Source organism: Henckelia pumila, chromosome 4 (assembly GCF_033568475.1).
Source record: "Henckelia pumila isolate YLH828 chromosome 4, ASM3356847v2, whole genome shotgun sequence".
NCBI lineage: Eukaryota > Viridiplantae > Streptophyta > Magnoliopsida > Lamiales > Gesneriaceae > Henckelia > Henckelia pumila.
The window spans coordinates 120,834,178-120,895,125 of record NC_133123.1 but is presented as its reverse complement, the minus strand read 5'-3'; the positions used below and the strand labels follow the sequence as shown (position 1 = coordinate 120,895,125).

General features: G+C 35.7%; 3 protein-coding genes across 14 annotated transcripts; all 3 read left to right on the top strand.

Annotated features, from left to right (window-relative positions):
• The first annotated feature begins 1,206 nt into the window (after nucleotides 1–1,206).
• LOC140866293 (azadirone synthase LFS) lies at nucleotides 1,207–14,216 on the top strand. Of its 9 annotated transcripts, none has more exons than XM_073271255.1 (13): nucleotides 1,230–1,352; nucleotides 1,965–2,018; nucleotides 3,876–3,959; nucleotides 4,524–4,716; nucleotides 10,907–10,987; nucleotides 11,074–11,125; nucleotides 11,359–11,477; nucleotides 11,662–11,762; nucleotides 11,862–11,920; nucleotides 12,400–12,456; nucleotides 12,571–12,616; nucleotides 12,939–13,018; nucleotides 13,903–14,215. In XM_073271255.1, exons 3-13 carry the CDS (start codon nucleotides 3,882–3,884, stop codon nucleotides 13,964–13,966), a joined length of 930 nt encoding a protein of 309 aa, XP_073127356.1. In that variant the 5' UTR covers nucleotides 1,230–1,352; nucleotides 1,965–2,018; nucleotides 3,876–3,881; the 3' UTR covers nucleotides 13,967–14,215. The 9 variants fall into 9 exon arrangements, with proteins under 9 accessions (XP_073127362.1, XP_073127361.1, XP_073127355.1 ...); XM_073271258.1 differs by having other exon boundaries at nucleotides 1,234–1,352; nucleotides 4,493–4,716; XM_073271261.1 differs by lacking the exon at nucleotides 1,965–2,018 and having other exon boundaries at nucleotides 1,207–1,352; nucleotides 4,524–4,599; nucleotides 13,903–14,216.
• A 31,003-nt stretch (nucleotides 14,217–45,219) lies between these two features.
• LOC140863855 (transcription factor MYBS3-like) lies at nucleotides 45,220–48,276 on the top strand. Its single transcript, XM_073267602.1, has 3 exons — nucleotides 45,220–45,765; nucleotides 47,172–47,380; nucleotides 47,513–48,276. Exons 1-3 carry the CDS (start codon nucleotides 45,453–45,455, stop codon nucleotides 48,014–48,016), a joined length of 1,026 nt encoding a protein of 341 aa, XP_073123703.1. The 5' UTR covers nucleotides 45,220–45,452; the 3' UTR covers nucleotides 48,017–48,276.
• A 2,631-nt stretch (nucleotides 48,277–50,907) lies between these two features.
• Nucleotides 50,908–57,825, top strand: LOC140894430 (peroxisomal acyl-coenzyme A oxidase 1-like). Of its 4 annotated transcripts, XM_073302935.1 has the most exons (15): nucleotides 51,140–51,205; nucleotides 51,300–51,364; nucleotides 51,782–51,890; nucleotides 51,981–52,042; nucleotides 52,195–52,404; nucleotides 52,824–52,911; nucleotides 52,993–53,155; nucleotides 53,876–54,074; nucleotides 54,676–54,873; nucleotides 55,108–55,239; nucleotides 55,873–55,993; nucleotides 56,280–56,390; nucleotides 56,752–56,821; nucleotides 57,159–57,342; nucleotides 57,417–57,825. In XM_073302935.1, the coding sequence occupies exons 3-15, from the start codon at nucleotides 51,806–51,808 to the stop codon at nucleotides 57,624–57,626; spliced, it is 1,833 nt and encodes a 610-aa protein (XP_073159036.1). In that variant the 5' UTR covers nucleotides 51,140–51,205; nucleotides 51,300–51,364; nucleotides 51,782–51,805; the 3' UTR covers nucleotides 57,627–57,825. The 4 variants fall into 4 exon arrangements, with proteins under 4 accessions (XP_073159033.1, XP_073159036.1, XP_073159034.1 ...); XM_073302932.1 differs by lacking the exon at nucleotides 51,300–51,364 and having other exon boundaries at nucleotides 50,908–51,205; XM_073302933.1 differs by lacking the exon at nucleotides 51,140–51,205 and having other exon boundaries at nucleotides 51,291–51,434.
• The last annotated feature ends 3,123 nt before the right edge of the window (nucleotides 57,826–60,948 follow it).

Genomic DNA, 60,948 nt, shown 5'->3' with positions numbered 1-60,948 from the left:
GATGAGTTGAAATCTAAAGGCAATTTATATAAATATAATTTTTAAAAATTTTATTGTGATTTGTAAAATTATTTAAGATTGCGCTTGGATTGAAGTATTTCAAATTCATGGATTTCGATTATAATTTTAGTGTTAACAATGAAACATAGAGAAATCTCAAATTAATAACTTAATTATTTTCACGTTACTTAGATGGATTAAAAAAGATTCTAAATCACCACTTTATTGAATGAACTTAAAATCCATTCTAACTATCATGAATTATTATATAAATATAAAAAAATAGATTTGATGTTTATAGTGCTACTTCTCTAAACAACAAAAATGCATTTAAAATCCATGTATTTGAAATACTTCTGTCCAAACAGAAATGAAATTTATGAAATGATTTCAACGACTCCACGTCAAAATCTTAATTCTAATTCCCATCAAATCCATTCAAATCCTCCAATCCTCCCTGCTCAATTTTCCCGTCAAATCCCATTCAAATTAAGGGTGGCAAATTTTACATAAATCCCGACTCGTCCAGATTTCCGACCCGTTTTCGTCTCGAATTTTTCCCGTCCCGAACTTTTTCCGACCCGATCAATTTCGGGATGGGGATCGGGATAGGCAACTCTTCCCGACGGGATTTCCGACCCAACCCGAATATAAAAATAATATTTTTTAATAATATTTTTTAATTAAAAAATAATTTTTTTAATTTTATGTTTTAATATTAATGTTTTATAATTATATATCATATAATTTTTTTATATATTTATCTTTTTTAATATTAACATTGAGTTATAAATTTTTATTTTGTTTTTTTTATTATGAATAATTATATGTTTTTTTTTATTAATCAAGTAGTTATTTTAGTTTATTTGTAATGTACTAAAAAAATGTTTTAGTTTTTTAATGGTTATATATATAAAAAAATTAATTTATTTGTAATTTATTAAGAAATTTTTTGATTTTTTTCATAATTTTTTTTAAAAAATATTTACGTAGAATTTTTTTTTTAAAAATATTATTCGGGATTACCCTCTCCCGACCCGACGGGATCCCGAATGTTTCGGGTTCCGACACTTCTCGAGTGCGAATCGAAAGAAAAAAAAATCTCAATTTCTATCGGGACGGAAATCGGATAAGGGGTACGGGACAGATCCCGATCCGATTCCACCCCTAATTTCAAATACTCCATGCTTAATTTCCATGTGTGTTTTTGCTATATTTATTATTCTTTATTCATAGCCATTTTCGAAATCTTGAAAATCAGACAAGGAGATGAAAACTCATGTTTGTACAGTTGCTCTCGAAATTGAAGTTTTAAATCCTTGAATTATTTGCGGAATCGTATCATTTCCAAGGTAAATTCGTTCACTAGCTACCGTCCCTTGTAGCTGATAAATTGATTCTTAAACCCTTGCTTTGATTAAGATAGTCATCTGGAAATAATTGCTACTATTAAAGATACAAACTTGGAAACATGCATGAGTAAGTGAATAGTACAAGTGTCCCATGTTTCAGTTAGTTTATTGTTTGCCGTTTGCTAAATCTTTTCCTTGATTTTGATTGAGGAATTTAGGTTGCAGAACCTGGTTTAATAAAGATAAAAATAAGGAATTAAAGTGATTATTTGAAGTACCGGTTTTGATGTGGTGATGAATTTTTCATATTTTAATCAAATTATAATCAAAACACTTTTCCTAGTCAATTAATCCTTCTTGTACGTATTCCTTATAGTAAGAATTAACGGAGAATATGACTCTATTTCGTGCTATTAATACAAGGAACTAAATGGGTTAGGGATATATGCCGTTTAAATTCTAATCAAATTAAGGAAGGAGATTAACGTTTTCTAAGAGTATGGAGAGATGAAATTTGGTCCTATTATAACGAGTGTCTGTCTTTATTACTTAAACTTACTTTGATAGTTTTGATAATAAGTTAGTTGAATTGATATTGTTTTGGTTGTGTAGAGTGAATCTTCACCTTATACCAATTCCAGTGTGCCATTGTATGACCAAAAAGCGGTATGTTGCGACTGAGTAACATGTAGTAGGGATCTGTAGCATTTGATTTGTGATTAGCTGTTTTTTTTTTTTTTTTGGAATTATGTGCTTATATGCATTATTTGAATTATGTGGCATACACGATTACAAGATCGATGTATAAAATAAATATTTGTTCACATCATTTTTATGCATACATCCATATATGGGTATACACGTTGAGCTATAATCCTTGTATTGTATATCCTATTATCTTGGATTCTAATCATCATTGAGGAATCAAATGGTATTATGCTGACATAGGGGATTTGTGTCTCTCTGATTTTCATTATTTGTTGAGACGGGGATTGGTGGTGCCTTGCTACGTCATCCTATAGATTATTCATATATCATTATGATTTCAAGACTTGGGGTTGGTGACGCTTTGTCAACGTCATCTTATAATACCTTATACATTTGGCAGGCTCAAGCTGATACAAATTTGAACTCTGATTTCTAGATTCAGTTATACCCATAGGATGAGTGTACGATATGATACTTACACGACATGACACACATTGCATGCACATCATATATCATTTTATAGATACATGTATATATTATGTTTGTTCACCTCCAATGGGGGTGGTTGTTGTCTTTGTGTGTGGACAATGGCTGGTAGGACAGGTGGTCAGGATACCAGAGAGGGTATTCCAAGAGCCACACTGGAGATTATTTTAGTAGTGTCAACCCAGTATATAATATTTTATATGTTTTACCGGTATATGCCGGGAAAATATGAAACTTTTGTATATATTTATTTGATTAATTTGTGTGAGCATGTTTATTATTTGATAGTTGTAAGCAATATATTAAATTATACCATGGTTCTAAAATTCGCTGGGCGTTAGTCGGGCGCCAGACCAGCGCCTAGGCGGTACTCGGCGGATTCCACGGTTTCAACTTAATAAATGAAATATTATAACTCCAAGACAATAATATCAAATTTAAAATGAGTTCAGCATTTGAAGAAAGAGCAAACACCAATTTTTTCTTCAAATATGGCTCTCAAAATGTGGGCTTCTTCATTCGCTTTGATTCTTCAGCCTTATAATTTGCGAGATGCTCTGGTTATTCAATCATGCAGACAATGAAAGATGAATTTTGATCTAGGGCAAGCCAACGAATCAATTTTCTTGTCGTACATCAGTTTAGGGCTTATAAAACTTAAGCCCAACAAAAAAAATTACATTTCAGTTTTTTTTTGTAATTTGGGTTTTGAATTTAAAAGCCCAAATTAAAAAAAAAAAATCTGAAAATCCTACCCTATTTCCGCCTAGCCCCGCCTAGGACCGCCTAGGCGCCAAGGCCGCCTAGGCCGACCGATTAGCATGTTTTCGGTGCGGCCACCAGGCGCCTAGCGCCTAGGCGGCCGCCTAGCCCGAGTTTTCGAACACTGAATTATACTATTTTTAGTATCTAAATAATGATTTTGGGGTCATGTTAAATGAAAGTTTTAAACTGGTTCCCTTATAATTAATTAATCTAATCAAATTGAATGTTAATAATGATCCAGAGTACTAGGCATGAAAATCTATTTCAACTCCTTATTTTGATGTTAATGTATTAAATCATTAATTACATGTTAATTAAATATAATTAGAGTAAGGAAGCTTCACATTATCTTTGACCAAATATTATAATTGACTAATAGTATATATTTGATTCCCTTCTATATTTGACCAAATATTTAGGATTGTATATATTTGATTCCATTCTATTCTATGTTTGACCAATCTTATACTTGTTATTTTAAGCTAATTGTCGTTTAATTGGATCATGTCACTGCATCGCGCGTACCTTACAGTATTGAATCTGTGTTTTGGTATCTGGCTATAGGGGGAGATGGCGGAAGCTGTTGTGCTTCCGGTAATCGACCTCACTAGTTCTGACCACCATGCCGCCGCTCGTTCCATTCAAAAGGTCTCTAGCTAATTCCAGTGTGTTTTAATTTATGTATTTAATTGATCTGGTGACAAATTTTGTGATTGCTGTGAGTTTGGGCCGGTGCAATGCAAATTACAGAATGTTATTAGCTATGCAACTTATGTGATATAGCATGCACTTTTCCGGAGCTGATGTTGATGTTGATATCAGTAGATGTTATGCTGGTTAATTGTTCTTGTATTTCACTTTCTTAAAAAATTTCTTCTTGTTTTTTTCGCTTTTGTGTGGATGGCGAAACGATTTGAGGAAAGAAAGGTTTTAGTTTTGGTGATTCTTGTAACATGGAATGTGCATGGAAACTTGTGAAATTAGAGTCTTGCAACAATTGGTGTTGGAAAAACTCAATTGATAAGTCAAAAATGAAAGCCACGGAGATCTTATTGTGTGGGAGTATAAAATTTTATATAAATATTTTTCACCCTATGTTCTCATGCAGTTTAATGTTTTTTCGCCCTAGTTTGTACATTTAAACATGGTTTGTTTGCCATATATAAGAATCTGATTAATAGGTTGTCATGCCATGAATGCTGGCTGATACAGGCATGCACAGAATACGGTTTCTTTTACCTTATAAATCATGGTGTGGAGGAATCCTTGTTGCAGAAGGTGCTACAAGGTAACAAAATGTTTTTTTCCCTTTGTCTTGAAGAGAAGATGAAACTAGATCGCAAGAACCATCGAGGTTACACGCCACTCTATGCCGAAAAGCTCGACCCTCGCGTCAGTTCAAGAGGTTTTCATGCTTATTAATCTACTATCTTACGTTTGTTAAATAATATAGTGGGCCTAGGAAGTTATGTAGGAATGAGGGGAAATAAATAGGAGAGAATTGGTTAGCATATGAGAGTTTTTATGCATTATGTGCTTTGGCTGGTTTTTTACCAGGACAAGGAGAGGGAGTTGTCTTCTTCTTGTGAAAGGTCTGATTCTATTTCGCTCAGATTAGTTTCCTTCTAAATTGATCTATGTTGTCCTTTATCTTGTTAATTCGAATAGTTTATGTTGTTTGAAAAATTGATTTGTAAACAAATACCTCATCCATAAATTTGTCTTGATGCCCGTTGTATAAGCTATAAAACCGACTAATGTTTTTCTCCAAGAAAATCCTCTTGAATTTGGTACGAAGTAGTACCAACCAAGATTGAGCAGAATGGTATTCCAAGTAAACTGAATGAGAGATCAGTTGAAGAAAAGCATGAAATTGTAAACAGTTAAACAGAGGATAGTGTACCCCAATTGATATTTGTTGTTGTATTAGGTGGTCAGTTTACTGGTTGCTAACCACAATACTGATGACAGAAGATAGCCCTTGCTATGTTTTCAACCATAGAATTCTGGAATGGCCATTGCAACTCTCAAATACCATGAAATACAGTTCCCCCAGAGATTATTTCTCTGTACAAAATAAAAGTCTAACCCACGTATGCTCCGTAGACATTTTTTTTATAGGCTTTGCATTCTCACTAACTATTGGGTTCTTAAACAAATAGTCTTTTCATTTGATATGTTGGTGCTTCTGCTGGTTAGAGAAGGTGTGTTATGTCCCCACACGAACCCACACAACGGGTATACAAGAGGTTCACGCATGGGCGGTTCAAGCAGCCGCAGTTGGGCTAGTCTACCCTTGCATAATTGGAGTCTTCTATATTTTTGGATTACTTTATCCTTGTTTTATTTTATATTTATTTGAATTCTGCAGATTAGGATTATTGGTGGTTGTTTTTCTTTTGAATTTAAGTTAGGGATAAGATCGTATTTGGCTTAGGTTGGAGTCTTTGAGTCTGATGTATTTATTGAACCACAATGAATGAATAAAGCATCAAAATTTTATCAAACAAAAACATCTTCAAGTTCGAAGGTTCTCTTTTCAACGAGCCTTAAATTTACTCGTCACCATTGGGTGCCAAGGTCGAAGATCGAACAAGAAGGAATTATATTCTGACTTGGATGATTTTATTCCCCAACGTGCCGTAACGAGATCCCAAACAAAGCAACGTAACAAATTGGCGTCAGAGACGAGCGTAATGGGTGAATCGTCTGCGTCTCAGAAACAATTCGAGGCCTTCATGAAAATGTATATGGACGATAGAAAGGCACAGGAACAGGACCGGCAGGAGCTTCGTGCACAAATGGAGACATTATCACTGGAAATGACCGCTATACGCACTGAAACTGTTGGTAATCGCGACAATAATTCCAATTTCGACACCAACAGACACAAGGAGACGGATAACGGGGACTCCACTTCGAATTTTCCCAAATTTTCGAAACTGGTTTTTCCCAAATTTGATGGTCTCACCGACCCATTGGGGTGGCTCAGTCGCTGCGAACATTTTTTCCGCCACCACAACACAGCGAAGAATGCAAAGGTGGGTATGGCCTCTTACCACCTTGAGGGGGATGCGCAACTGTGGTTTTTGAAGGTGGAACGTGATGAACCAGTTTTGAGTTGGGCAGATTTCAAGGAGCACTGTAACCAAAGCTTTGGTCCAGCTTTGCGGTGCACCAAATTGGGTGAGTTAGCGAGGTTACGCCAAACTGGGACGGTTGATGAATATCAGCGACAATTTGAGCAATTGTCGACTCGGGCGAGTACCTTATCCCAAGATCAAGAAGTAGAACTCTTTATTACAGGTCTGAAGGAAAATATCTCAGCGGAAGTATTAGTACATCTTTCCTTGACTCTACCGAGGGCGATGCAACTTGCGCGTCTCTACGAACAAAAATCTGGACAGCGTCGGCAAGATAGATAGTGGGATTAACAGCAAGAAACCTTCAGGTACTCTTTCAACTCAACCTTTTGTTAAACGTTTGAGTCGGGTTGAAATGGATGAGCGAAGAGCTAAGGGGTTGTGTTACAATTGTGACGAATTATATACACCGGGACACCGTTGCAAGAGGCTATTCTGGATCGAGGCTTACGACGACCCGTCTGTGGATGCAAATGACCCAAGCACCGAAGGACCCGAGATCTCCATTCATGCGATCACGGGCACCCAAGGGGCTCAAACTATGCAGATCCATGGTATCATCAGTCACCTTCCCTTCATAGTCACCTTCCCTTCATTGTCTTAATTGATTCTGGCAGTACACACTGCTTCTTGGATGCTTCTTTGGCAGAGAAATTGACACTGATTATCGAGCCTCAGGCTTCTCTCTGGGTGATTGTGGCCAATGGGCGTCGCCTACAACGTTTGGGGGTGTGTCGCAAGATCTCTATCACATTGGGTGAACAACCATTCTCGTTGACTTTCTAGTGATTCCGTTACAAGGGTTTGGCGCTGTGTTGGGTGTGAATTGGCTCCGGAATCTCGGGGCGATTCAGTGGGATTTTTCCAAGATGTGCATGTCCTTTACCCATAACAACCAAATAACAGTTTTGCAAGGAATACTAAAGGGACGTGATCACCATATGGGCCAGCTTGCTGCCACACGAGTCGTGGACTCCACGCATGAGGATCTGCCCCCTCTCTTAGAGGAATTCTCGTGTATTTTTTTGGAGCCTACTGGGCTGCCACCTTCTCGGAACTTTATGCATCGCATAATTTTGGAGCAAGGGACAAATCCAGTTGTCGTGCGACCCTATAGGTACCCCCATGCTCAAAAGGATGAAATTGAGCGACAGTGTGCGAAAATGCTAGAAAAGGGCTTTATTCGCCCCAGTCATTCCCCTTTCTCATCCCCGGTGCTGTTGGTAAAAAAATCAGATGATTCTTGGAGATTTTGTGTAGATTATCGTGCACTCAACACAAAGACAATCAAAGATAAGTTTCCGATTCCTGTCATCGATGAATTATTGGATGAATTACATGGGGCTCAATTCTTCACGAAGTTGGATCTCCGCGCCGGGTACCATCAAATTCCAATGGACCCCGACATCATTCACATGACGGCATTCCGCACTCACCATGGACACTTTGAATTTCTAGTAATGCCTTTTGGGCTTACTAATGCCCCTTCCACCTTCCAAGCGCTGACGAACTCAATATTTCGCCCATTCCTCCGGAGTTTTGTGCTCGTATTCTTCGACGACATTCTGATTTATAGCCAATCTTGGCACTCACACTTGCACCATCTGCGTAACATCTTCAGTGTTCTTCAGAAACATCAGTTGTTCTTAAAGAAATAGAAATGTACTTTCGGAGGACAGGAGGTCGCTTACTTGGGTCACATTGTATCTCCTTCGGGCGTCCATGTGGATCTCGCAAAGGTAGAGGCCATTACACGCTGGCCCCAACCCACGACCCCCATGGCTTTGAGGGGATTTCTCGGGCTGACTGGTTACTACCGTAAATTTGTCAAGAACTATGGGTCCATTACCGCCCCACTCACTGGTATGTTGCATAAGAATTCATTTACTTGGACACCGGCGTCACTACATGCATTTGGGGAACTAAAGGCAACCCTCACATCCACCCCGGTTCTTGCTTTAACTGATTTCTCACAAACATTCATTGTCGAGTGTGATGCGTCCGACTTAGGCGTAGGGGCTGTTCTTCAGCAACTTGGGCGGCCTATTGCTTTTTTTAGCCAGGCCCTGTCCCAACGCCACCACAAACTTCCAGCTTATGAGCGTGAACTTATTGGATTGACTAAGGCTGTGCGTCATTGGCATGCATACTTTTGGGGACAGTCATTCGTGGTCCGCACTGACCATTACAGCTTAAATTTCTTTTGGAACAGCGCCTTGCCACCCCGGCCCAACAGCGCTGGGCCACCAAATTACTTGGTTTCGATTTTTGTGTTGAGTATAAGGAGGGACGCACCAACATTGTCGCAGATGCGCTGTCACGGAGGGAAACTAGCGCAGGACAGCTGGCCTCCCTCTCTACGGTTCACTGGGATTTTTTATCCGATATACAGAAGGAGTACTCCACTAACGAGGAATTACAACTCTTACTACAGCAAATGTCCGATGAACAACTACAGGGCCCTTGGGAGCACAAGGGCGGGGTTCTGCTGTTCAAAAACAGATTCTACATTCCATGTGACTCTCCACTTGTCGACAAAATCATCTCTTCTATCCACAATAGCTGTCACGAAGGGTATCAAAAGACTCTCTACCGTATTACTAGGGATTTCTTTTGGCATGGCATGCGCCGACATATTCTGAATTTTGTTGTTTCTTGTTTGGTTTGCCAACGCAATAAAGTGGAACAGCTGCGCCCCGCAGGGCTACTTCAGCCACTGCCCATTCCTCATCAGATTTGGTCTCATATATCAATGGATTTTGTTGAAGTTCTACCCTCCTCTCAAGGGAAGAATGTCCTTTTTGTGGTGGTCGATCGATTCTCTAAGTACGCACACTTCTTGCCTTTGGCCCACCCGTGTTCGGCTGCATCGGTCGCCCGCATTTTCTTTGATCACATTTTCAAACTCCACGGTCTACCAGAGTCGATCGTTGGCGATCGCGATGTCACCTTCACTAGTTCTTTCTGGAAGGAGCTCTTTCGCCTTCAAGTTACCAAGCTTTGCTTTAGCTCTGCCTACCATCCTCAATCCGATGGTCAAACCGAGGCTGTCAACCGAGTGGTAGAAATGTACCTTCGCTGTTTCACAAGCGATTACCCAAAAAAATGGGTGAATTGGTTGTCTTGGGCAGAATTTTGTTACAATACGAGCTTCCATTCTTCTCTTAAAGCCACGCCATTTGAAGTAGTTTATGGGCGCCCACCCCCGCGCTTACTGTCATACTGCCCAGGGCTGTCCAGGATTGCAGCAGTTGATCATGAGCTCCAAAGCCGTGATGCAACCCTGAAAAATCTCCGTGATCAGGTTATGAAGACCAATTACGATGCTCGACACAGGGAGATAGAATTTACCGAGGACAAGCTGGTCCTCCTCAAATTGCAGCCTTATCGCCACCTGAGTTTGGCTGCCCGTGCCAACAGGAAATTATCTCCACGCTTTTATGGTCCTTTCAAGGTCATTGCTCGCATTGGAAAAGTTGCATATAAACTTGAGCTTCCGTCGTCTGCTCAAATACACCTTGTGTTCCATGTCTCTTGCTTAAAAAAATTCCGAGGGGACTTTAGCGTTTGCACTTCACTGCCTCCCCTACACTCCGAGGACTCCCGCCCACTTCCGCAGTCTGTGCTCGATACAAGATTCCACAGAGGCCGTGCGGAGGTTCTAGTTCATTGGCAAGGCCTTTCCCCAGCCGAGGCTTCGTGGGAGGATGCTGCACTTTTGGTAGAACGTTATCCTTCCTTGTTTGAGGGCAAACACGCGTCTCATGGGGAGGTGATGTTATGTCCCCACACGAACCCACACAATGGGTATACAAGAGGTTCACGCATGGGCGGTTCAAGCAGTCGCAGTTGGGCTAGTCTACCCTTTGCATAAAGATTGGAGTCTTCTATATTTTGGATTACTTTATCCTTGTTTTATTTTATATTTATTTGAATTCTGCAGATTAAGATTATTGGTGGTTGTTTTTCTTTTGAATTTAAGATAGGGATAAGATCGTATTTGGCTTAGGTTGGAGTCTTTGAGTCTGATGTATTTATTGAACGACAATGAATGAATAAAGCATCAGAATTTTATCAAACAAAAACATCGTCAAGATCGAAGGTTCTCTTTTCAACGAGCCTTAAATTTACTCGTCACCATTGGGTGCCAAGGTCGAAGATCGAACAAGAAGGAATTATATTCTGACTTGGACGATTTTATTCCCCAACGTCCCGTAACGAGATCCCAAACAAAGCAACGTAACAAGGTGTTAGGGGATTTGATACCTTCTGTGTAGAGTGATGTGACAGCAGACAGTTTTATACGGGGACGGGAAAGATCACTGAAACTTTCGATATATCGAGGTTATTGTACCGGTATATATTATACGATTTTCGGTACAATACTGTACGTATACCAGCTCTACTTTAGCTTTATAAAGTTGTAAACTGACTTAGTCTACTCTTGTGCAGGTGACTCAAAAGAAAGTTTCTACATTGGGCCTCTTGAAGATGCACCATCTCGGGGGTACATGAACCAGTGGCCATCAGAGGGTATTTGCCGTTTGTTTTTGAAGCAGTGGTTAATATTTCTATTGTTTTCTTCCGCAATGCGCATAATTGAATTTCGGAATCTCCAGAGATTTTGCCAGGCTGGAGGTCTATCATAGAAGACTACTATGAAGGGGCCATGTAAGTGTTATCCCACCACCACCACATCATCATCAATCATCATTATTCTATAATGGATCTTCATGCTTGAGAAGATCATATACTTTCTGCAATTTTGGAAATGGACTAGAACTTGTTTTGTGTAGCTTGCTACCCTACTATAAGCTTCTGTAATTATTTTGAATCAAAAGAAGATTTTATATGTATTTCCTCTGTTTCATTGACATGGCTCTTTCTGGATTCTGTGAGTTTAGGAATGCTGGGAGAAGACTTATCAAATTAGTTGCTTTGGCACTGAACTTAGACGAAAACTTCTTCTATGATGTGGCATTTAATCCACCAAATGGTTATCTTCGCTTGTTACATTATCCAGGTTTGTTATTAGAATTCCATATATGCGAGTTTGGGCTAGACATTTATGTAGCATTAGTTTGCGAAATTATTGCCTTGAATAGCAGATGAGCTAAGTTGATTGCATCCCTAATGTTATGAATTTTCCGGGGCGACTAAATATGGAGTTTTTTTTTTTTTTTTGTACTTGAATATCTGGTTAACAGGTGAATTAGGATCGTCTGATGAAGAAATATACGGTGCCTCTGCTCATTCAGATTATGGCATGATAACTCTTTTGTTAACAGATGGCATATCTGGACTTCAGGAATGTTTTACTTGTTCATTTCATTTTGTGGCTGTTAACTTTTTGTGCAGTAGTGGATGTTCAATGTGTTAGTTAACTAGGTAATTTTGATGTTGGCAGATTTGCAATGAAAAATTCAAGGAGCCTCAAGTGTGGGAAAATGTGCATCATATCCCCGGGTGGGTTGGTTCGCAGTTCTAGCTTCTTTATTATTGATGAATAACATCTTTATGCATGCAATTCTTCGGAGGCATACTTATCTAAATTTTCATAATAAAGAATAAGTTAGAGCAGCAGAGATATCAGTATTTATATTTTTTTGGTTTGCCAGGGATTTCATTGTTTCAGCTTAGCTCAATGAAAAGAAAATCATTTTCCTTGTCCTCTCAAATTAAAATAGTCAAATAGGGTATGTAATGACTAGAAAGATTGTTAGAATCAAAGTTTTTGAGAAAGCAGTTCGTTGTGATTTTACTCCGACAAAGTAACCTAAATGAAACAATTGCACATAATTAATGATCTTGTCATGTAAATGCTAGATGGAAATTGTTGTTGTTTTGATTATTATGGGGAATCATGGTATTTGTTACTTGTATTATGCGACTGTGGTGTGAATACTTCATCGTATTTGGTTGTTGTTTCAACATTTGAACTACAGGACTCTCATTGTTAACATTGGTGACATGATGGAGAGGTGGACAAATTGTTTGTTTCGGTACTTATTCCCTTAAACTTCTTCCCCAGATAGCACATTCATTAATTTCCATTGGATCAAAGAACAAAGAGACCTATTTCCATTGTTCTTTCTCTTCATTGCCATATTGTGCAGGTCGACCTTGCATCGTGTAATGCCAACAGGTCAAGAGCGATATTCGGTATTTATTTTCTCAACTGTCATGTTTGATTTATATGATTTTACATAGCACGGTCGCAGTTTTATTGAAAAATAAATCAACATTGCGAAATCTTATTCCTAGACACGAGTCAGTTGAAGGTGGTTCTATTTATTCTTCAAAGATCCCATCAGATAACCATTACCTTCTATCTTGACTATAACCATCAACTGTTTTGTAGCATACTTTGAATCATCTTTTGTTAGCAATGTTTTTGGGGATGCCAAACCGAGCTTGTTTTTTATATTCTTATGTTATCTTTCTCGCGTACATATTTATCTGCTAAATTTTTTTATGGGATTAGGTGGCTTTCTTTCTTGACCCGAATCCCGATTGTGTGGTGGAATGCTTAAAGAGTTGCTGCAATGAATCAGCTCCTCCAAGGTATGGACAAGCATACTAAGTATCCTTTGCTGCCTGTAATGAAAAAGTAGCTGTCAAAACCAGGCGTTCACATTTAATTTTTATCACCATCACCACCAACCCACCCCACCCCACCCCACCCCCCCAAAAACCCACCCGGGGCCTCCCTCTTCAGCTGGATCATTTTTTCTCTCTTACCTGATTCACTGGCCATATCTTTGACCTAAAACAGAGATCTAAGGTTTTAATTCTTCCACTGCTAGACTCATCGAGTATATATATTTGTATGGATCATTTGATTTCATATGTTTAATTTGACATCCAAGTATTTTTTTTGTTATTTGTTTGTGTTAGAAATTACATGAAAAGGATATAAACATCTGCTTTAGTTCTTGTTCATTAGGCCATGTGGAAGATTGCTTTGAAAATTCCCATGAATGAGCTAAAAATAAACCAGGAGACGAGTCTTTTTCTTGCTAATTAACTTTTAAACTTCGGCTATAGCATAGCTTAGTGAGTGCAGTAACTCTTACTTCCACAGGCAACATTAGAACCTCAACCATAAGAAGTGTAAAAAATAATAAAATGAGCATATTTTCTGTCGTAACACGTGCGTGCGTTAGGCGTCAATTGAACCCAAAACTATAGTTGACCTGCTTGAGATGTTACGCCTGCGTTTCAACACTTGCATGCATCAGATGTGACTTGAAACCGACACTTGAGCGCGAAGAAAACATACCTCTAAGCAAATTATTTGGCCACATTTCTTATGTTATAGGATTGTCCAGGCAAGATTTTAGGTTCCCATGGGAGTTGAACTTAGGACATGAGTTTGAAATAATCTCATTTATCGACGAGCTGGTTGATTGTTGAAAGGCCAAGGGTAACATGTTCTCGATCTACAGATTTCCTCCTATTCGCGCTGGTGACTACCTGGAGGAGCGTATAAAGGTTACATATGGCTCATAAGCCTCGTATCACTCCACAAACTTGATCGATCTCGTCGCTTTTGGTAGCTTCTGGCCCAATGTTTCCTTCCGGAGCCTCGACGTTTCGATGGTATATTTTGAAAGGGATTGAAAAATTTGTACTAATTGTGTTTGATAATGTGTTTATGAATGCAGATTCAACGTGCGTTTTCTTATAAAATATGTTTGTGGTCATGTTTTTGAGAGTTAATAGTGTTTACGTATTCAAATTATTGCACGTATGTTTTTTGGCACGATTAATTTTGTGATTTTTTATTTTAATAATTACATAAACTGAAATAAAAGCATTTTAACGTTTATATTACATGAGTAGTAAATAAAGTCAAAGTAACACATATTGGGGATTGTTTTTATTTCGACTTTTATAATGTCTTAACATTTTAAATTTTTGAGGGAATTGAAAACATTTTCATTAAACGTTTTAAGATCGTTTTTTTTTTTTTACAAAAGACGTAATACAAATCGTAATCGTATTGAAAAAGTGGGGTGTCCTGGTGCAATGCCTTTACCACTGTGAATGCATCTGTTTCAATCATAAACTTTGACCATAGGTGTCTAACATACTTGGCCAAGGATTTGGAGCTTTTTTCTTTTTTAAGAAAAAACATTTAAAATACAACATGAAGTATGAAATGAAATGTTATTTTGAAAATTTTAAAATCTTTCATTAAATTTGATTTTATTTCGTTATTGTTCTCAAAAGGTGGAATTGATTATTATATTTGTCTAGGAAAATAGAAACAAGAACTTAGAAACAATATTTTTTTTCATTTTTTTTAATAAAAAAATGGCATTTTCATAATTTTGAACGGAAATTTGTAAATTTATTAATGGTAATTGTCCATTACAAGTCTAACCTATCATAAGAAAAAAAAATCATTCATCTTTTTTTTTAGTTGGGGGAGTTACAATTGGGTCTCGAGATATCGTCCTTGTTGTTAAATGAGTTACAAGTCATCGGTCATTCATCTTTAAAAAAATCTGCTCATAATTCGAGTAAGCAACTTACATATAGGGCTGGATACGGTATACCGTATGGTACCGATATGAATTTTTTCATACCGGTATGGTACGGTACGGTATCGTAGTTGGGTACGGTATACCAAACTACGATACCGATAACGTACTATGGAAAATTTTTATACCGGATACCGTACCGAAAATAAAAAAAATTCGGTATACCGACAAATTTTGGTATACCGAAAAAATTTTTAAAAAAAATAATTTCGGTATACCGAAAAAAAAATTTATATAACGATACCGATACCAAAAATTTCGGTACGGTATGATACCGTACTAAAATTTTCGGTATACCGATTTTTCGGTATATTCGGTAAATTTTTCGGTACAATATGACGGTATTTTCGACATTCGGTATTTTTTCCCTACCCTACTTACATATATACGAAATCGATAAATTATTTATATAAAAGCTCACGCGTTATCTTGATAAATTAAATGTGTTTTAATATAGTGTACGATTATATGGAAAACGTTATATAATATATATTATCCAATTCAAAACGTTATATATTATGCAACTAATAATAACAATCCATCATAAAATAATTACAAATATATAAAGTACAATTATTCACCTTTTTTAGTAATAAAATAATTAACTTAATTCCGAAAACAATTACTGTCTTTGTTTCACTCATTTAGATTTTTTCATCTGTCTCAATCATATAAGTTTTTATATTTAATGTTATCTTTTCTACTCTTTTATAATTCGTCCATATTATCGTAAAAAAAACAATTTATCACTATTAAATTAATATTATTAAATACATATACAATTTTATTTTAATAAAATCTCCATTAAATAAAAACAAAATAGAAAATTTATTAAAAATATATTTTTTCAAATATTTTTTTAATTTATGTGAAAATACATAACCCTAAACGAGTTAGACTAACTAAATCTAAAAATATCAGTCGTACAAACACGTGATACTTACGCAACACCACAAAGTTTCTATTGTTACTTCTTTGGGTGTGTGGGATTTTCTATCCATACATTGTATGTGTCTAAGAATAATTGAACAAATGAATTTGAAACAAAAGTTAACTCCAATAAATGGCAAAAGATGGTTTTTCTTTATTTCTTTTATCACGTGGGAATCCTTGGAAAGTATTTTTTTTTTGTAGTGGTCAATATTCAAACACCTTGGATGTGGACTCGAAAAGGAGACCAAAGGAGTCATTAGTTGCAGTTATTAAAAATATATTTTATTTATGAGATAAATAATTATATAGAATGAAATCTAATTTTTAAAATAATTATTTTTGTTATTCATTAATTTTATTGCATAGTTTGTGCCTCTATTTTTATTTATCTTTATTTTATGAGATATAGTAAAATATAATGATATAAGTAATTTTTTTTAATCTAAGTTTTATATATGTATATATATATATATATATATATATATATATATATATATATATATTACAAAAATAATGATTGTAGAGAAAGTACGAGGAAATAAATATTTTAACATGGAAGATTTGACATATCTTCATGGCACAAAAGATAGTCAACGCAATGGGGGTGAGAAATTGAGAATATGTTTCTCATCTCCGTTATCGATTGTTTATCACCAAAAAAAAAAAAAAAAAAAAAGCAGCCTCATTTCTTTCCTTTTTTAAAAAATTAAATTAAATTAGAGATTCCTCGTCCCCACTGAGTCCCCATCCGCGGTTTTATGAAATCTCTATTCTCGACCCTCTGTCCACGCTTGTTTCAAATAGTCTAAGAATGACAATAGCGTGGGCGGATTTGTCATCCTCATCTCCGCGCATATCCTCAAACCGGAAAAATCAGCAGAAATTATTGGGATTGATTGAAATGGTTCCTAAATTCGAATATAACTCATCACATGAAGAATAATACACAATGGTTAGGTTTGGTTGCAATCCTCGAGATAGAACTGATTAAAAAGCCACGGGATGTAAACGAGTCGAGTCGAGTTCGAGTATCATACTACTTGAGCTCGAGCTCGATCGTGTGAATAATTTTTTATTTGAGCTAGACTCGTGTATATTTCGAGGGGAAAAATCCCGGTTCAGTCCTAAATATTTGAATACATTCCCAGTTCAGTCTTAAATGTTTGAACGTTTCTGGTTCGGTCCCAAATGTTTTCCAAAAATTTTCGGTTCAGTCCTAAATGTTTTTATGTTTTCGGTTTGGTCCCAAATATTTTAAAAAGTTTCCAATTCAGTCCTAAATATTTTACGTTCTAGATTTCGTTCTAAATATTTTTCAAAATTTTTCGGTTTGGTCCTTCCATCTACAAACAAAGCGTGATAAAAAAAAACTTACAAACAAAAAAAAAAGTTAAATAAAATAGAAGCTAATAATAATAATAATAATAATAATAATAATAATAATAATAATAATAATAATAATAATAAATGAACAAGAATTTCTTCCAAATGAAAATATAATATAAATTATGCAAAATAAAATTATAGAATAAAAAAATAATTGAACCGTGCAATCATATATTTAAAAACATTATCAATCACAAACAAATAAACAAATATTTTAGCAAATAACTAGTATTACTTATTTCACAAAATATTTGAAATTTTCAATAAATTTTTCAAGTGAAAAATACTTATGGTTAACAATTGAGAAAATATAATGAATTATTTGACCACCGTTAAAGTAGTGATATGAAATTAAGTTTTATTTAATAGTAAATTTTTCTCAAATACTAATTATTTAAATTATAAAAAGAGTTTTAAAAAAATATATATATCTTTTTCCAACCTCCAAATTTTTTCTTAAATGTCCAAGCATCATGAATGAGAATATAACAAAATTAATAGAAATGTGAAATAACATTATTAAATTTTAATTCTCAAGTTTCGTTTATTTTATTTAAGTTTTTATTTTGTAGCATCATGAATTTAATATTTTTATTTAGAAAATTGTGTAAAATTGATTTAAATTTGGATAAAAACTCTAATAAATTTGTGTTTTATTTACAACTTGTTTAATGTTAAATATATAATAAATAATATAAAACTCAATCATAAATGATATAACACTACGCGGTGTTAGTTTTAACACACGAGTAGATGGAAGGATCAAACCGGGAAATTTTGAGAAATATTTGGCACAAAATCGGCAATGTAAAAATATTTAGGACTGAACCGGAAACTTTTAGGAAACATTTAGGACCAAACCGGAAACGTCCAAACATTTAGGACTGAACCGGGATTTTTCCCTATTTCAAGCTACTCGAGCCCGAGCTCGAAAAATAAACATATATATAAATAAATAAATATATATATATATTATATTTTTTATATTATTTTTACTATATATATTATATTTATAAGATAGAAAATTATAAATATAATATTATATTTATATATATATATTTATATTATTTTTATTTTTATTTATATATATTTATATATTATTTTTACTTATATAATTATATATATATAAGTTTTGATCACATGGGCAACCACCATGGGCAACTACGTGAGCAACAGCTGACGTGGCACCTTGGACATCCAATGAGTGATTGCCACGTAAGCTGTTGCTCACGTAGTTGCTCATGATGGTTGCTCATGTGATCAAAACTATATATATATACATATATATATATATATATATTTTATCGAGTAGAACAGAAACAAATGAAGCTCAAGCTCGGCTCGAGTGAAGGATCGAGCTACTCGAGCTCGGTCAGTCGAGCTTTTAATCGAACTAGTCACGAGTAGCTTGATTCTCTTACACCCCTAAAAGCTACAAGAAAAAAAACGTGTAATTTAGGTTGTGCGAGAGGACTTAAGTTCGAACGAAAATTTCCTAAATCGATATATAAATTCATAAAGTCGGATCACTAAATACCTCAATATTTATATGTAGTATGGATAATGATCATGATGATGATATAATTTTTCCTAACCATTAACAAACAAAAAAAAACACAAATTCTAACCTCAAATCTCGTCCATATTTTTTTTAATGAAAAAAATGCATCGTGTGTGCAACGATATGTTATTTATTATTATCGAGGTGAGTTCAGAGATGAAGATAATATTTTCATATATGTTCTTATTTTTCTGCGGATATTTAAAAATACTTCGAAATCGAACTCATGCTTGAAAACGTATCCTCGAACTCACTCCGTTTCGAGTTTTCTCCCACAGATAAAACTGTCATCTCTAGTCAACAACAAAATCTCGATATCTATAATATAACGGTGCCCGCAACGGCAGCTGAACTTTGTAATAGTTATTAAATTTTGATTAAATATTAATTAATTAAATAAAATATTAAATAATAAAATTACCTTACGTATTTAAGAAATTTTTTTATTATATTATAAAAATTAAAATTTTAATATAAATAATAAGTAAAAATTGTATAATGTGTATAGAAATGATTAGCGGGATCCATAAAAAAATTATTTTTGGGTTTAGGAGTTGTAGAGAAAAGTTATAAAAGTTATATTTTTAAAAATGTTGAGGTGACAATGATGTGGCATTGTAGGTCTCGTATTGAAGTTGGATGTATGAAGATTAGGGTTGCGGGTACCCTAATAATACTATGAAAATAGATTTTGAAGATAATTGAATGTCATATTTTAAATATATATTTTCATAATACGAACTTTCTTGGCATCCAAGATGAAACTAGCTATAGATTATTGGAACTCTCCTCCTGGATAGTTTTAATTTTATCGCTATTAATTGCGTGCAGAGTAAAATCCAAAAGTGTGGAATGAAGTAGAAAAATAGGACCTTAATTCCCAAAAATCAATCCGACTCTCATACATGGGAATATTTTCCATTGGATAAAAATATTTAAATTAATAAATTAATACGACATTCTTCTAAAAAAAATATTTCGTTTATTTTTAATGAAGTTGAATAATACAAATCATTTAATTTTTTCGATAAATAAACAAATTTATAACATCTCACCAAGATGTGTTTTAAAAATTATTTGTATTTATAATCTCATGTTCAAACTAAGGTCCCGTTTGATATCAAAATTCAGACCAGAAAAACATATTTTTTTTTTTAAAAAGTGATTTTTTAGTTTATAAGGTGTTTGGATGGTCATTTAAAAAATATTTTTTAAGCCAAATTTAGAGCTTTTTCAAAAGCCCAAAATTAGAGCTTAAAAAAACATTTTTTTTAAAAAAATTCTATGAAATCCAAACGGGTTCTAAGAGTTAGTTTGGATACAGAAGCATTTTTATTTTAAAAAATATTTTAAGTTCCTTTTAAAAAAAAATTTTAAATTAAAAACAGTAATAATTTTGTGTTTGGATAAATAGATTGAAATCACTTTTTTTTAAGTTGGGTTATTAGAAAAATAATTGAAAAGCTATAAATATGAGCTTTTAAAAAGCACATATTTTAGGTTAATTAAGGGCTAGTTTGGATACACAAGCTGTAACTTAAAAAACACTTAAATAAACTAAGGTTTTTTAAGAGTTTTTATTAAAAAAACAGAAATATTTTTGGTGTTTGGATAAATGTTGAAAAATGATTTTATTTAAAATTTTAATTAATAAAAGTAGAAGCAAAAGCGAAAAAAATCAGAAATTATAATTTTTTTAAAAAATACTTCTTTAAGTGCTTTTTTAAAACATTTTTTTAATCAAACACTTCATATTTTAAGAAGAACACTTTTTTAAAAAATAAACAAGTACTTTTTTTGAGTTGGCTTTTGTAACTAAACACTCTTTAATGTTATATTTGGACATGTACTTTAAAAATATTTTTAATATTTTATGAGTGAAAAAAACATAAATATGTGTTTGGATAAAATTATTGTAAATGATTTTAAAAAATAATTTTTAAAAAATGTCTTCCAAGTATATTTTTTAAATAATACTTGAGAGGTGCTTTTACACGTTTTTAAAATGAAACTATGGAAGACAAAAATTAACAACATTACTTTTGAAATGTTCAAATTTTTTTATAGAATAGTTGTCCAAACACATATTTATTCTTAAAACAACCTTTAAAATATTTTTTGATTTTTTTTTATTAAAAAAACACTTTTATAAAAAAAAACTTTTATAAGTACCTGTCCAAATATAACCTAAGTGTTTTTAAAAGCACTGCAAATCAATCCAAACACATATAAACAATAAAAGCATTTTTTTTTTATAAAAAAAAACATTTTTTTATAAAAAAAACATTTTCTCTTCTAAATTTTTTATCCAAATGCACTTTAAATGTCTTTTTATTGCTTTCATGTCAAAACTTGTGATCGAGACATAATTTTCGAAAAGCGTGTATCAAAAAATAATTCAGTGACAACGAAGCTCTTTAGTTTCTTTTAATTAAGACAACATATATACATAATAATATGCTTCTGTGTTAGATTTATAATTGTAAGGAAGATTGTTAGGATATCAGATATCTTAGTTTTGATGTTTTAACAAAGCAGTAGCAGAACTCTGGAAAAACAGTAACAAAACTCTAGAAAAGCAGTAGTTGATCTGATAACAATATCTTATCATAAGAATAGACCAGCAAAACAAACCAGTAATAGAGGAAGCAGATACAGTCAGTAGAAGAAAGTATCACGAATGCTCTCCAGTAACCAGTCAAAGTTATTAACCACTGGACAAAGTCACAAAGTCTCTAATACACTAGTGCACTCAGAACTGTGCAGACGCAGAAATATGCTCTCTTACAGTTAACTAAAGGACAAGATAACGGCTACATTACAGCGAATATAATTAAGATGACCATTGTCTTGTTGTATAAATAGATACCACAAGCCAGCAGAAAGAGCACCCGATTCACAAGAACTCACAATCACTCATATCACGTCTTAGAACAACTGAACACTTCAGTTTTTCACATAGAGGACTTCAAAGCTTACATTGCATTTCATAATAAAGCCGAAGAACACTCAGCACCCACTTCAAGTAGATCAGATCTTTTAGGATCGCATTGTGTTAAGTGTTAAGTTGTAATCATATTATTCATACAGTTGAGGTACTGCAAATCTCTGTAACTTGTTTTAGTTGATGGCTAAAACCAGTAGAGAACTAGGAGTCTCAGTTGTAGGCAGTAGGGTAAGTCGTAGCTGAGGTGTGTTGTTTAGTCAAAGTCTTATAGTGATACCTTCTGAAAACAGAAAAAAATGACGTAGGAGCAGTTGAGTCTCCGAACATCCAGAAACAAATTCATGTGTTGATTATCTTCTGTTGAACACACACACACACACATACACACCTAGTAGAGCCACTTGATACAAGTTCAATCTCACAGTTGACCTTATTTCGCACAATCTTATAATTGTTGGTTCATTGTGTTTGGAGATTTAGAGAAAGAAGAGTTCAGTAGCTCAAACTACTGAACTCACTACTGGAATCACTAGATGATTGATTCAGCTTATCAGTACCAGGACAGTAGCAGCTCACTACTCGTTCATTTCCAGTAGACATGTGATCCTAACAAGTGGTATCAGAGAGAGTTTATTTCTCGCTTCAGAACAAAACACCTTGTGGCAGAACATCTCTTTCAATACCAGTTCTACTGCAATTTCAAAGAAGATCAAAGATTGACCTATTGTTGAAAAAACTCTATAAGGATGTGATCCAGCAAATAAAAGGACACTATTAATGAGAAAATCTTGGAGACAACATCTCAACTCGAGACTAAGCTTTCTTATCCCATAATCTTTTAATTCGACATGTTTTCATTTTTTTCTTTTTCTTTACTTCTGCTCTATCAATTTTTTTTTTTTTTTTTGCAATATCAGTCTTGAACATAAGTAGACAAAACTCTGCATAAATTTAAATAAAGAGAAACTCTTAGCAAATAGAAATAAATTTTCATTCATAGATGATATTTTACAATTTCTATCTCCCACTCTACGGACATTATCCAATAACTCATCCAGGTGTTCATTTCACCTGAATGGAACTCAATATAGAGTGAGAATATATTCAAAATCTGAAGCTCTTTCATGAGCATCAGAAGGCAAACACCATCAGCACTAAAGACGTCCTCAACATTTTCGTCTCCAGTCGGTGCTTATACTTTTTCAGCCTTGTTTTATCCTTCGACGAGAGAAGTGCAGCGTTGTTAGATTGAAGCACCGATATCTGGGCCCGGAGATATTCTGTCTTCTACAAGACAAAATCTTCATACTTCTTCTTTCTCGCTTTCAATATCACCAATCATTTTTTTTGCTGTGTGTTTTTGAATTCTAGTTAAAATTTTCCTTTTTATAAACGCATTCACAGTATACGAAGAGTCGTAAATAAATGCTCACTCTTTCCAATGACGTTACAGGCACGGTCAGGAATATGAAGAGACTCTCTTATGTTGGACGCTGTAAAATATGTGTCTTCTGACAAGAAGATCTATCAAAGTATATGTAGTAGACTAGGGATGACTTTTAAGAGGAAAAGCAAACACTTGAGCAGAACAGAAGCCAACGGTTCTATCTACTGCTGAACCTTGCTGCTCAAACTCCCTAAATAATGACAAAACAACTATGTGCTTAACTTTGCATGATGATCAAGCATATACAAGAACTTATAATTAAACATAAGCCAACAAACAGCAGACCAGAACATTCTTGAATAGAAAATTGAAGCGAAGGGAAAATTCAGCCTCACAGATTTCGCTAAGGACAACACAACCTGAAACAGAAATAGCTCACTTTGACTCAAGACTAAGCCTTCTTATCCCTTGTTTATTCATATAAATTTTAATTTTTCATTTATTAAAATGTTTGTAGTTAAAATTTTTTGATTAAATGCAGTTAAAAAAATAGGAAGCAATGCTAAGTAGAAACATAATTTATTTATATTTGTCTCCTAGTATTACATATCCAGGTCACCAGCTGAAACATTTTGGTATCTTGGATATGTAGTAATCCTATTCAGATACTGTAGCTCCTTTATCAATGAAAGGAGGTAGATGTCATCAGGACTGAAGAAATCTTCAGGCCTGGTCGTACCAAGTCATTTCATATATTTCTCCAGTATCACAGTTCTCATATGTGGGAAAGCACTAGAACCCTTTTGAGGAACTCTATTTTGTCTTTCAGAAGTTCTATCTTTGTTGCAATCTCGTCCTCAAAAATTCTTTTGAGCACCTCCATGATTTACTCAAATAAATGAAAATGAACATTCCCTTTCATAGATAAAAATAACAATATGAAGAGCTGCTCGCGTGCTTACGTTTTTCGATGTCATGATAGGAACTTTCAGAAATATGAAGAGACCACTCTTACATTGGAAACTACCAACCTCACCATCTATGAAAAGAAAGATATCTTGGGATCTATGAATTCTCTAGACCAAGGGCAGACTACAGCATGGAAGAGACATTTCTAAATGGAAGAAATTTAAGTTGAACACTATTCAGCAATAGCAGAACAACAGATGATATCAGCAGAAGCTTATCCGCAGAAGCAGACAAACTATTCAACTGAAAGGAATTTCAAACAAATCCAATAAATCATCTGTAAGAAGACTGGACTTTAGTAGAAGCAGTAACTAAGGGGGAATAATGGGAGAAATAGTAGCTTGACGAAAGGATTTCAGTAAACTACTCTCATAAACGCTTAGATCTCAGTACTGAACCAGTGAGACATCATCCTTTAAAGTGAGTACTGCCAGAACAGAATCATAAACTGCAAAGGAAGATCAAAAGAGCCGATTGACTGAAACAACAGTAAGAATTGAAGTTACTATAAACCTATGGAACTAAGGAAAACAAGTCCAATAGACATAAAAGTTGATATGAGAAAATGACTAAGGACTGACTGACCAAACATTGTCAAAGCATCAAAAAGGGGAAAATTGTTAATATATCTGATATCTTAGTTTTAATTTTTTAACAAAGCAGTAGCAGAACTCTGGAAAAACAGTAGCAGAACTCCAGAAAAGCAGTAGTTGATCTGACAACAGTATCTTATCATAGGAACAGACCAGCAAAGCAAACCAGTAAAAGAGGAAGCAGATACAGTCAGCAGAAGGAAGTATCACAAATGCTCTCCAGTAACCAGTCAAAGTTATTAATGATAGTCGTGTTTTGTTTGCATTTGTTTAATGTTATTTTGTTAGTAGTTTGCATTCATTTATTTGTTTTAGATCATGTTTTATCTTAGTTTTGTTGTATGCATGCATTTAGCTTCATAACATACTCCCGGGTTTAATGTGTAGGAGGTATAAAATTTGAAGAAGAAAAGCAGAATTTTGGAAAAGTTTCATGCGCTCGATCCCACGTACTCATAGGATCGAGCGCGACTTCTGAAGATTCAAGGCAGCAGGCAAGCCATTTTCATGCGCTCGATCGGACGAACTCACGCGATCGAGCGCGGTCGAGGAAATTGAAAACAACAGATTCGTAATTTTCATGCGCTCGATCGGACGTACTCATGCGATCGAGCGCACTAGTCTCTTCGGGAAATATTTTGTAATTTTGGAAACTTTGTTGTTTTGGACTCTAGTCTTTATTAGGCTTTTAATTATGTTTTTGGGGGATAATTATCAGACTTGGACACTCTCAAAGGCGGCTAGGTTTTGTTCTTACAATTCTCTCTCAAGTTTTCTTCTTTTCTTTTGAATTTTTCTTGAGTTTTTGATGAATCGTTGTAGCTAAAATTTTATTCTTGGTTGAGGGAGACGAAACCTTGATATAATTTATTCATGAGATTTGATTTTCAGTGTTTAATCTTTATTAAGTATCAATAGTTGATCTGTTTTATTTTATGCTTGTGTGCGAGATTTTAGGACTGGTCATCTTAGGATTTTGTTATACAAACTATAGCTAAATTAGAATTCAAATCCGTAATTATTTGAATCAACTAATTTACGAAGCAATTGCGTTTGATATTTTCTGCTGTTGAATTTATTAAATCGTAGGGTCAACTTTTGACTAGGCTAAATACAACAGCTGGTGTTTGTGTTGTCTAGATTCGTCAGTTTTACTCGTTTGAATGCTACCTTAGATTTAAATCTAGATCGCTGGAATCCGGATTAATTTATTGGTAAGGGTTAATTTAGAATGCTGGTTTCTAATTAACTAAAATTAAGGTGAAAAAGGAATTAGATTTTCAATGATGAATATTTGATAGGATTAATTATTTTTAGGGAATCGATGATTGAATGAATAAATATCAAGGGTGTAGTCGACCGATACCAAGGCTTGTCTCTTATTGATTTCTCCAGTTAAATTTTCATTCTTGCATGCTAGTGATAATATATCTCTTTAATTGTTTAAAATTTTTAGTAGTTAATTCCAAAACTCAAACCCCCTTTTAGTTTGTTTAGAACACATTAAATTTATCTTTCCTCGTGGGAACGATCGCTACTCACATTACTACATTTTTCGTGGTTATCTGATTGAGTTGGATAATTTGGGCGTGACGCAACTTAGCGCTACCAAATTTTGGTGCCGCTGCCGGGGAACGGTGTTTAATTTATTGTGTTCTATTTCTTTTTGTTTTGCTTTGTTTAATCTCACTCTCTTCTTTTTTCTTTGTTTCTAGTTCTCTCTTGTTCATGCTTTCGGGTGATTTTGCTGAAGAAGACTTTCTCTACGACCCAGAGATTGAAAGAACTTTGCACAGGTGAAGGAGAGAACTTTGTAGGCAACAACAAGAGGCAGTTGCTCGAGCTGCTTTTCCAGAAGAAGAGATGGCTGCTAATGCGAACCTGAGTATTAGACAATTGGGCACTCCTGATCCAAATCAACAACCTTTATGCATTACTTTTTCTACATTAGAAAATAATGCTACTTTTGAGCTTAAGTCTGGATTGATTCACTTATTACCTGCTTTTCATGGTCTTGCAAGTGAGGACCCAAATAAACACTTAATGGAATTCCACGTGTTCTGCACGAGTATGAAACCCCATGGAGTGACAGAGGAGAAGATTCAGCTGAAGGCCATTCCTTTCTCTTTGAAGAGTGCTGCTAAGGATTGGCTATATTACTTACCCTCTGGTTCTATCACAACTTGGACGAAGATGAAAAGAATCTTTCTGGAAAAATATTTCCCAGCCTCTAGAGCTGCGAACATCCGGAAGGAAATCTATGGAATCAAGCAATGCTCAGGGGAATCACTGCATGAATATTGGGAGCGGTTCAAGAAGCTTTGTGCTAACTGTCCGCAACACCAGATAAGTGAAAATCAGTTAACTCAATTATGCTATGAAGGTTTGTTGCCTCATGACAGGAGTATGCTAGATGCGGCAAGTGGAGGTGTTTTCATGGATAAAACATCGGTACAAGCAAAGAACTTAATTGAGAATATGACTGTCAATTCTCAACAATTTGGCAACAACATGAATGAGCATGTACTGAAAAAGAACAACGAGGTAAATGTCTCTTCCCTTGAACAACAATTAATTGAATTGACATCTCTTGTGCGTCAGATGGCTGTAGGGAATGGACAGACTGCAAAAGCATGTGGGATTTGTGCTGCAGTGGGACATGATACTGATATGTGTCCCACACTTCAAGAAGAATCGGTTGAACATGTCAATGCTACTGGAGGATTTCCTGGACCACCACAGCAGAAATATGATCCCTATTCCAACACATACAATCCTGGTTGGAAGGATCATCCAAATCTGAGATATGAGAACCCTCAAGCAAATCAATTGTGGCCTCAAGCACCACCACACAATCAAGCTTTTAGGCCACCGTATCAACAACATCAGCAGCGTCCTCAGATTCCCAATCCGGGTGAGTTTCTTGAAAATATTATTAAGGAGCTTGCTACTAATACTGTAACTTTCCAACAGGAAACCAGAGCAAGTATTCAAAACTTGAATACCCAGATGGGACAGCTCGCCACCGCCATCAATAAGTTGGAAGCACAACATTCCAACGCTTTGCCATCACAAATAATTCCAAACCCAAGAAAAAACGCAAGTGCCATCACTCTAAGGAATGGGAAGGAGTTGAAGATCAAGGAGAAAGAAGTGGATACTTCGGCCAAAGAGAAACCGCAAGAAGAGCCGAAATTGACTGATGGAGAAGCATCCAAGGAAGAAGCGCCAAGAGGTAAGTTTCCTCCACTTTCTGAGTATAAGCCTGTTTTCCCTTTTCCCTTAGCACTTAAGGAGTCTAGAAAAGATGAAGGGATAAAGGATCTTTATGAGACTTTTCGTAGATGTGAGGTGAATATTCCGTTGCTAGATGTTATTAAGCAGGTACCTCGATACGCAAAGTTCTTGAAGGAACTGTGCACATCAAAGAGGAAACAGACATTGAAGGGCTGTCAAAAAGTGGAACTCGGTGAAAACGTATCTACTGTGATCCAACGAAAATTGCCCGCAAAATGCAAGGATCTAGGTATGTTTTCTATCCCATGCACCATAGAGAATGTTAGACTTGAGAAGGCCATGTTAGATCTAGGAGCATCAATTAATGTTATGCCATATTATATTTATGCATCCTTGAAACTTGGTCCATTGAAAAAAACTGGAATTGTTATTCAATTAGCTGATAGGTCTAATGCATACCCTAGGGGATAGTGGAAGATGTGTTAGTGCAAGTGAATGAATTGATATTTCCTGCAGATTTTTATGTGCTAAACATGGAAAACGGTGATCATAATAGTCTTATTTTGTTAGGCAGACCATTCTTGAAAACTTCCATGTCTAAAATTGATGTTCACAGTGGCACACTCACTATGAAATTTGATGGCGAGATTGTGAAATTTAATATTTATGATGCCATGAAATTTCCTGACAGTGATGATTGCGTATTTTCTATTGATATTGTGGATTACTTGGCCCAAGATTATTGTGAGTATGCAGGAAAAGATGACCTAGAGGTGGTTCTCGTTGCACCCATTCAGCAGGATGATGGAATTGAAGTCAGTGAAGAAGTGAAAGAGATTGAGCGAATTCTGAACAATGCTTCTGAGCTACCTCAGTCAGGTAATGTCTCTTATTTATCTTTACCAATCTCTAATACTCACCGTCTTCCATCTGTTTTGCAGGAACCAGTGGTCGAACTAAAGAAACTTCCAAACATCTCAAGTATGTTTTCCTTGGAGAAGGAGAAACATTGCTAGTCATCATCTCCAATAGTTTTGAAGCCGACTAAGAGGAATAATTAGTCAAGGTACTACAAGAGCACAAAATTGCTATCAGATGGACCATAGCAGACATCAAGGGAATTAGCCCTTCTACATGCATGCACAGAATTTTAATGGAGGAAGGTGCGAATCCATCACGTCAGCTGCAGAGAAAGTTGAACCCACCAATGATGGAGGTGGTGAAGGCTGAAATTCTAAAACTCCCTGAAGTTGGAGTCATCTACCCAATTTTTGACAGTCAGTGGGTCAGTCCGGTCCAAGTGGTGCCCAAGAAAACTGGAATTACTGTGGTGAAAAACAAGGATGATGAATTGGTTCCCACCCGCATTCAAAACGGGTGGAGGGTTTGTATAGAGTATATGAAATTAAATGCGGAAACCCGAAATGATCACTTTCATTTACCATTTATTGATCAAATGATTGAACGTTTAGCATGTCATCCTTACTATTTTTTTCTTGATGGATATTCTGGTTATTTTCAGATTGCTATTGCGCCGAAGGATCAGGAAAAAACAACATTCACTTGCCCGTTTGGCATCTTTGCATATCGACGGATGCCCTTTGAACTTTGCAATTCACCGGCCACTTTCCAACGGTGTATGATTAGTATCTTTTCAGACTTCATTGAGCATATCTTAGAAGTTTTTATGGATGATTTCACTGTCTATGGTGATTCATTTGAAAACTGTCTGTCTAACCTTGGTCTTGTCCTTAAGAGGTGTGTCAAAACCAACTTAGTTTTAAATTCTGAAAAATGTCATTTTATGGTTGGGCAAGGTGTTGTGTTAGGTCATGTTGTTTTATCTAAGGGAATAGAGGTAGACAAAGCTAAAATTGATATTATTCAGTCTCTCCCCTATCCCACATGTGTGCGGGAAGTGCGTTATTTTCTTGGCCATGTAGGTTTCTAAAAGAGATACATTCAAGACTTCGCCAAGATTGCATTGTTGCAAAAAGATGTCCCATTTGAGTTTAATGAACCATGCAAAACATCTTTAAATAAACTCAAAAACTCATTGACATCCGTACTAATAATCCAACCACCGGATTGGAGCAAGCCATTCGAGATCATGTGTGATGCCAGCGACTATGCAGTGGGCGATGTTTTAGGCCAAAAAGTTGGGAAAACATCGCATGCTATATACTACACTTCGCGTATCCTTAACGATGCCCAACGGAACTACTCCACCACTGAAAAGGAGCTTTTAGCTGTAGTTTTTGCATTAGAAAAATTTCGCTCTTATTTACTTGGTGCTAAAGTTATTTCTTATTCTGATCATGCAGCTCTTCGCTTTCTGATGGCGAAGAAGGAGGCAAAACCAAGGCTGATAATATGGATACTACTTTTGAGCGAATTTGATGTGGAAATCAAAGACAAAAGAGGGACAGAAAATCGAATCGCTGACCACTTGAGCCGCCTAGTTCATATCGAAGAAGAGCTAAGCTTGCGTGAAGAATTTCCCGATGAACAATTGTTTTCAGCAAGCACCGAATTACCCTGGTACGCAAATATTGTTAATTATTTAGTTACTAAAGGGTTTCCTTCTGAATTTTCTAATGCACAATAGGACAAGGTGAGGAGAGATGCAAAGTATTATGTGTGGGATGATCCATACTTGTGGAAATACTGCGCTGATCAAGTCATACGACGATGTGTACCGACAAGCGAGGTAATCCCTATTCTCACGTTTTGTCATTCTTATGCCTGTGGTGGCCACTTTGGAGCAAAAAGAACCGCAAGAAAGGTGTTGGACAGCGGATTTTTCTGGCCATTCTTATTTCGAGACGCTTACGTTTTTTGTAAGTCGTGCGCTCAATGACAGAAGACAGGTAATATCTCCCAGCGTAATGAGATGCCTCAACAACCTATTTTAATTTGTGAAATATTTGATGTGTGGGGCATCGACTTCATGGGACCTTTCCCAAGTTCGTATGGATTTATTTATATATTACTTGCTGTGGACTATGTCTCGAAATGGCTGGAAGCAAAGGCCACCCGTACTGACGATTCTAAAGTTGTTGTAGAGTTCATCAAGCACAACCTTTTCTCTAGGTTTGGGATTCTAAGAGCCATCATCAGTGATAGAGGAACACACTTCTGCAACCGAACTATGATTAGTTTGCTTAAAAAGTACCATGTGACGCACAGGATCTCTACTGCATACCATCCACAATCCAACGGTCAAGCTGAAGTATCAAACAGAAAGGACTGGAGCTTGCGTTTGGATGATGCCTTGTGGGCGTATAGAACCGCGTTCAAGATGCCGATTGAAATGTCTCCATATCGGCTGATTTTTGGAAAACCATGTCATCTGCCTGTGAAATTGGAGCATAGAGCCTATTGGGCTATTAAAAACTTTAACATGCAGATGGATGAGAGTGGCGAACACCGGAAGCTACAGTTGCAATAATTGGAAGAAATCCGCAATGATGCTTATGCCAGCTCTAAGATTTACAAGGACAAGACAAAGGCCTTCCACGACAAGATGATCTCTAGAAGAGAATTCGAAGTGGACAGAAAGTTCTACTCTATCACTCACGACTTTGATTGTTTCCAAGTAAGTTGCGTTCACGTTGGAATGGTCCGTTTGTTGTTACTAATATCTTTCCCCATGGTGCAGTCGAAATTCAATGCTTGGACACATCCAAAACATTCAAGGTCAATGGCCACCGGCTTAAACACTACTGTGAAGGAGTCCAAGCGAACGTAGGAGGGGACGAGCATGATATCACTCTAGAAGCTCCGCCAAATGTCGACTAAATCGCGGCATGCAGTCGAGCTATAGACTGACTGTAAATTTAGCGCTGACTGGAAGGCAACCCAGTGTTTCTTTCCCTTTTGTTTTTGCTTGCTTTTATTTATTGGTTTATTTTGCTTTTGTGTGCTTTTTTAGCAGAATTTAAAAAAAGGGATTTTCACTGAAGGCATGGTGCGCTCGATCCTGCGAACTCATAGGATCGAGCGCACGGTTTTACCCCAACTCTCTGCCCCGGATTTTTATTGAGCGCGCTCGATCCTGCGTACTCATGCGATCGAGCGCGCATTTTTATCCCATTTCTCTGCCCCTGTTTTTTAAGTAGCGCGCTCGATCTTGCGTACTCACACGATCGAGTGCGCTCCCCTGTGCGTGTTTTATTCTCTCTTTTCTTTCATTTTCCCCTCATTCTTTCTTTTCTTTTCTCGGTCTCCCTAGAACCCTAAAACCCCAAATTTCAAATTCTCTCAAATATTCACCAGTTGTTCTAAATTTCTTGCAGGCGTCATTCCAAGGATTGAAATCATCATCCCTTCTCTCATCTCCACTTCTCCAGTGCCTTATTTTGCTCAGAAACGCCGGAAACTTTGGTGCCCACCACGTGTTCGACGAATTGCCCTATCCATTTTTCTTGCAAATTCTTGCGACATTATGGGCCCAAAACGCAATAGAGAGATAGACGAATCTTCTCGCCAAGGAACAAGGGATGCACCCGCTCCACTCCACTTCGCCGGCCAATTCGTAAACCAAACGGCTCGGGATAGGTATGATCACGCTAAAACCCATCGCTCTCCTATTACTGAGAGGGGTTTTGATATAGAGGCTTACGACAGCGATGTGGCTACCCAAATCGTGAACCGTGGGTGGGGAAAATTTTGTCAACAACCCTCTCCGGCCATTGTCCCTATTGTTAGGGAATTTTACGCTAATGCTGCGGAGCGCACGGATAGTAAGGCCTTCGTTCGAGGCATTTTGGTTTCTTATGCGCCCACAGATCTGAATAGTCTGTTGGAGACGCCCGACATTGATGATAGCTTGTACCAGAGCATCGCCCTCAACCCGGATTTGCACGAGGTCCTTCAGCAATTATACATGGTAGGGGCTGCCTGGCGGAATCCTGTTACTTTAAAATGTTTTAAGGAGAAATACCTATTGATGGATCCGGCCACTTGGTACATTTTTGTCGCCCGCCGTCTGATGCCCATCTCCCACACGAGTGAAGTCCACGTTGAGCGTGCCGTACTACTCTACGCTCTCGATCTTAATCTGTCGGTAAATGCGGGATGAGTTATTCACGCACAGATGAGGCATTCTATCACTACCAGGACATCGGGTGTGACACCCGGAGCCAAAAAGTCCTAGGACGGTACATGGTCCGCAATATGGGCGGTTAATACCTGAAAGATGGAAACTCCACCAAAGAATGGGCGACGGGTGACATGAATGAACCGATCCCACACCGGAATGAGAGGTACAAAAGATTTGATATGTACAACTTATATCAAGAAGGTGCATCTTTTTTTCGGAAGCTCATCACATAAGAACTCCAAAGTTAAGCGTGCTTGAATTGGGGCAATTATAGGATGGGTGACCCACTGGGAAGTTTTCCAGGGTGCGTGTGAGTGAGGACATAAGCATGCTGAAAAAAACCATCTTGATACAGTTGGGCGTTACAAATGGTATCAGAGACTGGCCTCTCCCAGTACGGTGTGGTTCGGGGATGAACCAAGCGAAAGCTGATGGGCATGTGACACCCGGAGCCAAAAAATCCTAGGACGGTACATGGTCCGCAATATGGGTGGTTAATACCTGAAAGATAGAAACCCCACCAAAGAATGGGCAACGGGTGACATGAATGAACCGACCCCACATCGGAATGAGAGGTACAAAAGATTTGATATGTACAACTCATATCAAGAAGGTGCATCTTATTTTCGGAAGCTCATCACATAAGAACTCTAAAGTTAAGCGTGCTTGACTTGGGGCAATTATAGGATGGGTGACCCCCTGGGAAGTTTTCCAGGGTGCGTGTGAGTGAGGACATACCGGTCCACGATCCAGTACCGCCTCCGCCGCTCCCCCGCCGAACTACTACTGTCACTGTTAGGGAATTGGCCCACCATGCCCAGTATCAAACTGCCTTCAATGCCGCTATGGCCTCCAATTTTCAAGCCCTAGACTATATTTGTCGTGGCATTTCTAAGAGCCTCGGGATCGACCCTACCACGCTTCCACCAGCCGTCCCATTCCCACCACCTTTTGAGTTTCAATTCGCTGATCCTGTTCTTCCCCCCGAGCATGAAGAGGAAGACGACGCCAACCGCTAAACCAGGGGAGTTTTGTTTTCTTTTCTTTGCATTGCATTCTGTTTGCATGTTGTTCTTTGGTTTGTTGGTTGTTTTGTTTGTTTAGTTCATGTGAATTGAGGACAATGCTTAGTTTAAGTGTGTGGGGGGGGGGGGGGGGGGTTGTTTCATGCATTTCATTTGTTGTTGTTGCGTTGTTGCATTTATTTCATGTTCGTGTCATAGCATTGTGTTGCATTCGTATTAAATTGAGAAAGATATGGTAGCCTGGCCAATGATGAAGACTTTTTTTTGTTGTTCAATAACTAAATCACATGCCCTTCTAACCAAAAATTTTGAACTGATGGAACCAAATAGACGGTTGAACTCTTATACACTCAATGAATCATGCTTGAATCTAAAATTTGAAACATACAAACATGGATATGATTGAAGCATGTTGGATTAATTGGGCCGAATTTATTCTTGAATTATCCTTAGATGCCCTGTTGAGATTTCACATATATATGAGCACATGAGGTGCATACTTCTGAATTTGGTGCAAAATCATCGTTCACTGTTGATGATTTCTCTTTTCTGCACTGATTGAAATTTGTATGAATTGACGGTGAATTGAGATATGTCTAGAACAAGTTTGGACACCCCTCGAGGCGCAATACAGGTAAACTGTGACTTAGGAATGATGTAGGAAATTTTTTTGCATATCATTTGAGCTTTTCAAGCCACCCACTGAATTATTTACCCCTAGTACCTTGTTTGAGCTTAATTGAAAAACGAAAAGCACGTGTGTAAACGTGTGGCAAACCCCCATTCGGCATTGTTTCAAGGTCTTACAACTACTACCTATAGCTTAAACACTATTTCCTACCTTTAAGGGAGTAAGTTGAACGCCAAAATCACTTTTATGTTCCTATTTTGTTTTGAGAATATGGAATGGTGTGGTGAATGAAATTTGAAAACAAAAGATTGTAGTAAAAGGGGATAGAAAAAAATGAAAAAGAAAGTGGTGATTAGAAAAAAGAGAAAGCATTAGTTGGTGAAAAGCAATAATAAAAATGTTTGAATATCAATGAAGTGCAAAGAGGTTGAAATCCGAATAAAAAGGAGTGGACTTTAGAAAAGAGCATAATTTACTCCCTCTTTGAATATTTTTCCTTCATTTGTAGCCATAAGCCAAGCCTAACATTATAAGCTGATTAAGACCTATTGATCGAATCACAGTCGCCCAATATACTAGTGGAGAGGGGTTGCGAGAATTTTGCCTATGGTATGAATTTTTGATCGAAACACGCACACACTAGAATTCTTTGTATTTGACCAATTGTGAGTGTGTTAATTAGATTATATATTCATTTTGATCCTGTGAAACCTTGAGAAGTCCTCATGATCTATGAATGTGTGAATTGAATTTGGAAGATAGTGTTTTGAATTTGAGTTGCGGAGTTTATAAGTTTGTGCGGTGAAATTAGTCCGTGTTTTAAAATTTTCAAAAGAACGTTCGTGAGTTGAATATGGTTGGATGTGAAAATTTTGAAAATCGCTGAGGCCAGTGCTCCGTAGCATTTCTTGATTCTTGTTTGTCCTGTTTCATTATGTTTTGCATGACTTGCTCAAGGGCGAGCAAGGATTAAGTATGGGGTATTTGATAGTCGTGTTTTGTTTGCATTTGTTTAATGTTATTTTGTTAGTAGTTTGCATGCATTTATTTGTTTTAGCTCATGTTTTATCTTAGTTTTGTTGTATACATGCATTTAGCTTCATAACATACTCTCGGGTTTAATGTGTAGGAGGTATCAAATTTGAAGAAGAAAAGCAGAATTTTGGCAAAGTTTCATGCGCTTGATCCCACGTACTCATAGGATCGAGCGCGACTTCTGAAGATTCAAGGCAGCAGGCAAGCCATTTTTCATGCGCTCGATCGAACGAACTCACGCGATCGAGCGCGGTCGAGAAAATTGAAAATAGCAGATTCGTAATTTTCATGCGCTCGATCGGACGTACTCATGCGATCGAGCACGCTAGTCTGTTCGGGAAATATTTTGTAATTTTGGAAACTTTGTTATTTTGGACTCTAGTCTTTATTAGGCTTTTAATTTCGTTTTGGGGGGATAATTATCAGAATTGGACACTCTCAAAGGCGGCTAGGTTTTGTTCTTACAATTCTCTCTCAAGTTTTCTTCTTTTCTTTTGAATTTTTTCTTGAGTTTTTGATGAATCGTTGTAGCTAAACTTTTATTTTTGGTTGAGAGAGACGAAACCTTGATATAATTTATTCATGAGATTTGATTTTCAGTGTTTAATCTTTATTAATTATCAATAGTTGATCTGTTTTATTTTATGCTTGTGGGCGAGATTTTAGGACTGACCATCTTAGGATTTTGTTATACAAACTATAGCTAAATTAGAATTCAATTTCGTAATTGTTTGAATCAACTAATTTGCGAAGCAACTGCGTTTGATATTTTCTGCTGTTGAATTTATTAAATCATAGGGTCAACTTTTGATTAGGCTAAATACGACCGCTGGTGTTTGTATTGTCTAGATTCGTCACTTTTATTCGTTTGAATGCTACCTTATATTTAAATCTAGATCGCTGGAATTCGGATTAATTTATTGGTAAAGGTTAATTTAGAATGCTGATTTCTAATTAAATAAAATTAAGGTGAAACATGAATTGGATTTTCAATGATGAATATTTGATAGGATTAATTATTTTTAGGGAATCGATGATTGAATGAATAAATACCAAGGGTATAGTCGACCGATACCAAGACTTGTCTCTTATTGATTTCTTCAGTTAAAATTTTCTTGCATGCTAGTGATAATATTTCTCTTTAATTGTTTAAAATTTTTAGTATTTAATTCCAAAACTCAAACCTCCTTTTAGTTTGTTTAGAACACATTAAATTTACATTTTCTCTTGGGAACGATCCCTACTCACACTACTACATTTTTCGTGGTTATCTGATTGAGTTGGGTAATTTGGACGCGACTTAGCGCTACCAAACCACTGGACAAAGTCTCTAATACACTAGTGTACTCAGAACTGTGCAGCCGTAGAAGTGTGCTCTCTTACAGTTAACTAAAGGACAAGATAACGGCTACATTACAACGGATATAATTAAGATACCTTTGTCTTGTTGTATAAATAGATACCGCAATCCAACAAAAAGAGCACCCGATTCACAAGAACTCACAATCACTCATATCACATCTTAGAACAACTGAACACTTTCAGTTGTTCACATAGAGGAGTTCAAAGCTTACATTGCATTTCATAATAAAGCCGAAGAACACTCAGCACTCACTTAAAGTAGATCAGATCTTTTAGGATCACATTGTGTTAAGTGTTAAGTTGTAATCATATTATTCATACAGTTGAGGTATTGAAAACCTTTGTAACTTCTTTTAGTTGATGGCTAAAACCAGTAGAGATCTAGGAGTCTCAGTTGTAGGCAGTAGTGTAAGTCTTAGCTGAGGTGGGCTGTTTAGTCAAAATTTTCTAGTGATACCTTTTGGAAACAGAATAAGGGATGACGTAGGAGCAGTTGAGTCTCCGAACATCCAAAAACAAATTCATGTGTTGATTATCTTCTGTTGAACACAAACACACATCCAATAGAGCCACTTGATATAAGTTCAATCTCACAGTTGACCTTATTCTGCACAATCTTATAATTGTTGGTTAATTGTGTTTGGATATTTAAAGAAAGAAGAGTTCAGTCACTACTGGAATCAGTAGATGATTGATTCAGCTTATCAGTACCAGGACAGTAGCAGCTCACTACTCGTTCATTTCCAGTAGACAAGTGATCCTAACAAAGATGTATTATTTGTAGTGACCCTAGTTTTTTTTTACACAATTAAATATTAAAACATATTTAAAAGATCATTAATTTAGCAAAACAGATAAAAAAATCAGTATCGGAACACTCGGTCTGGAAGGCCCGAAGAGTTCGGACCGACCGAACCGGTTCGGATATACCAAACCGGGAGCAGACTGGTCGAACCAGTTTGGACCATCTGATCCTGGGCTCGGATCCTTTGAACCTAGGGAGCCACGTAGCCCTGTAACGCATCGTTTTGAGTTTGACAAGTGGCGGTTCGGACCTTCCGAAGTCCAGTTCAGATCTTTCAAACCCAGGTGTTCACTGAGGTGTCAAAATATTATTAACACGTGGTAATATGCAGAGTTTAGACCATCCGAAATATGGTCTATAAATATGGGATAATTCCCTCATTTTTTGGCAGAAAGTAGAGGATTCTTGAGTCCTTAAATCTATATTTGAGTGTTTTCAGCCATATCATCGAAGGTCTAACGAAGCTGAGATCAGGTTGTGGACTTTCGACATCGGAAGGCTAACAACGAACGCAAGTGTAGTCTTGATCTTCTAGTATTTATTAGGAATAACCATTGATTTAGTTAAGCCTTTTAGATAAAAAAAATAGTGATAGGGTGTTCACTTCATCTTTAGACATAGACTATAGACTCTCTTTTCTTGACCTAGAGGTAAGTAAATACTAGCTGAGGGGAGATTCGATGCTATAATGGGGTAATACCCCCACTGTATTTGTGTGGATATCAAGTGGCCACATATCTTTTTGTGTGGGCCTCACATGCTTTCATGTGGGACCTACATGAAAAAGGGCCAAAGGGAGCCTCAGACCTTACAGAGGGGGTCAATGAGTATGCATGCTCATATGCTGTATTTTTTGTGTCATGGTATACATGTTTTATCTCCGTTCTCGGCTCCTACATTCCTTGATTTATCCAAGGAGTACCCCGACCACGCCTCGAGGGTGAATGAAACTTTTGATTGCCTCTTGGCGGAGTTCTTGCCTTCTTTATAGTTGGAGGCAACTTAGGGCTTTCATAAATCCTTTGCAACCTTCCTTGCCTCCATCATCTTTCATCCACCTCCATCACCTTGTCCCGGTTTTGAGCCAAGGGGACATAAGGTGAGATTGCCCCTTACCTTGAGCTCGGTCATCTTCTCTTTCTCCCATCCCTCGCTAACTCCCTCATCCATCCCTTCCAATTTACTAACTCATTGTCTTTGCTCAGTTCTCTTATGTCGTTGAGCATCCTCTAGATTCACGTACTTCTCCGCCTGTGCCAAAAGATCATCGTAGCTTGATGGAGGCTTCTTAACTAGCGACTTGAATAATTCACCTCCTTTAAATCCTTGAGTAAAAACACTTATCAGTATATCAGGAGTAGCATCCGACACATCCAAAGCCGAACTATTTTTTTTTAATGAAATAAATTCCATTAAAAGGGGTAAAAAGGTACAACTACACTGGGCATTCCCAGGCGATACAAAATACCAAACTCAAGTACTTCTTTTGGTAATTATTGCTACTAGAAAAATGATACATAAAAACCAATTGAACTGGTATCCTCAAAATACCTTATGGAACCGGGTTTCAACATGTTGAACCATTACTGATCGGACTTTACTAAAGTGCTCAAGAATACTCGACACTTTATATCGTCGGAGTATTGATGCAGCAAGGCGGATTTCACAAATCTTTCCATATGATCCTCTAGATCCGTACTTCCATCATATTCTCCTATGCTTGGCTTATTGAAATTAGCTGGAAGTTCTTCCTCCAAAATAATGAGGAAAAATGGACTTTCCCTCTTAAGAGTCGAACCCTTGCTTCCAATTTGTTGTCTCAACATCCTTATCTCCTTCCACATTTCCTCGTTCTCTTGATCATCCATGCCCGGAGTGGGCTCGGTTCCTCCTACCTTCTCCCCTATAAATATCGGATTTGCTCACTTTATTTGTAACTCGTTACTTTCATTTTGAGGGGCGCCCAAGTTCTCCTCTTCATTTATTTATTTTTGACTCTGAATTTAGTGTCGGAGGGGCTATACGGGAAAACCCTCACGGCCCCCTCTAACACGCTTTGCTTGGTTTTAGGTTCACTCTGGACTTGAAGCTTTGGACTTAGTTTGGAATCGAATCTTGGATTGCACCCTCCAATTTTAGTGAATATATATATATATATATATATATATATATATATATATATATATATATATATATATATATATATATATATATATATAACAAATACAGTATCACAGTCATACAATTAGAGACATTCACGCCTTAAATTCAAATGCTAATGATTGTATGTCTTGCACGCGATGCGTGCATATACATAAATTTTTAATGTTAATTAATTTTAATGTTATTTTTAGAATTGATGACATGATGAATTATATATTCAAAAGTTTAAGAATTATAACTATATAATCTAAATATTTTAAAAAAAAAACTATCTAATCTAAAATTTTAAAAATACAAACAAAGATATTGTAGTAACCCGAATCCAGAAATACTAATCAATTGATGATTAACGGAGTAATCATGTTTAAAATGGTCATAACATGATTAAGGACTCTCCTATTGGGATTAAGAAATTGAAAATCGGGTTCAGGATGTCTGAAAATGGCCCGAAGGGTTTCTAGTGTTCGGGTGGATCGGATGATCCGAACCCAAGAATCAGAGGATCCGAACTTGGGAAGTTGGAGGCAGCGATCGAGTTCGAAAGGGAAGAGTTCGTACGACCCAATCATGAGTTCGGATGATCCGAACTACTGAGAGTTCGGAAACTTGGTGAGATCGGATGATCCGATATGGGAGATCGGGCGATCCGAACCCAATCCAGGACATGTGGTTGGTTGCATGTGATTGGTTGAACACGTGGCTAGAGATCAGACTATCCGAAGGTAGAGATCGGACGATCCGAAGTCAAGTTGCCAAGTGTCCAAGATGATGTCATCGTAGTGACATCACATATGACGTATTTGTGAGATCGAATGATCCAAAGTCCCGTTCGGACCATCCGAAGTGCTGGAAGGGACAAGTGTCGAACATGGAACTTCGGACGATCCGAAGAGAGAGTTCTGATCCGAACTCCGACTATAAATAGAGGGTTTGAGGGCCTCATTTGGTGCACCTCTCCAAACTTCTTCCTTTCTCATTTAGTAGGGTATTTTAGGTATTCTAGTCACCTAAGTAGGTTCGGGAGTTGGCGGAATCGTATCCATAGTAGTAGAGTTGTGCCTAAGTAGTGGAGCAGTCGTCATCAGTGGGCTGACGACGGACACATGTATGGTCCAAGATCCCTAAAAATATTAGGAAGTATCTATTAGATTAATTAAGGCTTTTAGAGCATAATTAGTAATGCATGTGTATCTTGCATTGTTGTTTTGGACTGTAGATGGGGGGATATCTAGGAGTATTATTGAGGTACGTAAGTACTGACTGAGATAACCAGCGGGTATGCATGCTTATGTGTTGCATTTATATGTCATGATGCATGTTACTGCTTTAAGATATTATGTTGCATGTGTCTATCATATTGACCCTATGTCTCCTTGAGATGAGACTATATAGGGTCGCTCAGCCCTTGTTAGGACTTTGTGACACTAAGAGTCCTACCGTCCGATGGGTTGCATCGACTCTAGTGATCCATGGACATTCTAGATCCACGTTCAGTAGGAGTGAGTGGTTGAACCCAGTGGTTTGATTCCCCGAGGTTACAACTCATGTCTTAGGCGCCAATCTGAGCAGTTTGGATTTGTATATCCCAGATATGAATACCCAGACATTGTATTTTTGCATTCATCATATTTGTATGTTTACTCGTACTAGCGTGCTGAGCCTTATGCTCATGTCTAGTATTTCTGTATTTTTTGGACACCACATTCGACGGGGCATTTGCAGGTAATTCCTCCAGGGATTTGGATTGGTGACAAGGATGTGGCAGCGGGATTGACTGTTAGGTTATATTAAGTTTCATTCGATTGAGTTGTATTTATTGGATTTGTTTAACCGGTTGTATTCTGTCTATCCAATATTTATTTGGTTTTTCGCTAGTATAACTATGATTATATTAATTGCGTGCTTAATTAAGCTTTAATCTCTGCTTAGTAGTGGATCCGGGTTGGGTTGCTACAGATAGCGAGTTTTATTTTGAAAATAAAATTGTTTCTAATGGCTAAAAAAGATGATACTATATAAAATGACTAGTTTATAAATTTGGTTTTGTTGGGAATTAAGTTAGGATATAGTCTTAATTTCATCTCAAACTTCACCAATTAATTGAAAGTTAGTTAATTATAAAGTCTCTACTATAATAATACAATAAGATAAGAAAAACTTGTTAAGTAGTACAAATTAAATTTTTTTTTTTAATATCCAAATCCTTTTAATTTTGAATTATCTTATCTTGAATACTATACTATATTTCATACCACCACAAAATATCTATATTTATGATCTTTATTCCTAAAATAAGTTTGATCAACTTGATTTAAATATGTTAGTGAATCATTAGTAAAATTTTTATTAATACTAGCGTAATTTGCACGTGATTCGTGCATATGTATAATTTTTTTGATGCTAAATAGTTTTCATGTTATTTTTAGAACTCGTATGATGAATTAGATATTCAAAAGTTTAAGAGTGATAACTATCTAATCTAAAAATTTAAAAATACAAACATAGATATCGAGTGTCATTTTGATAAATAAGATAAAATCTAATATCTAAAAAAAACCATATAAAATGACTAATTTGTCTAATAATTTAAATTTTTTTGGAATTAAGTTAGGATATAATCGTAATTTCATCTCAAATTTCATCAGTTAATTAATTAAAGGGTCACTATTATAATAATATAGTAAGATATCATCAAAATAAGTGGATCAATCATCAATGACGAAATTTTACAAAATTACATTATATGTACGTAATCTAATTATCTATTCTATTATATAAAAGATGAGCTATCTTAGAGGGCACCAAAATACATTATTCCATAATTACATCTTTCTATCCATTATCTCACTAAACTTCTCACACACTCCATGTTTTGCTTTAAAAAAAAAAATACATATAATTTTTTTATATTTTACACCCGTAAGACCTATGCATTTTTCACTAGTTAATATAAAATTAGGGAACGGATCCCCTGCTTTTGTATCCCACAGCAGGGGATGCAGTGGTTTCCTTCTTACTAAAATTAAAGCAATTCAAACAATTTTTAAGTATATATTTACTCAATTACACGAATTAAAATTTTTTGAGATCGATTAATTTATTTTGTTTGTATTATTTAATATTTATGGAATCAGATTTTAAGTTTTATGCACAACATCTAAAACGTGTATATATATATAATAATATATAATTATATTTATATATATATATATATATATATATATATATATATATATATATAAGTTTTGGGTTTATTAGTTGTCTATTTTTTTCCATTAATTTTTCAAATGTTGGTTTTGTTGCGTTGACTTTTAATTTTTATTATTTTGATCTAATTGCTGATGTGATATCGAAAAATGATAATGTGAAATCGAAAAATAACGACGTAGCTTTGATAAATGCTGACTTATCAAATTATCACATATCAATTAGACCAAAATAACCAAAAATTAAAAGTTAGTATAATAAAACAAACTTTAAAAATTTAATCGATTAAAACCAAAAAATAAAAAATTAATAGACAAAAAATAAGTTTCCCTACATACAATCGTAAAATTACATGTCAGACGAGAATCAGCATGTCAACAATTATTATTTAACCATTTTGATGAATCAAATGTGAACGACAAATGAATCGGGATAACATTGTCAATTCGGATGGGTTCGAGTCGAATTGAAGAAAATATTATTTTAAAATTTTTCAATCCGACCCGACCTGAATCAACTCCAGCTAACCCGACTAACTTGATCAACCAAACCAACCAGATTTTTTTTATTTTAAAAAAATTTCTAAAAAAATTAAATAAAAATTCAAAACACACAATAACACTAGTAATATTTAATTTAAACACATAATAACTAAATCTAAATTTATATATATTTAATTTCAATTTGAAAGTTTAGTTGTAGAAAATTTAAATTATATTTACAACAAAATATAAAAAATAATTTTAGAACAAAAAAATTGTATAAAATAAACATTAAATGACAAAAACATATTATATTTATATATAATAATTTTTTTCTTCAAACATACAACATATAAAATGTAACAAATATTTCTTACTTTATATAAAAATAATAATAATATAATGTTTCGGGTCACCTCGGATCAACCGGATTGACCCGAACACAATCAGAACCAGATTAATTTTTTTGAGTTAGCTGTCGAGTTAACCCGAATTTGACCCGAACCAAAAAAAACCTACAACCCTAACCTGATAAATTTCAAGTCGACTCGTATCGGATTGACGAATTGAGTTCAAATTTGACACTCTTAAATTGGGATCCTAATTTTTACTTCATTTAATTATTAAATAAAATCAAAATATTATTATATTATATATATATATATAATATAATTTTTTTTTGAAATAATATAAACATTTTTATTAATCGTAAGATATTATTGCTTCTTGCATGAAAACGTTAAATATACACTAAAATTGATTAAATTACTTAATTTTGATAGGATATAAACCACATCATTCCTTAATTTTGCTTTAAATTTAGTAAGAAGGAAACCACATCATCCCCTGCTGTGGTATTCCCACAGCAGGGGATCCGTTCCCATAAAATTAATATGCTCGAAACTATACTTCTATATATCAATGTAACCATAATTTCACAGTATTGTTAAATAATAAAATAAATGGTAAATTAAACATCTAATTCTATGTTGAAATTTAGCTTAACATAATCAAATTATAAAAATCTAGTTTTCAATAATTATTGATTGATTATTTTGTAAGATTATTTCATATGGGATTTTCTTAAATAACAATATATTACAGTAGATTTTGTTAGAATCGCCAAGATGTTATGGATATAATTTATATTTATATATATATAAATATGGTATTTGGATATTTTCTAAATAATAATAAGAATATTTAATTTGGTGTATTCATGGAAGTCAAATAATTTTAAATATGTGAAATAAGATTCTATTACATGAATAAAAAAATATTATCTAAAAATATTGATTTCTATTATATTTTTGACACGAGCTAAATTTTATTTTAAAAAATTCGAGAAAATTATCCAAAGGAACCTTTTTGATTCACACACACATCCTCAGACCTCAGCCATATGTTTCCGCATTTTTTTCCCTGTGAATTCTCAAAATTTCCTTAATTTTCTCTCACTATATCTTTATCCGTATCCACACATCACCTTTTCCCTTCAAACCCAGAAACAGGGCCAATCATTTGGTTGGATCGGGGTGATTTGATCCATTTCTGACGGATTGAGCGATTGTTTTCGGTTTTCTTGAATTTTCAGGAGTTTGTGTCATCTGGGTTTTGGTTCAATGACGAGGAGGTGCTCGCATTGCAGCCACAACGGGCATAATTCTCGGACGTGTCCGAATCGTGGGGTGAAGATTTTTGGGGTTCGACTGACCGATGGGTTGATCCGAAAGAGCGCGAGTATGGGTAATTTGACCCATTATATGGGGGGTGGTGGCGGTAACGGTAACGGTGGCGGGACCCCTCCGAACGGCGTTTTTGCCGACTCTCCGGCGGACACCCCTGACCACCCTTCTGCTGCCTCCGCCGCTGCCGATGGATATGGGTCTGAAGATTTTGTTGCTGGTTCCTCGTCCAGCCGAGAAAGGAAAAAAGGTTTTTAACTTGGTTTGTCTTTATTAAGATAATTTGTGATTGTTTTTATCTGTGTGGAATTCGTGTTTATTTCAATTTTGGGGATCTGAAAATTTTCTTCTTGTTTTAAACTACTCCGAATTCACTGATTTGGATGAAAAACGAACATGGTGGTTGTTGATCATTTGCATGTCTTGTGTATAAGTTTGTTTCAGTGTTTGGGTTGGTATAATTCGGATGTATACAGATTACAGATCGTTTAATTGTTCGGTTCTGTATAAAGTTCTTGGGTGTTTTGGGATAAACGTTGCAGTTTATTAAGAATATTACACGAGAATGTCGAAGAAATGACGTTCCTTGTGGTTCTGCTTTGGGATAAACGATTTGAGTGAATTTTTATTAAGAATTCGATACTTCAATTCACCAAGACCTGATCGAGTTATCTCTCAACTGAATTCCATGGTCCACCCCTTTTCCTGGGTTCCTATTTTGACTAGATGCACTGCGTTTCACCATTCAATGGCGGACACACACTAATGTAGAAAAGGTCCTATCTTTGATAATTAGTGTATGGAGGCATTTATTATCTATGGTTTGAAGAGGATGAAAAAGTTCTGGACGGATATGAAGTGCATTCATGTCAACAGAGCATGCAAACATGGCATATAAAATGTTTGATTGAATTGAGCTCTGAGAACTTTCTGCGATATCTGTGTTGGCAATTAGTAGCTATGGCCTTGCCTTGCTTCTTGTGAATTCTTTTAAGTTTTATATTACTACTGCTTTGTTGTCTATGTAGCCAATGGAAAAACCAGCATGAAAGTGTGGAAGAGCTGCGGTTTTAGGTACTAAAGCAAACTGGCCATTTGGGGATTTAAAAATGATCACAGGGGTTGAGATATGAGGGGTTGGATAACCTTGTGAAGTTATTATCATGAATGAAATGCATGACTCTTTGAAGATGATTAGCATCCAAAATGCATGATGAACAGCAAAATGAGTCAATGATCTGGGTGAACATGAGTTCTAGTCTCCTAGGAGGAAGTGTAAAACCAACTTTGATGTCAGAAGAAAAGTAAATAACTTCGTAATGAGACTGAGAATTAACTTCTTATACCTTCTTTTGCTGAAATTTCTTCTGTTGGCATTATATGTAATACGGTATGGATCACTTATGGGTGGGAGCAATGGTCGAGCATGCTTTGTCTAAATCCTGAACCTAGAAAAGTTTGGTTGCAGAATCACACCTTTTAAATTGAGTGGAATATGGATTTTGTTTATTTTGGTTTGATGATTCGATAATCATCATGAAAAAGGGTGCATAAATTATTAAAGATGGCGTTGTTCTCTTTCCACGCAGACTTTGCCGGGTGGTGAAGTTTATAGTTTGTTACTTTTTGTTTGAAATGATCTTGTTCTATTTTCAGGTGTTGCTTGGACAGAAGAGGAACACCGAATGTTTCTTCTTGGTTTGCAAAAGCTCGGTAAAGGTGATTGGCGTGGAATCGCACGGAATTATGTGATCTCTAGAACACCTACCCAGGTTGCTAGCCATGCCCAGAAATACTTCATAAGACAAAGTAACATGTCTAGGCGGAAAAGACGCTCCAGCCTTTTTGATATTGTGGCCGATGAAGTAAGCATGTTTTATCAGCTTATTCAGTAATACGCTCTAATAATCTCAGAACATACCAACAAGTTAAAAATAAAACTTTTACTTATTTAAAATTTTTGTTCTACTTTTGTATCTGTTTTGCATTTTCTTTAGCCGGTCGATACCCCAATTGTTTCTCGGGATTTTCTTTCTGTGAACCCTCAAGCTGAGACACAAAGCACGATCCTAGTACCTCCTCCTTCTGCGGAAAAAGAATGTGAATCCATGGAATCAGAAAACTCGATTGACCACGATTTCACCGCGGTTCCAAATCCCGACTGCCCGCCATATCCTTATCCTCTCGTATATCCTGCTTATGTGGCACCATTCTTCCCATTATCCATGCCAGTCTGGCCCGGATACAATGCAGAACCCACAAAAGAAGACACTCATGAAGTGTTGAAGCCGATGGCTGTCCATTCAAAGAACCCCATCAACATGGATCAGCTAGTTGGCATGTCAAAACTCAGCTTAGGCGAATCTCTAGCCGATTCTGGGCCGTCTACTCTGTCCCTTAAACTTGTTGAAGGTTCCACAAGGCCATCAGCATTTCACGCAAATCCTGCTCCCAACAGTTCGGGCATCAACTCTAGTCCTAATCCGATTCATGCCCTATAGAGAACGCGTTCTCAGGACATTGGATTGTTTCTAGCCATCCTGCTCCTTAAGATTTGTTCCTAGAAGTTCATAGCGCTTTACAGTCGGTTCGCGGGGTTTTTTAATGTTATTTTTTAGGTTATCTTCGTAAGTTTGTGTACAGGTTAAGATTAACTTCATGTCAGCTTCTTACAATTACATTGTAGGCACCAAAGCTCTTACTCTGATTATCTGAATATTGCACTTCTTCTGCATCAGTCAAATAGTCCTTTTCGGCATCATTGATGATCGGTTATGTTCGTTTATTTATTTTTGTATTTTATTAAAATAATTAAACATTTTTTTAGCTCTCTGACTCTGAGATATGGTTCGATTTGTTGTTTAATTATTCAATTTAAGTTAACTTGAACAAGAAAAAAATCGAGACGAAATAATTTTGTATTTAAATTTATTTGTGCATTATTTTGGTCGTCATTTTATGGATCAATACAAATTCTATCGAATAAATTATGACCTCAACCTCACTCAAGCTAGAAAATTAAAAAAAAACCATATTTGCATATATTTTTCATTTCCAAAAATTTTTAGTAGGCAGAATGTGAAATTTAGGCATCTCAATATTATGTAATTAAATCACTAATACTATTATTAAATCGTTATAATTGCATTAATAAACACACTTCATTTCATGAAAGAATTATTTACCAAATAATTATACAAATTTAATAATGTTATCAGTAATTTAATAGCAGGATTTGGATGACTTTGTTAAATATTGTAATTGATTCAAACAGTAGATATAAAACTAAAATTGTCACACTCAATACATTATACATATAAAACTAAATTTGACATTTCAAATTTATTGCCTTTTAAAATATGTTAGCACGTATATCATGTATCTAAGAGCACTAGTATATATAAAAACATTGTGTTTTAAATAATTTAATGTGAAAAATCTAAATTTTATATTTAATTTTAAAAGTTTAAAAATGGTTTTTTATAATAAATTTTTGAGTAAATCTCATGTGAGACGGTCTTACAGATTAATATATGCGAGACAGTTTTACAGATGTATATCTTTGAGACAGATCGACCTGATCTATACAGGGGCGGACCCAGAAAATTTGGTCGGGGGCACAATTACGGACGAAGCTATGTGTTGTTCCGCTCGGGTGGTCGCTTGGGCGACCTAATTTTTTTTTTTTCTATTTTTTATACATTAAATTTAGTCATCTTTGTCAATATCCCCGTGAACAATTTTAAAAATAAAAAGATAAAATCTCAACACATAAAAAAAATAGAGAGCTTAGAAAATTTTAGTTTGGATAAAGATAAAAATCTACTCCGTTATTTGATATAATTCATAAAACAATCATGAATGTGCATTTTATATCAACTAAAAGACGACCAGAAAAGTTAAAACATTATCATCAATTCATAATAATTCATTATATAATTATTTGATGAGTTATTAAATATATTTTCTTTGGAATATAATACATCAATATTATTTAAAATTAATATGTACCATATTTTTTATTTTAACTATCATTTCACATTTATTTTTATTACATTATATTACTTATCTATTTATTACTTATACCATACCTGAAACCAAACAGTGCTAAGCGATTATGTTAGTATATTTAGGGAAAACTAAAATGAAAAAATCCTATAACTTTAATCCAATCGGGTCGGGTAGTTGGGGTTTGTTGGTGTGAGTTTAAGGCTTAGCAAATTCATCAGCCAACTAAACTTTGATCGTATATTTTTCTTTTGAATTGAACTTTCAGCATATTTTAGCTAAATAATCATGTTCTTGATTAATTTTTCATGAATTATTATTTTCGTTTTTATGCCCCAAATTGATTGAAAAAAAAAATATTGAAGTTCTAAAAACACGAAATGAGTGAAAGCCAACTTGCAAACTTTTTAAATTTAAACGAGATTAATACGAGTTTAAAGGTAAAAAACTATTTTAAATTAATTAATTAAACTATAATTTTAATTATCTCAAATGAATTAATAAAATAAATATTGTATAAATATATTAAATTAAATTTTTTGTTGTATTTTAATTAATTCAATTCTATTATTCATTTTTTCTCCCGTATCATCGAAAACAAATTCAATTTAACTCAACTATTTTAAAATAGTAGCATTAATATCCCTTGTAAGTTTTAAAGTCGCAACATATACCATTTATTCATTATCGCTACACTTAACTATTGATTGCACGTTGTTGGCATTGTTAGCATCACTTAGCGATTAAAAAAAATCACTCATGTTATACACAAAACAGATCAATGATTAATAAAAATCATGACAATACTCCTTATAAGATCTGGAATGACAAGCATCATTTGTGTTACTTTCTTCTTCATCTTATTTATCAGTTTTGGTTTTAAAAAATGCCCTTAAAAGTATATAATGACACTCAATATGATTAACCCCAATTTGACCGCTTTATACCATTTTTTGCTAAAACGATAAGTTATTTTCATTAGTGTATATATTAATTTAACAATTTATCAATAACTTATGTATTAAAATAAATTTCACTAAAATGTCTTAAGATTTTAAAAATGGCAATTTGCTCAAAAATCCTCAAATGCAAACATGTTTTGCTTTGGGGTCCCTAGTCATAAAATGTGGTACAAAACAATACAAGATGTGGTACAAAATCATACAAAATGTGGTACAAATTAACAAAAATTATGGTACAAAAAAGTGGCTAGAAAGTTCAAAGCAAAACATGTTTGCATTGGAGATTTTTGAGCAATTTACACTTTTAAAAAACTAATTTACGTTTTGAACCGTGGTGGGTTCTTACTTACACTAGCTACCCCATATATTTGAAGACCCGCCGTCCAGCCGGCCAGTGGAAAAAGAATTTCACACGTGCGCCTATCCAATTTCACACACACAATCATTGGAATGCTCGAAGAAGAAGACGTCTATATATATATATATATATGCGTTGATCCCTATCCCACCACTTTCTTCAAAAATCAGAGGATTGGATCGGTGAAATTACTATTATTTTTCTTGCTTTTCATCTGAGGAAAAATGGCGGGAGTAGATTATTTAGCTGATGAGAGGAAGAAGGCGGGGTTCGATGTGCAGGCCATGAAAATTGTATGGGCTGGTTCGTCACACGCCTTTGAAGTTTCCGATCGGATTTCCAAGCTCGTCGCTAACGATCCTGTAATTTTATTATTATTTTTTATTTTTGTTGGATTACACGGTTTATGTTTTTTTTTTTGGGTGTTGATCTAACTTGGTCGGTGGACGTAATTAGGTAACGGGCAGAAATTGGCTTGCATTTGCTTCTTTCCTTTTGCTTAAGCAGGAGTTTAAGCTACGGTAATTTGTATGGATAGGGGCTGCTGCTGATATGGCTGGTGACATGTGATTGAACATCTGGTTTTTAGTGGTACTAGGAATTACTGCCCTATCAAGGGTTTGGATTGATTGGTTTTGGTTAGAAGACTGTCTATCTAACTTAGAATTTCGTATTAACAATTTTATCTTCATTCATTTCATGATAAAATGTTCGCTTGTCTGTCTTTTTTTAAAGAAAGCAACATTTATTTGTGAGCAATATAAATTTAAGAAACAACTGAAGCCAATTTAACCTTCTAAAGTACAAGTTGTTACCTAGAATATGTAATATTTTACCATTTTCAAAACAACTTCAAAAATTCTGATGAATGGAACATTTTGAATAATTTTTGTATGCTGATAGCTAATCAGATTAATGTGTTATATTGTTGGAATTAGGCGTTCCGAAAGGATGAGAGAACTATGCTACCAAGAAAAGAATTATTCAAAAATACACTTAGGAAGGCAGCTCATGCATGGAAACAGATAATTGAACTTCGTCTGACAGGCATGATTTTCCTTCTTATTCGGATGTGATTGTACTGTTTCATATTTATTTGGCAGTATTTTTCTTATCTCTTCAATACCATTCTTGCAGAGGAAGAGGCAAGTAGGTTAAGGTTTTACGTAGATGAACCAGCGTATACTGATCTTCATTGGGTGAGTTTTACCTTTTACCTTTTACTTTTGAATTTTTAATAGTCATATATTTATTCTTTATCGAAATATTTGTCACCTCAAGCTTTGCCTTACGGACCCTGTTTGGCGAGATGCTCTAACCTCATGACTTACCTTTTCACTTTCCTGTGCAGGGAATGTTTGTACCAGCCATCAAGGGACAAGGCACCGATGAACAGCAGCAGCAATGGTTGCCATTGGCCTATAAGATGAAAATAATTGGTTGCTATGCGCAGACTGAACTTGGTCATGGCTCTAATGTGCAAGGTCTTGAAACCACGGCCACATTTGACCCTCAAACAGATGAATTTGTAATTCATAGTCCCACAATGACATCAAGCAAAGTAAGTAATATTTTTTGACAAGATCTTAGGTTGTATTTGGATTGATGGATTTCAACAATAACAAATCCATTGTTTTTTTGGACAAATTCACTTGGCAATAGATTTCAAATCCCAAATAGTTAACTTTTAGTCATTGTAATGGATTTCAAATCCATCCCATGGCATTTCCAATCCTTCTCTCAAACACTTCTTCAAATCCAAATCATTCAATCCAAAACTCAATCTTAGTGTTTTTTCTCTCTTAATGTGTATTATGAGGATGCTATTTGTTCTGATGTTTGTGATATTGTAGTGCTTGTACTTTCTGCTTTTGAAAATGAAATATTTACAAACAGTCGATTTCACAGTTTTTTGTACTCTCTTTTACATCATTAAATTCCCCAGGTCTCAATGTTAATTTACTGTTTATATTCTAATAGTGGTGGCCTGGTGGACTGGGTAAAGTTTCAACTCATGCTGTTGTTTATGCTCGTCTCATAACTGATGGTGAAGACCATGGGGTGCACGGTGAATACATCATACATGATACCCCAGTGTAGATTATATTTTCTTCCTTCATAAGGTTGCGTACTAACTTGTATATAATAGGATTTATTGTCCAACTACGGAGCTTGGAGGACCATACACCCCTTCCAGGAATAACTGTTGGAGATATTGGTATGAAGTTTGGAAATGGAGCATACAACACCATGGACAATGGTGTATTGAGATTTGAGCATGTTCGCATTCCGAGAAATCAAATGTTGATGAGGTAGGCCACCTTACTTTTGCGAATTTGTTATTCATAAAATGCTGCAAAATCTATTTATCTGGCCAGACTTGTCTAATTATATTATAAATTTTATGTGTTTATGAAATTTCAGTTCTCAATGTGGAATGGTCAAGCGATGATGACAGTTACTTTAGTTTAGAAATGTTGTCAGTAGATGGAAGCATGTTGCAAGTTCGGTTTTTATTTTTTATGTTTATTTGAGTGATTTATGGTAAGTTCATTGTGAAGATTAAGATGATAAACTTAGCTCGAAAATAAAGTAGAATTTCTCTACTTTTAGGAAATGTAGTCATGATTGTTTGTGGTTTCACGCTGGTCTAGTTCCATGTTTTGTCTCAGATATCTAATGATACTTTGATATCTTAATCTCATAAAGTCTCCTAGCACGATTCAAGAATGAACAATATGTGCAGGTTTTGCTAGTAATTTATGTTGTTGGAATTCCTTTATATCTGAATGGGTTAAAAATCTGATTGAGTCACAAATGTGTGTGCATGGCTGCATGCTTTATAATATAATTTTTGAATCTACCTCACTGTATTTAAATCTCCTCTTTTTGACATGCATTTTGTTTTTAAACACGACACATTTGTTCACCGCGCAACACTACTTATGTAACGGTTTTGAAGAGAATATGAATGAACTTCTGTATTTGCATTCTTAAGAAGTAGGTTTAGCTGATTCTTTTGTATCTCTCAGGGTTTCTCAAGTTACAAGGGAGGGCAAATATCAGCAATCTGATGTCCCAAGACAGTTAGTTTATGGGACTATGGTATATGTTCGACAAACAATAGTTGTGGATGCATCTTATGCTTTATCTAAGGCGGTTTGTATTGCAACAAGATATAGCGCTGTACGAAGACAGTTTGGATCACAAAATGGTAAACCTGAAACTCAGGTATGGGAATAATTTGTTCTTTTTAGCTAAGTTATTTCAGAATTTGGTAGTTATTACTTGTATCCTTTTCTCTGATTGGCGGAAACATATCATAGCAGCATTTGGGCTGAAATATTTGTTTCATTGAACATGGATCGATGTTATGGGTCCGATTTCACCTTCACTAAGAAGCTCCATGTGATGCTTATTGATGGACGTGTTCAATGATTAAGTCCATGCTTTTTAAACTTTGGGAATTACATGTATCAGAATTTAAGTTGATTTTACTGTTATTTCTTAGGGACTTGAGTAGGGCGAGACCTATATTATTATTAACTTAACTCAGTTGGGCCGGGTTGTTACATGGGGAAGGGAATATATTTTGAGGAGTGAGATAGTTGTAGGATTCATCAGCATATTTTCCATTTTGTAAATGACTAGCATAGCTAGGGAAGTGACATAGGTTTACTCTGGGATTTTCATCTCTTTGGTTATCAGTAATCGATATTTATGTCTCATATTTGTATGTGCGTTTTTATTTTGTTGTCTTATTTTCAATATGGGGATTAAAGATCCTAATATTATTCTTTTATATGATTAGTTTGACACCTTTTTTTTTTAGGTTATTGACTATAAAACACAACAGAGTAGACTTTTCCCTTTGCTGGCTTCTGCTTATGCCTTTAGATTTGTTGGTGAATGGCTTAAATGGTTGTACAATGATGTTACCCAAAGGTTGCAAGCAAATGATTTTTCAACATTACCTGAAGCTCATGCCTGTACTGCAGGGTTGAAGTCCTTGACTACTACAGCCACTGCTGTAAGTAACACATAATCTCATATTTCTACTTTTTAATTTCCACGTGTTAGTGTTGTTCCATCCTGTGTTCTTGTTTACATTAGGGTATCTGTTCGTCTTTATGACGTTGCGGTGGGTGGTATGGACAATATGAGACTTCTGTTGTAGTAAAATTTGTCCTGGTGCTACTGATGTGAAAGTTCATGTTGACTGAGTTTTGATTAGTCTCTTCATTATTCTACTTTTACATCACAGGATGGTATTGAAGAATGTCGAAAGTTATGTGGAGGCCATGGCTACCTTTGTAGCAGTGGACTTCCAGAGTTATTTGCTGTCTATGTTCCTGCTTGTACTTATGAAGGAGACAACATTGTGCTGCTTTTACAGGTAGCTCTTTGTGTGTGCTAGTCTATGTGCACAGTGCATTTGTGTGTTCTTGTAATGCTCTAGCTTTCTTACTTGCACATCTTTTTCGTGTGTTGCATGTGTTTATTCCATTATTGCTTGAGCTTTGTTGCTTGCACTTTCTTTATATGGATTTATGTACCACTGAATGAATTTGATGAACATAGCTGGTTGAATAACTATCATCTAGGAAAGAAGAAGGATACATCACAAACAAAATTTGATTTTATACAGTAAACTTCTTGTATTGTATTTTTCTTTCTTTTCCTAATTTGTTTTTGCTGTTATGGAGTGAAATGTTTTATCTAATTCTAAGAATAATGTTTCGGTATCTGGCACTATGGGATGACCTTGAAATTTCTGAAGTCATGTATTTATTTTTGTACTGAATATATTTTGGCACTCAGAAAAAGGACGAAAATATTTAATGAAATTTTGTCTTTCTTTGTTTTCTGGAAACATTAGCATTGCTGAATAAAACATCAACGCCCAAAAGGTGTTTTGCGACTTCATGTTTATAATTTCCCTAGTATTTGAGATTTACTTTGTGGATGAAAAATTTCTTGTGTGGTATTGCCCACTTAGCTTTCACTAATCTATTTAATTTCTTTTCAGGTTGCCCGATTTCTTGTGAAAACTGTCTCCCAGATTGGAACGGGCAAACCACCGGTTGGGACGGTTTCTTATATTGGAAGAATTGAACATCTAATGAAATGCCGTTGTAATGTTCAACAAGGTCAGGTTTTTCTTCGTGAAGCCACTTGAAATACAAAAATGAAATTTTATATTTTTAAGGTTGTGTTCCACATGATATATAATCAGTTGATTGGAATTTGCTGTTCACCCATCAAAACATGAGCAGTATTATGTTTAAAATTACTATTTTCGGTTGGCTCTATCCATTATTGTTTAAAAGAGATGTTTGCATTTAGTGATGAAAGATACCTCTCAAAATTACTGATCAATATGTTCCATATTTTGTGAAGAATCTTTTTGGTGATTTCTGCTTGTGTGTTATATAGCTGAGGATTGGTTAAAGCCCAGTCAAGTATTGGAAGCATTTGAGGCAAGAGCTGCTAGAATGTCTGTTTCATGCGCTAAAAATGTTAGCAAGTTTGCCAGCCCCGAGGAAGGTGATGTTATTATCCTTTAACATCTGCTTTATTAAGATATAACACGAGTTGGTATGTAAACTATATGTCTGTATTTTACCATCATTGATTAATCTTAAACATTTTCCGGCTGAAAAAGGCCTTACGTAAAAATGTGAAACTCGTCACAAATTAGGCGAATTGCTCACACCTTCTGTGTTACTCAAACAAAGGACCTTTTAATTGAAGACCCACGTCTTGATTAAATCTGTTTAGAATCAAATTGAACAATTCAAAGGAATTTGTTTTTTGGTCCTTAGTTTGTTGAGAATGCATTATCTTGAAATTCATGTGGTAGTTTCCCTTCATTCAAGGTGTTATTTTTTCCCCTTTTCCCTTTCAGGTTTTGCAGAGCTTTCAGCTGATTTGGTGGAAGCAGCAGTTGCTCACTGTCAACTAATTGTTGTCTCCAAGTAACAGTTCTTGTTCTTCTAAATGACAATATGCTACTCGAGAGCTTACTCACTCCCACTTTCTCTTGTTACGCGCGACAATTGACGTAATAAAAATAAAAAATGAACATTTCACATAGTAGCTCTCCACTTCATCAGGATCAGGGGATCTTAGACGAACATAATTTTTTCTTGCTCTGTTTAGGTCCTCGACTTCATGCTCTTCCAATATGCTAAAATTGGATGCAAACTGCATTCTGTTACTCACCCCCAAGTTATTGCATGCAGAGATTCTCTTCTTATCCTATATGTTTTAGTTGAGTAACGATTAACAAAAAAAACGCTGCTCCCTGCTTAGGTTTATAGAGAAACTGAAGCAAGAAATCCCTGGTAAAGGAGTCAAGCAACAGCTTGAGGTGCTTTGCGGTATCTATTACCTCTTTCTTCTTCACAAGCACCAAGGCGACTTCCTTGCAACTGGTTATGTCACTCCAAAACAAGCTTCACTGGCTAACGATTTGTTAAGATCACTGTATTCCAAGGTGTGTTTATATAATTTCTTTACATACATCACCATAAACTGTCGTGGCATATTTAGACTTTTGATTTGATTCAGGTTCGTCCGAATGCTATTGCACTTGTTGATTCATTCAATTATACCGATCACTTCCTTGGTTCAATTCTGGGGCGATATGATGGGAATGTTTATCCCAAACTTTACGAGGCAGCATGGAAGGATCCGTTGAATGAAACGGTTTTGCCTGATGGTTACCATGAATATGTAAGGCCTGTGCTTAAGCAACAGATCCTCACCGCAAAATTGTAGACTTCAGATTCTATTACGATGAGGTGTTTAATCTAATAAACTCACATCTATACTGAAGATGAGTTGGTGGTGGTGGTTGTGGTTGTTTGAGATGTATTATTGAGATACATTTATCGTATTGTAGATTTTACTTATATATTGATTATGGAATTGATGGGAAGTATTTTTTCAGAAAGAAAGTAGAAAAGATTCACTGATATAGATAATGCCTATGTTAGTAGGTGATTTGCGGAATTAATTATAATTCTGTTAGTAGGTGATTTGCGGAATTAATTATAATTCTGTTAAATATGTTCTAACGATCAATTTTAATCATTTTAATCAAAATTATGTAACTGAATCACTAATATTATTATTAATTAATTTTTAATAATTGTGTTGATAATGTAGTAGTTTGGTTCTATTTTACAAGATTAAGTTGTTAATCATGATTATATATAATAAATCAGGATAAAAGAATTTTAATCAGATCTAGCGGACCACATATTTGGGTCCAGAATGCCCGAAAAATGGTTAATGGGCTTATTGGGTTCGGGTAGTTCGGATGATCTGAACTGGGTTCGGAGGGTCCGAACCAGGACAGTTCAGAGGCACGAATTGGGTTCGGAGTCAGAGTGAGATCGGGCGATCCGATCAAGGGATCGGACGGTCCGAACTCACCCAGGGACATGTGTCCAAATCTTGAGAAGGAGATGATGTCATTGCTGACGTCGCATGGCCGGATCGGACGATTCGATGTGTAGGATCGGACCGTCTGATGTGTCACCAGGACAAGTGGCAAGAAGGGTTGTACAAGTGTCTCGGACGATTGAGATCGGACGATCCGAAGAGGGATCGGGCCGTCCGAACTTGCATGCATGCGACGTGGAAACCATGCATAGACCGGACCGTCCGAACCAGGGATCGAACCGTCCGATTGTGGCCTATAAATAGGGGTCGAGATTGCCTCATTTGAAATCGTTGAATTCCTCTCCTCTCCCGTTATGCCTTTATTTTAAGGACTTCGGGACTCTTTCTTTAAGAGTTGGAGTAGGAAATAATTTTTTTTTTTATAACGGACAGTGTTCGTAGTAGCAGCCGAGTGGCAGAGCTCTGGAGAGGCGTCCAGGGGTCGTAGCTAGGCTATGCCCAGGCTCTAGGGCATTCGACATCAGTGGGCTGACGACGGACAAAGGTATGACTCTGGTTTCCTATAGTAAATAGGGAGTAGACTATAGTTTAAATAAGACTTTTTTAGCATGTTAGGTGGTGTTTGGCATGCTAGATATGCATGATATTTATGCATTGTAGTGCTGCATGGTAGGTTTGGACCTAGAGAGGAGCTTCTAGGATCTGTCTTAGTAAGGTACGAAAGTATTATTTGAGATATCCAGATTGAGTATGCATGTATTATGTGTTTGCATGAATTATGTGATTGCATGTTTCATATTCCTTATTTACAGCATGTCATGACTGCATATTGCATACATGAGCATATTGAGTCTTTACCTTAGAGGTATCCTGTAGTAGGGCGCTCACCCTACGAGTTGTGGATGGTTGGATACGTAAATCTTGTGTCAGGTCACCGTTATGGTTGGACACTTGTACTGGTATCAGGTCACCATTATCCACTGGGTATATGAGCCACCTCCTAATGCGACGGCGCAGTGTGCTATATACCCTGGGCCCGGTCTATGATCTTGTTTCTTGACCCGAATGTCTTGGTACCCAGTTCACTTGCATTCATGCACATATAATACCGTATACTCATACTCTCGTACTGAGCGTGTTAGGCTCACTTTCGGTTATTTTTTTTTCTGTTATCTGGATACCCCATTCAATGGGCTGATGCAGGTAGTTCTCCTGAAGACATGAAGTTTAGGTGGTGACCAAGGCTGAATGGCAAGGTTGACCACTAGGTTTTACTTTCTGGTATTGGTTTATTTTAAGTTTTGCATCTCTGATTAAGGTTATTTAATATTTAATCGCATGCTTAAGTCTCTGATTAGTAGGTGATCACGGTGCGTGTCACTACATTTATGATATCAGAGCATGCGATAAGATTCTTTGGGACATAGTATTGATTTTGGGTTATCCTTAGTATTAGAGCATGCGATAAGATTCTTTGGGACATAATATTGATTTTGGGTTATCCTTAGTAGGATTACAAGTTGGATTCAATGATGATAGCAGTATCAAGAATTGGAATAGTAGGATACCTAGGATTTTCCAAGATCGTCATTGCCAAGGTTGGCAGCAGAAGTTCGTATTATGTGGATCCCAACAGGAAAAAGTTGGAAGAGAAGATCCAGTTTTCAACGTCAGACGCTTCTCAGGGTTGAATGGAATGTGTGATATGTAGTCATCCATTTTGCATCGACCAAGAAAGCCACCCCGGAAGACTCATCACTAGTAGTTGGAGAGATTGTCAGAAAAATTTTGTCTCATATACCAGATAAGGAATCCAACAATATTGGAAAAATCCGATAGATTAGCGAGATTTAATATTTTAGATCTTGTGAGGAAGGTCTGCTGACATGATGCTTTAGTGTGTGGTAGACGGAAAACCTCATGTTCAAGATCAGTAGACGAAATGAAAGATTTTCGCAGAATTTAAATACTGTATTAAGTTTTGTTATAAACAGTATTTCAGTTGTAATCAGATGTATTGAAAATTTTAGTTATTTGATGTACTCATTATGGTTGTATTGTACGTCTTTCAGTGTAATCTTTTGATTAAGCTATGTATTACATGAGATTGTAATAAAGATTGTATTAGAACATGGATTAGTGGTTCAAGTATTGTAACCTTTTGGATTATCTTGATTATATTGAATAAAGAATCAGTTATTCGTTTAAACATGTGTATAATTAGGATTGAATTATGCATGTTTTCAGTACTAGGTGTTTTCCTAAGATGATCTAGTTAATTGATTGACTATGGATAGTGCCATGGGTGATGCGATTCATCAGAGGGCACGAGTGATTGTTCTAGGTGGGTCTCCTTAGAACAGTTGGTTGTTTTGACCTTTTTAGGGTGTTTCCTTGTGATGATGGATTTTCATCAAGATGCCAGGTCAAGTAATATCAAGAATTGTGGATTGTGATCGGAACTAGACGTGAGAAGGCGCGACCTTTAGTCGGTATTGCTCTGGAAGTTTTTATACTTCAGAAGTTGTTTGGAGGCCTTTGTGATCCAGGGACTATATAGGGGAGACTACTCAGTCTGGGGATTTGACAACAGTCACAACAAGGTATGACTTTGGATTGGATAGATACGAGGTGTGGTATCAGGGTTAGTTATCGTCTGTTTCTCGTTAGAAATACAGATGTACCGCTGTCA

Bases quoted from the DNA above. Each gene is read 5' to 3' on its own strand.
- LOC140894430 (XM_073302932.1), top strand. From the start codon at position 51,068: ATGGCGGGAGTAGATTATTTAGCTGATGAGAGGAAGAAGGCGGGGTTC. The intron at 53,156-53,875 runs GTAGGCCACCTT...TGTATCTCTCAG, and splicing joins AGAAATCAAATGTTGATGAG to GGTTTCTCAAGTTACAAGGG. The intron at 54,075-54,675 runs GTATGGGAATAA...TTTTTTTTTTAG, and splicing joins ATGGTAAACCTGAAACTCAG to GTTATTGACTATAAAACACA.
- LOC140866293 (XM_073271256.1), top strand. From the start codon at position 3,882: ATGGCGGAAGCTGTTGTGCTTCCGGTAATCGACCTCACTAGTTCTGAC. The intron at 12,617-12,938 runs GTATTTATTTTC...TTATGGGATTAG, and splicing joins CAGGTCAAGAGCGATATTCG to GTGGCTTTCTTTCTTGACCC. The intron at 13,019-13,902 runs GTATGGACAAGC...CTCGATCTACAG, and splicing joins AATGAATCAGCTCCTCCAAG to ATTTCCTCCTATTCGCGCTG.
- LOC140863855 (XM_073267602.1), top strand. From the start codon at position 45,453: ATGACGAGGAGGTGCTCGCATTGCAGCCACAACGGGCATAATTCTCGG. The intron at 45,766-47,171 runs GTTTTTAACTTG...TTCTATTTTCAG, and splicing joins CAGCCGAGAAAGGAAAAAAG to GTGTTGCTTGGACAGAAGAG. The intron at 47,381-47,512 runs GTAAGCATGTTT...CATTTTCTTTAG, and splicing joins TTGATATTGTGGCCGATGAA to CCGGTCGATACCCCAATTGT.